This window comes from Dufourea novaeangliae, unplaced genomic scaffold, assembly GCF_001272555.1.
Source record: "Dufourea novaeangliae isolate 0120121106 unplaced genomic scaffold, ASM127255v1 scaffold108, whole genome shotgun sequence".
Taxonomy (NCBI): domain Eukaryota; kingdom Metazoa; phylum Arthropoda; class Insecta; order Hymenoptera; family Halictidae; genus Dufourea; species Dufourea novaeangliae.
In genome coordinates, this window is record NW_015374014.1 from 4,013,128 (window position 1) to 4,083,131 (window position 70,004).

Consider the following 70,004-nt stretch of genomic DNA (forward strand, 5'->3'; position numbering starts at 1 on the left):
TATAAAACCATGTTATTATATTATTTAGTCTTATTATGTATATGTTGTTATTGATATTCTTGTTGAAATTTATGCAAAATGAAATGTCCGTAACCATGTTTTATTGTGGTATATACTTTGAATATCTATTATCGAACTAAAATATGTATAAAAATATATCGATATATTTTTATGTTTATTACATATTGTTATTGAAATTGTTATTGCAATTATTATTCAAATTTATGCATAATGAAATGTCCATTAACATGTTTTGTTGTGATCTTTTAAACTTCTGTTTCAGGGATCGTCGTATTATCAAATTTCTTTGACTTTCTGTTTCAGGAATCATCGTGGATTCAAACTTCAAACTGAAGTATCCACAGCTAATAATAATATCTCGTTCTAATCTTTCAGGGTCTGTTTCAGAAATCTTCATATGAAGACCAATAATAAATAATATAGTTTAACGTAGTTCATCATAGACTTAATAAAATATTAGGTGCGTAAACGAAATGATCGATGGAACTTTTTTCATTCCGTCTATCTTTTTCGTTTGAGTATTAGCGACCACGTTGCGTTTAGTTTAAATTATTTCGTATTAATAGCATTAGTTTATTAAGGCTATAGTCAATAGTAGAGTCAATATTAGAATATTACGATAATATTAGTTCTAAGCTGAAGAACGAAAACAACCGACGAGGGAACTTAGTTTTTATAGGTTTAGGCTCAAGAAAGAAGTCATCCGTCGAGGGATTTTAGTAGCGATAGCATTAGATAATTAACATTTAAGTTATTTATAAGGTTTATTGTGAAAGGTGGATAGATGCAGAACTTGTGATTCCATCTATCTGTCTTGGGCCTCCACTCGCAGCAACCTCCTCGTGGTGAGGCCCGGGCAATCGGTATTGTCTTCGGTAAAGTATTGTAAAACGAAGATAATATCGAGCTAATGGCTGCAAACTTGGCATTTATTTCGTAACAGCATGTTCTATGTTACAGCGGACTTTCAAGGCGAAGGTAGTTATATATATAAATAAATGTATATATACATTTTAAAGTATGTATATATAGGACAATATTCCTGGAATTCTGGCCCTCTATAACCCCGAAGGCTACAATAAACGAGCGCCTACCATATGATGTATTACCTGACCTTTATGCAACAATATTTCGTTTGCTCCTCGTTAATAGGTTGTTATTGAGATATCTGACTATTGATTATTGTAAAACAGATCAGGAGCAATTTTTTGGTTCCATAATATTTGTGTAAAAAGGCCATTTACTACCTATTTTCTTAACAACAAATTTTTGCCTTTTCTTTTGCGAATATCTCATTAACTATTAACGGTGTTGTGGGAGCAATTTCAGATTCAGAAGGAGCAAATTGGGAGCAATTTTTTGAGATATAAATCGTTAAGAAACTATTTTCCGGTTAATGCTACGCAGAAGCACATGCTACGTTGTTGCTTCTGCTAATAAGTAGATAAGCTTGAGTGCGCAAGCGTGGAACGGAATTTACAACATGGCGGAACGTAGGAAAAGCAGGAAGCGCAAAGATGTAAGCATCGCATATGGCTGTAATTATTGCAATATTAGTAACCGTGTATATGTGCTGCTTTATTTATTTTGTGACTAGACATATAGTACTTGTTTTTGTGTTACGTTAACATAATTTTATTTATCTGAAATCCGTGTCAGTGTGAAGTGTTTCAACGGAGCCCGACGGATGACGTAGCAAACTTATCAGTCATTCATTCTGTACACAGTTTTGAAATTGATCTGAATTGTACAAATAAGTGCATGTTTTATAAATTACTTTATTTTCTTATTCACGAATACTTAGCACTTCCATTAAAAGCTTGTTCTCTGCAAAAAAAATTCTACGGTAGTTTCAATGACATTCCGGTATATGTCGACTCACCATCTGTATCATCGAAATTTATACTATTCAGTTTTCTTTTTTTCAACGGAATGCAACACATCGTAGTTTATTTGAAAACATGTCATAACAGTGACAAATTTAATCTTAGTAGCTTTATGTTAATTTTGTAGGGTTAATACGTATTATGTGTAATTTTGATTGAAATGTCAAATGTGATGTTTATATTGTCTATTACAGGAAGTGGCAAATATAGATCATGAAGTTGTTCAAGACAAACCATCTAAAGATGAGTATGCAGTAGCTAAATGGATCCGTAATAATGTGCCATCAAAGAAAACAAAATTTGACAGAAACCACAATGTTGAGTATTTCACTGGTAGTCGTGCAGTGGATGCTCTCTTGGAGAATTCACCATGGAGTAAATCCAAATTTGAAACACGTGAGCAGGTTACAGAATTTCTGGATTTGATGTTAAGACATAAGTTCTTTCATAGAGCAAAAAAAGTAGTAATTTCTGAAGAAGAACTATGTAAAATACGTGGAATAAAAAAGAAAGTTAAAGATCCCAAGAAAGATAAAAAATCCACTGAGAAAGAAAAAGAATATTCTAAAGACAACAAAGATGCAACAGGTGGAAAAGATGGTGAAGATAAAGTAGAAGAGAAAAAGAAAAAACCAAAAGTGAGTTGTAAGGAATGATGTAAATATTTCCAGTATTCATAAAATAATATAGATATTATCCAATATGAAGAATAACAGGATACAAAACAATTTAAAATGAATCAATTAATTTAGGTACGCCTGGAAATGCATATGGATCAATATTTTGTTGACTGCAATGATGCTTATGTTTGGATATATGAACCAATCCCAGTGTACTATTGGTTCTTTGGAACCCTTGTAGTATTAGGTGCAATCGGTGTTTGTCTCTTCCCATTGTGGCCATCAACAATTCGTGTTGGTGTATATTATATTAGTGTTGCAGCTGCAGGATTCCTTTTATTTATTCTGGCATTAGCAATTATTAGACTGATTGTATTCTGTCTTCTTTGGGTTCCAACACTGGGCCGATGTCATCTTTGGCTTTTACCAAATTTAACAGCAGATGTTGGATTCTTTGCTTCATTTTGGCCACTTTATCAAGTTTGTATTTTTTTTAAATTCTTTCGTATTTCTATGGAATAAATTGTACGTAAATTTATTTTTAGTATGATTATTATGGTTCAACATCGGAAACTGACAAGAAGCTTAGTAAAAAGAAAAGAAAGAAAGAAAAAGATTTCGATTCTGATGAGACATCTTTATTGAATTCGTATGTTAAAATTTTAAATAATGCAACGTAATATTTTACTAAAACATCACAGTAACAGTATACTGATAATTTTTTCCGTTTGCAGAGATGAGAAATCTAGTATAAAAGAATTACATATGGAATATACACAGATTGAAGAAATCTCACCTAGTGAAGATAAAAAACTTCCTACGCCCGAGTTGGTAGAGGGTGAGGAAGGTAGTGAAAGTTCGGAAAGTGAAAAATCTAATACAGGCCGGGATTTTGTGATGCTTTAAAACAGAAACTTTTCGTAATAAATAGTTTTCCTTTATTTATCACAAATGCCGTGTCAATTGATCTTTAATTTTTACTATTTTAATTAAATAGTACAAGAGATCGATGAATATGATACAGCATTTATGTTAACTTTTAAAGACGTCCGTCGTTAATATTGCTCACGGCAAAAAACAAAAAAGCGGTTCAACAATTTAGCAAACTTAATCTGCTTACTGCTTATGCCAGTATATTTGCATTTTTTGCATTTAGAATGTTAGAATCAAGTGATCAAGGAAATTATATTCACATATATTTTACAGAAAAAAGATTTTTGTAAACTACGGTATAAGAGTACCATCTCCGAGATTCCAATATTAATACATATTTTCGTTTAATTCATTACCAATCGATATTCATTTAGGTATTAACATGGTACTTCTAAGATTTATTGTGTCAAAACGTATAATTACGTTAATATAGGTGTCTGAAACCTTCCTGCATCCATTGTGAGTTGTTTTTATCCATTTGTATTGTATGATACAATCTTTCATTATAAAGAAATATCAAATTTCAGTACATGGTTTCCTCAGGTTTTTTGAGTGTACAGAACCGGATAAATAGAATCTTTACGAACAGATCTACCATTGTTTCTAACGTTTGTTATTTTATCTACAAGTTCCTCATTGCGGTTAATATTTTACAAATTGAATACCACAAATTGTAATTTATATTTTTGTGTAGAAACTCCAACGATAATACTTATGATTGTAATTATTATTATATTATAAACATTAGTACCGAATAACATTTTTATCATTTTACGCACACGGGTCATAATTTTACCCTATATTGAAATAAATGGTAAGAAGTATTCGTCTACTATTTTATACTACTTATCGAAAAATAGTTACAATTTTATAAGTGCACAAAGTGTAGCACTTACAATTATAAATTAGAAACAAGTTTCCCAATAGTACTAATCTTGTGGTCCTCCTCTTTTTTCCGTTTTAAACTCAGTTAACCAAATTAAAATTTTTAAGAACATCAGCTAATATTCCATCTTGATTTGACCGAAATTGCTGTTCTGGTGTGTTATTTAAATTTCAGCATTTGTTACTGTTTTGCTATGTATAACGTACAACTTTTAAAGTTACTTCTGTAACCACAGAAAACATGGTAGTTTTATTGGCGTGGTCGCAATGCTTACGGTACGCAATTATTAAGATTATTCTTAAAAGTCATTCAGCCGTTTGCAAAAAATTTCTTTTCAAGGTGTAATATTTTAGTATACTTTCTTAATATATGTTTCGATAAAAATTGTGCAAATATTGATTGTCAATTGTAAACATTGGAAGTTATATATTAACGAAATGACTGTTATTTGTATTGTAATCATTAAAAAAACATTTATGATAGTTCAATAGAATCCTAATTATTTATAGGTTGTGGCTTTTGACTAAGGAAGAAACTATTACAGAACATTTTATTGCTTTCCATGACCTACACTAAAAGATTTCTTTAGTACGTCGATCAATTGACGTATTCTTTTTATTTTATTATAATGCAACTATTTCAACCTTATTTTTTTTTATAAATTGTTTATTGTAGAGAGTATGCACGAGAAAAATAATTAATTCGTAATACGGTTACGGACCCTTTATAATGATTAGGTGAATTCTTAGCTCGCTCGTTATAGGTCAGTGGAGATAGAGAACATGGTATGAACCACGAGAAGTCATGGTTTATTGCCCAGGTAAAGAATTCCAGTTCGCCCAATCGCCACAGCAAATAAACGTGTCATAAACCCGGTGTTGCGGAAGGGCAAGACAAAAATTACTTTTCACAATCTTCGAGGACCCAGTCATAATGACGAGTCATTACAAGAGAGGAGTCAGGGCCTGGGGGAAGTTCCATGTCAGTGCCAGAATTCCGTTCATCGCCATGCCCAGCCCAGGACAGGTATATACCGTTGCACCCTCTTTTTACAAAAAGTACGCTGAGAGCTGAGGGCACAATAGAATGGCGATTGCGGTGCTTTCGGAAATAGAGGATAACTCAGAAAGAACTTAAGGTTGCATTGAAATCACTGACAATATTTCCTTCAATAGAAAATTCTACCGATCTGTTAACAATGATAATTTCCATAAACATTCACATTATATGTACATAATACTTTCACGGCCGCTGTCAGGTACACGTGATTTTGTTCTCTCAACGGTTATCGGTGGATGGCATCACGTGGATGTGTTAATATTCAATTTTAATTAATCAATATTCTACTATATTAATATTATTAATTAAAATGATATCTATAATATAATAATAAATTTATATAAAATTATAAAACATCGGCGTGTAAATTTATTTAAAAAGAATTTTTTTTGTGATTTTTGCAGGAAACTGCATATTGTGGTAGCAATATATTGTTATAATTCTGTAACATTAACACGTGATAATGTAAAATTCGTAACAATATTAAAGTCAGTAGATCCGTAAAAAATATCGGATATTCGATTTCAATACATATACGGCGATCTTGATTCGAGTTTGCCGTTAATATCTGCGAGTTCAAATATCTGCGTATAAAAAAAATTGGCCTTTGAAATTATATTTTATTGCGTTCGTCCCAGCCGTTCAGGGCTACGGGGATCGTTGATCCTGTTCTTTAAATGTTTTCCAGGAAACTCGTTTCCATTTATCGTTTTGCCGCGAATTAATTACGTTACGTCATATACTGGTAAATTCTTTTGGAATGTCGCCGAACCGGCAATAGCTTTTCCTATTACTAGGAAGTATTCTGCGCGCGGATGCACGAACTTATTCGAGCCTTCTCTCATGACCGAGCACGACAATTTGTTTGTCGTGAAGAACAATTATTTGGAAACAATACAAACAAACCCATTTCAAAATTAATACATGTACATACGTATACGATCGTAGAAAATTTTCGTCCTACATTTACACAAATAAATGAGGATTTACTGATTTTTGTTCGCTTGAATAAGAATAAAAAATACCAGAGTAACGAAAGAAGCCACTACGAACGATTATTCTGGCAACGAAACGTGCAATAATTTAACCCATAACAAAATTGAAGACACGTAACAATTAACCATCTCATACCTATTTATTCATATCCTAAAAAAATAACTGATCCTTCTGCCGCGATAATTACAATCAGTGTATATTACATATAAATTTCGAAAAAATTCATATTCATCGTTAACTAAATAAAAGCGGATTTATAGCCCGAAGTGCAAACCATGAAAAAATATCGGGGAAAAATATCTGGAGCTTAGTTTATCATACGATGAAGTATATAAAACGACGCAGGAAATACTTCGAAGAGCTCTGGCAAAGCATTTTACAGTACAACAAAACCTATATACGATCGCATTGCATTAGCATCGTTGACCCAAGCACAGACGGAGTAGCTCCGACAGAATCAAATTGAAAATTGATCCCGTCGAGGAGGTTACACGACCATTCCGTTTCCTCGGCATAATGCTAATGAGCATTTAACATCGCGCTTTTTATCAAGGTACCCGTAAGTTTACCGTTAAAGCTGCTTAAGTGTTACGTTTGCCTCGCGTCTTTCCCACGAACAGCATATTAAAAACTTTAATTGCTCGAGTGGAACTCCGTGGGACTAATGAAGTCGCAAATATTTATAGAAACGAGAAGAAAATAAAAAGAAACAACCCCAAGCTTTTCTAACTGTCCTTCGTCCCCGAGTCGCATATTCTCGCTAGTCGGTTCGGTGTGTCTCCATACAAGGAAATTCAATTAAAAACCATCATAACGTGTCACATTTTCTGTTTTTTCATAAGGAAGACAATTTTAAAGCTCAAAACGCTCTCAACTAATCCCATATTACCAAAACCGTGTTTATATTTGCTTTTTGTATTAAATATATGTTTCGATTCTATTATCCTCTTTGAACATTTCAAAAATATTGATTCTCATAACATTAGTTATGACCTTGGTGTTTCTTACAAAAACTTGTGAATTTATCAGCCGTTTTTCCTCCGTTAATAATTAATTCCCCAAATAATCACCTTTTAGGTTACCGATAAATTGTTATTTAACTTCTTAAATCAAGTTTCTCGTGGACTTATCAAATTATTCTTCTGATTCACTTACCAAATTATTCCTTCGGTTTCACTTGGACTTGCCGCACTACTCCCCTAATTTATTTTGACTTGTCACATTACTTCCTTGTTACATACGCCTATTTTCAAATATTTTCGTATCTTTGAATTTAACAGGTCGTTCCCCTTTCAACGATGTCGTATTAAAGTACTCCCGTTTAGCCGCCAGATGGCATCGAAATCTGAAAATCCAACAAAAACGGACTTATCATGTCTCCCCTCCCCCGCGCCGTCGTGGTCTCTTCAATTCATTCGCGCGAACGAGCCACTTACAATTAGTTGAAGAAGAGAAACTTTTTCCCCTTGAACGAAACACCACACCAGAGTCATGCATGGATTTTTCCGCGGCCGGAGTGGCGGATTCATAGGCTGGCCGGTCGCGGAGCAAAGGGTCGCGTCATGAAGGCAAAGTTAACGGCCCATAATTCATAGCCGACATACAATAAATATCGTTACTCCATCGTGAACGCACGCAGACACACGCTACTCGCCGGTCCTGCGCGCGCACGTACATGTGTATACACCCTCCTCCGCCGTATAATACGCGCCTAAGGATTTAAACGTTTCACGACTCCGCACGGACTTTCCCTGATATTACGTGGCGAGCTTTCGTCCTTGACGGCGGAAATAAAAGTTTCCTTTAACAATGCGCGTCCGCGCACACGCAGGAATAAAATAATAGTTTTGAACCTTTTAGACGACTCTTCTCAACCCCTCGCCGTTGCCACGTAAATATACTCGCGGTTTCTCTAACTCGCGAGATATGTATTCTTCGTTCATTTACATATCCTGTTCGATTTATTGTAATATTATTTACCGAAACTTTTAAAATAAAAAGTGTATTTCTGTACTTTTTTTTTTAGTTGTTCCGTGAACTGGTTTGAGCTTTCTTTTACGCTTTGTAATCTTTCGAACGTGTAATTTCGAAATTATGTATGGAAACATAAATGTTGCGTCACTTTCTTGCATTTATGGGTAAATATTGAATGTGTTATGTATATCGATGGCGTGAGATTCGAGAAAAGAGAAGAGGTAGATTTTATATGTATTGAATGGATTTAGAGATGCTTTCACGCTTCGGGTCATTGAACTTACGGAATGGTATCCTTGAGTCAGCCTCGGAGGTACCTCAATGAAATGTGAATAATAATGCATAGTTTGTTAAGTGTTTAACACATTTTTAAGGAAATTATCTTTCATGTTTGTTCTATTCACTGAGTGTATAATAATATAATTTTCTAACTTTTTACAGGAATATCCGATGATGAATAGCGATGAATGTCATGTCACTTTATCGAAATATTTAAGTTCAAAAGTAGTATTTTTTTTAATACGTTGAATTTGTATTCGATTGGTTACGAATGAAAATAAAAAGTAATGTTTTCCGTATAAATTATTTATACGGATTTCATTACGACTATAAAAAGGTGTAATTTTCAAATTTCAAGTCTCCAAAAATAAAGATTTAGATCTTCGAAATGAATTGTGATCTTTTATGTAAATTAAAGTTGACATGTATGAAAGTAAAGAGTATTTTTTAAAATACTATTTTCAATGTAATAGTAAACTCAGTATTATTTATATAAAACTATGGTTTTACAGGAAACTAAATTTTATACACTTACAACCAATAAATTCTAAATTTACAGGTCCCATATATTTTACACCAATTATTTAATATCAAATAAAATCGTGTAAAATTTTACCAGTGGTTTTGAAGTACGATAAATCGTATAAAAACCCACCACAAAAAGTCAAGAATAGTTATCGTGACGCAAATTTTCACCCTACGTACTTCAAATATATATGTCCTCTTGAAAGGGTGGGTCTCGAAGCAGCCGAAAATAAGTTGGATATAAAGGACGAGACACGGAGAGAGGAACCCAAAATAAGAGGAATAAAAAATATCCTACATGGCCGACCATCGCGGTTTGCGGTTACAATGTGCAACGAAAAAAGAATTCTTCGTTTCGTCCTTCTCCCTCCTCTTCTTCCTTCGCGTCTCTCGATCCTTCGCCTCGATCCTTCGCCCTTCTCCCGTCTCCGTTCGTTCATTTCGCTAAGGGACTACGAATGTGTGTGTACACAGTCGGATTTATATTCAAATGAATCGTCGTGGAAGGGTCGACTTATCAACGTATCAAACCCGACGGAGCGAAGGATAGACGAGGGGGTGAGTCGCGAAAGAATGCTGGCTCGTTGATCGATCGCAGCTATCGCTCGAGAGAATTTTTATTAATTACTTCGACAACTTGTTTCTTAATAATTAATTTCCGAACGAAGGATATAAACACGCGGCCTTGCAATGAAACATTCGACGTGGACGTGACCGATTCATCGATCATTCGTCGTCTGGTCACTCAATCAAGTACTGATTAACTCGTTGGTAGATTTGAGGAATTTGGCTAATAAAAAGAAAGAAATATTTGTTTGGCTCTTCAAAGTAAATCATACATTTGATTTTTACAATTAGTATAATTTTAAGGGTTGTAGAAACTCTAACTGGAACTCTTTTACCTACTTTCGATAAATTAACTTTTAATAAAATGTTTACTATAATTCTGTAGAAAGAATATTTCAATTACTAATGCTGATTATCTGTTAGCAGTAGTTTTAGAGATAAATGACTGGAGATGTTAAAATGAGGGTAATTACATAATACAAATCCTAAGGATTGTTAGACATTTTATTAACATGGGAACGACTATAATATTTTTTTTTATTCTTGCTGCTGTCGATAACAAAGTTTTGTTTGACTCGGTTTACGTAACATAGATAAAAGCACATGTACAAATGAAATAAACGCACTCGATGACATTCATCTTCAACACTCTTTATGATTCTTATCTAGTGACACAATTCACTTAATACATGAAACTTACTCTAATCTACCTTACGTACTCAGTCCCTACTTTAGCATTTCTATTTCTACAATGTTTCGAAAAAAAAAAAGAAATATATATAAATCGTTTATAAGTAATCGTCTCGCTTCACAACATTAACTCTCTTTGCGCACGCGAATCCAAAAAGAGGAAGGAAAAAACCAGCCCAGCACTATGCATATAAAATCGTGCATCATGGACGTCGTATGTATGTACGTCGATTGCGTGAGTACACGGTTGGAAACGGATGATTACTGTTTTTAAATATTACGCTTGTGAATAATGATCGTTTCGCGGGCTGCGCAACGTCCAAAAGTTTTTCGAGGGGGCGCAATTATCGGCGGTAGAACGATTTCCTTCGTTTCACGCCGGTACATGACTTTATTTAGCTTTAGTTTGTCGAAACCGGTTGCAAGCGACTTCTCGTCTCTCTTACGGCAACACCCGAGAGTTCAGTACTCCGCATCATTTAGGGTTCCTCGGGTGGAGGAAGGAATTTCGCGTTCACCGTGCCCCGCAGCTTCTTCCACGCCGTGTGTCGGGAGTAATCCTCTGGCACGGAGACTTCGAGACAATTCGATTTACAAGCACTGATTCATCGAACCTCATTTTTGGATATTTAATATTATTTTCAAATGTGACCAACAGGTAGCAATTTTCTTTTTGGTGAGACTTAACAAGAATACAAAATATAATCCTTTAGTACGTAGACTTTGAAATAATTCAATCTAGCTGATTCATCGAATCTCATTTTTAGCTATTTAATATTATTTTCAAATGTGACCAACAGGTAGAAATTCCCTTCTCGGCGAGAATTATTAAAGAAAATGTGTTAATAAGAAAAATTGATTTTTCACAGAATTCGAAGGCCTTATTTCGTTTAAAAAACATTTTATAATGAATATTCATTTGGGTTACTAGAAATGTTAATTGTTAGAAGAATATCATTTCACAACTGTACTTTTTAAGATATGTAGTACTAATTCGAAATATTCTTATTATATAAAGTATTACAAGTTACCCCTGCAATTTTGAAAGAAACATCTTGAGTGAATCATCGTAAATGGGGTATCTTTTTAAAATAATAATTCCAGTTCTTCTATTTCGTTTGAAAAATACAATATGGAACTCTGACAGAACACAGAATGTGAATAAATATATGTATAAGCCTTCTACACGACACAACAGAGAAACTGATTTCTATGATATTACTATAACTGCAAAGCATCGAGCGTATTACGCAGTCAACTACAAAAAAACAAAAATACAATTAGATTATTATCAGAAACCACAGCAATATTCCTAAATTGTCAACCGAAAACGGTTACACAGAGTATGAAAATCGATAAATTAGTCCCAAAATGTAATTCTTAGTCGTTATAATTCGAATAAGTTATAATTGTACGGTCCGCGAACGTTCGAGAGCTTGATGTATCGGAGATTGATCCTCAAGTGCAAAGTAATTCGGTCAGGGCCGTCATACGACTCGATCTTCCGCTTTTTGCCGTTAACGAGTCCTGTCATAATTGCCCTTTTTTCCTCTCCATTCGGCCGAGGTTGTAATTTACATTCCGTCGGTTGGTCGATGTACCAGAAGGAAAGTGGTTCACCGTGCTTCGCGTTAGATTCGAGCGTGGGCAGCTTGCGTCATTAAACGTAACTTACCAGTACGAGAATGACTTTGGCTTTAGCGGAGAAAGTGACCGGGTGTGGCCACTGCGGAGGGAGACATTGTACATTGTACGGATTTGTGTACGATGGATTTTCGCTCTGTTCGGTACTCGACGACATCTATTGTTCCATGAACTTTTTTTTCTCCTTTCTACATACATACACACGCCCGAACGGTTAGAACGCTCGTCGACGACAAAAGTGTTCTCGCGGTCCTCAACCCGTATCGATCGTAAATCTGCTCGGTAATTAATTCTCGAATACTGGAATTTGGACTTACGGGTCTGAAATAAAATTAGCCAACCAGAATGTGATCGACTCGTTGGTTTTTCTAGTCGTCGAGAACGTGACCGACTCGTTGATTGGATTCTTTTTATTATGCTAACGACTGGGAACTTCGAGACAATTTTGTAGTGCTTAGAGTCATTAAAAATACTGTTTTGTTGTCAACAGAGTCTATAAGTGTTTATGATTTTAGTCAATTTTGAGTAGATTTTAAGTAGACTTTAAGTAAATTTATGTAAATACCAAGTAAATTTGAAGTAAAATCTTGACGAGAATTTAAGTAAATTTTAAGTAAATTTCAAGTAAGTAAACTTTAAATACATTTTAAGTTAGTTTTGAGTAAATTTTAGGTAAATTTTAACCAAATCAATGTAATGTAAATTCCATTAGTTCTTTTACCTTTGAGGACTTCAATATACGCATAATTTACATGTATTAGAATTAATGGACTGTGAATGTTTACGAAAATGCACAGTTTCAGACGCCAATTTATCAAAATGATAATTGGACAAAAATTTATTTCCTGTGCCAAATGTTCTATTTAATTTTATTCTAAGACTCATTTACACATTAGATATAATAAAATGTTAATACATCGTTGATTAGAATTTTGTTAATACTGAATGTATTGTGATGCACTGCATTCTTTTTTTTATAATATGTAAACAGAATAAATTCATATTAATAGGCCACAGAAATGAAACTTTACATTACACGTAGACTAATATCTTAATATATGATTGTAACAAATATAAATAGTATTTTGACGGATAATTATATATCTTAACATTGTTCTATTCGAGATAAATTCATTCCTCTTTTCCAGAAGTAGATGAATCGTCATGCCTTTATTGACTTCACCGATCTGCGCCTCGGATAACGAGGGGGGCACGTCGAGCATATCCATGTTCGAAACGGAACAAGAAGAACCGTCTTCTTCGCAAGAACACTGCAAACATTCGTTCCAAATTCGGCGGGTTTAATATTTATGTTTCCTGCTCGAGCCTGTTTGTCGGCGGCGTTGTTACGGGATACGTGAAAAAAAGAACGAGACGCATACGATGGACCATCGAAAAACTTCAACGAGAACCGAAAGACGAGAACCATTCATGTATGTACATTCACGAGCAAACTCGGCTTCCACTAAGGGAAAAAGTAACGTAGGGGAAGGAACTACCATTTGGTTTCGGGAATTATTGAAATGTATGTCAAATTAACATTCGATGTAACCTTTATTTCAGTACTTGAACTCAATTTACCAAGTGGAAGGAGGCCCTTCTCCTACGTCAGTTTTTCCCTAGCAGAAGCCGAGTTTGCTCGTGAGGGTACACACGGCACAAGGTTAGTTCTACGCCAAAATTCAACATGCTGGTTAAAATCGGATCGAGTTGTTCGAATACGAATTGGTATTCAATGCATTTGCAAGTGATTCTTCAATTTTTAATCGATTCTTAAACCTCTACTTATCGAGTTCGAGCAATTTGTGATTAACAGAAAATTGTGTATAATGCTTTGAATGTTTCTAAATATCGAAGCTCTTACGATGTTTCGAATAACGTTTGTTACGGTAGAGCCACGAAATTTATAGGAAATTATAATCGATCAACTTGGTTTTGGAGAAACTCGCGCTAACCCACAAGACCCATCAAAATGGCGGATTCCAGATTTCGTATTGTACAATCACCAAAACCATGGGTATAGTTGCCTTCGTTGGAATTTGTATTAACCTGTAATTTATCATATCATACCACAGTATTCTAAATTGTATTATATATTATATATCCTACTATATTATGCAATTTAATTCTCAACGCTCTTAGGCAGTTCTGGCATTACTCCTCTAGGTATGACGTCATGTACACTTTGGAGTCACGCACGCATACCTATATCTGTATCTTTTAAATTCTATTTCATCTTTTCACCACCAGGTGGCGCATCATCTTATTGGTGTACCACTCCTTACTGGTCAAAAAGTTCAATATATAATAATAATATAGAAAAAAATAAATAATAAACATAAAGAAAATAGAATATTTTTTAAAATCGTAAATTAATTGTTAGTTTACATTTGAAGGTCAATCTTCGTTCGTGTCACGTTGTATAATTTCTTTTCAGATACAAAAAGGAATTGTGTTACACAGGGTTATAGGAATAACAGGAACGGTAAGAGTGTGTATCGAAATTTCATGCTTTCTGATCGTCTGACGGTCCCAATCGACGGGAAACATTGTCACGGGAGGAGGCGGGAGATGTAAGGCATGTTCGTACTCGCTATCGGAGGAAGCTGAATTCCCGAACACCGAACGTGCAAACGGTTTGTCCGGTTTTCGAGGCAGCAGGGAGTTCATCGAACCTCGGTTGCAAAGGATCGATCGCAGTGTACAGCTACCGAACGTGTCGTATGTGCGCAAACGATCATTGATCTGTGACGCGAGGGGAGAGGGGACCGCCTACGTGTTATCTAGCCAAAACGGTCCCGCGTCAAATGAGACGCGATGCCACGGATCTAGAAAGGAAACACTCCGTTGTTATCACTTTCACCGGCGCGCGGATAATATTATAACCGATTTCTGGGCCAAGGTACATAATTTCTACCACTCTCTCGTCCTACCAGATGGACTTTCGTGATGAGTTCGCTCATTGTCTAGGCGAAGCATTTCAGTGATCGTTCGAACGATAAATCATCTGTTCATTTACGTAACGAAATTAATCTTACGTTTTATGAATCTGCATGTTTTCTAGAATAGTAGCTGTATTTGAATAACAGATTGCATTGAAACTACGTTGGATATACTAATAAGTGATTCGCTATTTCTTCTTAGTAGACCGGTAACGTTGTTTAAATTTAAACCATCTTCTACGCTTTTCTGTTTTCAAAATGGCCACGAACAGTGAAGGCAAATATCGTTGAAATGGCATTGGCTTCTGATTTCCACAAGAATAAGTATTGAATATGACGAAGTATAGTGGATTATTTATTGGTGCATCTAATATTTTTTTAGGATAATTCAGATTAGTGTTGCTGTATTGTATAGCGATAATATTGTCTTCTTCATTAATGGGTATAAAATGTTTTTAGTTATAGATTATTGGTTCATTTTTATGAATTGATGTTTGAAATAATAAAATATTTCAAATACCTCGTTACTTATCTCACTAAGTTAGTGAAAAACACAAATTATAATTATATATATATTGCTTACGTAGTATTCGTGGTTTACAATTTCAAGCACAGAGTTTAATATTACCTAACGAAATTGCGAGTTTTGACAGTGAAATTATACAGGTACGTGCCGATCTTGAATTTAACAGATATGTGCCGAAATTGTTTCGTAAAATGTTAATAAGATAGAAAATCTTATAATTAAGAGTGGAATATCAAAGGAATGTTTTAATAGAAAGTATTGGGAGGGAAATTATACTTACACGTTTTCATTTTCGATTATCTGATGCGTGTCGAAATTCTTTCGTAAAACATTAATAAGACAGAAAGTCGCATAATTAAGAGTGTAATATCAACGTAACGTCACAGGTGACATGAAATAATGGCCCAAGATACGGGCGAACAAAGAACTTTATTAATAGACAACACGAAATCCATGATGCTACCGGTATCCCGTAACGCCAAAACTCCATTAATTTTACCGTCGTCGAGCAACAAATTGCGTCTGGTTAAACGATTATTTATCCTCGGTCCACAATCAATCCAGAAACAAATCGTAAACCGGTGTCAAATTATTCCTCTGGAAGATAAGACGACTTACCATTTAAACGAGCATTCGTAAATAATTTTATTCAAGCGATTCCCAGGCCTGTCTCGGCGCGAGGCATACACGAACTGCGTGCGTTCGAGCAAAGTTATCCGTTCGCAATGTCTCCTCGGGGCCAGGTCAGGATCCTCTCTTCTCTTTCGTTATTATTATTCCATTCCACCTACAGAAAGTAATTCCGCGGGGATGTTTCCGATGTCTCATTGCTCAAAGTCTAAAGAAGCTTGTTAAACGTTTCTTCAATCAATCCTCATCCACCGGGCCTCTTTCCTCCACCTTTTGCCTTCCCCTCTTTCCCACTCATCCTCCCTCCATCGCGCGGTCGAGACGGACCTGGGGCCATTGTTAAAACCTTTTTCGAGGTTATTACACGTACGATATGTAAATGCGTCGCCGGGTCCGGTCTTCGACGTCGAAGGACCAGCTCCTCCTCCTCCTCCTTCTCCTTCTCTTTTTGTTTCTCTCATTCCGATCCTACTCGCTATTTCTCTTTTATTCTACACCGTTCCTTCTCTCATCGTTGGCAGGGGCGGATAAGATTGGGAAACGTCTCGGCGAAATAGAATCGTCCGGAATAATTACGAATTAATTGGAATTCGTTGAAAGCATACTGTTTTCGACGAAAGTCGGAGAGTGGGGGAAGCAATCGACCGGGGGGACTTTCTGTCGTTATGTGTCCTCTTTTTGTCACCTGAGAATGCGATTGTTCAGAAATTTATGAGAATTCACCGTTTCAGACAATGATTTATCCAAATTAAAATTGCACGAAAATTGATTTCTTGTGCCAAATGTTTTATTACGTGGATGATAACGTATAAGTACGGTGATCGACGAAAATCAGGGAATAAAACAATTGACCGGGGATTTTATGTCATCTTTCCTTTTTTTGTCACTTGGTAATGTCATTTTTCGAATGAAATACACGGAATTTTGAAGTACTATTTTTTTATCAATAGAGTTTGTAAGTGATTATAATTTTTATTTTATTCGTTTGAATACTTTCGGGTGATTCAACTCACGCGTGATTAATATTAGAATTAATGGACTATGAATGTTTATAAAATTTGTCTTCTTGTGTCAACTGGAAATGTTATTGTTCGAATGAAATTCACGGAACTTTGAAGTGTTTAACTTGCAGGAAGACGAAAAATTGACACGAAATCGACATAAATTAATAATGTATTAAGTTACATTCATTGAAATGATTGTATTTATGAACTTTTGGTGGTAACTGTACGTTACTCGATGCATCAATATTTTTTCGTGGTATATATTCAGCAGGTCTCTTCATCAGGTTTCGAGTTATTGACGAGTGTTCGCCAGAATGAAGGTATTTAAGGCTAATCGCTGATCGTTTACTAATCAGCGAACCAGTTTAAAATATATTTCAATAAATTAAAGATCATAATGAGTATTTATTCAAAAAACGTTCCTAGCGGTACTCCATCGTGTATAGTATTTATGTGTATGTATGGTGTTTTAACTGTAAAAGTCATACCGGTGCATTGGAAATATAAAGTCCCAGTGATTGGTAATAAGTGGGTAACTGTTTTGGGCATACATTAGAGTTTTTCTATTTTGCTAATGTGCAATAGCAATCGGTTTTATAACAGGCATGCTATATGCAATTCTTATACTTTAATTTTGTCTGATATAAATTTTAATATTTATTTATAATCACATCTTGTTCATAGAAATATAGCTCGTAAATTATTCAAACGAATTTTAATTAGTGAAAAACAGTTTGCTAATTTTCTTACTCGAACCAGGTAATACTTAACTCCCAAACGAATTACTTGAGTTTATTCAATAGAAATATTAACAAAATAAGATGTACCTACGTCCTTACAGAATTAATTACTTCAACTCTTAAGAAACACAAACTTAATATATTTCTCCTTTACTACATTGTCACAGGTATGTTTATTTTATAATCAACAATTTCACTCCAAGGCTTTTTACAGATAGAATCGCAGCGAAATTAATCTTTAAAATTAACTTACATTTCTGTTACCACCTGTCTCACTATTATTTGACACTTTTCGATATATGATATATTCTTATCCAAAGTAGCCATTTCTACTTTTTTTCACCCAAATTGGCAGTTTCTATAGATACATTACATTCTCCATTTGAAATATCCTAATAATATTTACGTTGTTTGTATACAAAATTCTATACAAAAATTTAATATAAATCTCAAAGAAGTAACACGTCTGTGTACAAGATCTATGCAACTCGCGTGTCTAGTCACCGATCTCCTCGTTCCCGAAATTCGTCGAGAAAAAGGAAAATCCTCTTCTTAGAATCGCGTGGATCCGCTCCTGTTGTGTGCCACTACCACTTCACGGCATCGTCATCACCATCTTTCCCCGACTCCTCCGTAACGGATAGGCTTCACCTCCAGAACGGAACTCCAGTCTGCTTCCAGTTTCTCCCTGGAGAATGGCTCGTTCGCTTAGTCGGAGTCTGGCTCTCCTAACACGCGCTTCGTCGGCCACTCCGTTGACCTTATCCCACCGAGGTGCCGCTTCATGATTTGACAGAGAGAATATTCCACGACGTCGACGACCACACGAGACACGTCTTGTCGCGCCGGTGTGTTTGTGTGTGTGTGCGTGTGTGTGTGCGTGTGTGTGTTCATCGACCTCTTCGTTCGGTCAAGTTCCGTATCGAGATAAATCGCTTTCATCTGAAATCGACGGTGAAACCTCCGGGGACAATATTTGTGTCTATAATTGGTCTGCAACGTGGAGTATTTTCCCGTTGATTCTCGAAGAGAAAGAAGAAATCTTGCAACGTGATTCGGACAGGAGACATAAGAGATGCGCAGGACGCAGTGTCGTCGAGATCTCGAAGGCAGAGGATGATCCACGTTTCGAAGGTCCAGTTGTTACTGTGATTAAACAATTCCATTAACTGTCGTTCAGCTTAACGCATACCACGCTGCGTGGGATATACGTTCTTTTTTTTTTATTTTTTTGTTCTCGGCGTGCATAGTACATGTATACCTGTCTTTTACGATTTTACTCCGGTTTTACTGCGGTTCATGCTTCACTCTACTTACGGCTGACCCTGTTCATAATAATTAATGGTGTTAGGCTCCATGAATGCCTGCAGACTGGTCATGCTTGGCTCTCGCGGAGAATAGACCGCGGTTTATTTGCTCGAGTGCCGTACGGAAATTCTACTCGGAATTTTACTTTTTATTTCATTCATAATTTTGCCTATGTTCGAGACTCCGTAATATCCCGTTTCACCTTAGATTTTCCGCTCGAACCGTGAAACTGGTCGGTAGATAACTCCCGAAACGAAAAGAAAATCTGTTACCGATACGCTTGTGTTAATATGTAGTAAATCGAATGCAATAAATCGAATCGGTCTTTTGGAGAGAGAGAGATTCCGCATAGAAAAAGCCTGTATCACAGAAACCAAGTGGAGGAACTAATAATTCATAAAATCATTAGAAAACCCGACGGACTTTACAAAACGAAACTGCAATTAGCGTCACGTACAACACAACAGATCACTCCAAAGTTACAAAACCGAACGGTATATACGTACAAACTGAAAAGAGTAAATCCGCGTGTACTCCACGACACAAGTCAAGTGTCATTTTAACACAATTCTCCCCTTTCCACAATCCCCGGTTAATTACCACCAAAACGCGTCGAATGTCGTTCCCAAGAATGGATTCCTCGAACGTACTGGACCAGGTTTCGGATTAATCACAAACGCGAATCGTGATTGCAGGTGCGCGATCCCTCAGCGTAAAGGGAAGCGGGGGTAAGGATGCGCTTACGCAGGAAACGGTGCATGTCCCGGTGACGCTACAGAAGCTAGAAAAAAGAAAGAAACAGCAAAACAAAATAAAAAAAAAAAAACAAAAAGGAAGAAGAGGGATACGAAAAAAAAAAAAAAAAAAAAAGAAAAAAAAAAAAAAAAAAAAAAACAAAAAGGAAGAAGAGGGATACGAAAAAAAAAAAAAAAGAAAAAGGGACCGTCATAGAGAGATCGATCACGGAAGCACGAATGACGCGATGAAACTGAGTCCCATTATCCTGTCGTGGGCCACGGCGAGTTGGCTCGGCCCAACCGGAACTACGGGGATACGGGTGCAGCCGTCGAAGGACTACGAGTTGTCCACGGAATTCTTCCTGGTCCCGGGCGACACGGGGATCGACAGGAACGGTCTGGCGAGCGTGGCCAGTGTCATCAGCGTCCCGGCGCCGAACAGGACCGTTTCGGTGTTCAGGCCCCAACCACCGCCGCAACCGCCGCCACAACCATCGCTGCCGCCGCCGTCACCGCCGGCACAGCCGGCTGGAAAAAAGAGCCCGGAGATCGAGGCCGATACTCAACCGTACCCGGCGAGGTCCTTGCTCAGACAACGACCCTGGGCTCTTCCTCTGGCGGCCCTTAGCGCGGCCACGATGCTCCTCATGGCTGGCTTCGAGGTTTTCGTACTGCTCAAGGTCGGTTCGTTTACCTTTACGACACCCGTACGGTTTTCCAAACGGATTTTATTATGATATACGCGAGCCGGGGACTCACTCGGGATACGGCTCGATGTTCGTCGGTTTTCTCACTTGGAGTCGTCGAGTATTCGTGATTCTTGCGGTTTAACGAGGAAATTTAACCCTGGACACTAGCTGCATGTGTCGAGAGTACACCTGTCCCCTCCGATTTAAACGGTAGATCGGTTCCTCAGAATATCGTGCAAATCGAAATCATGGCTTTTTGTAGGAAAAACCGTGTAAATCGAGAAAAAATACAAAATGCACATAATCTAGTCAGTTATTTGATTACATTCATTTATTTCTATCTAAAGTAAGAGTAAAATACAAATGAAAAAGAAAACATATCAGATCATTCGTGAAATAACAATTATATAAAGCTGTACCTAATTCATTTTAGTATCTCCTTTTATAAAAGAATAGACGCTAATAAATATGTTTTTTTTTTTGTGTACAAAGAAGAGGGAATTCCTTTTTTTAGGTTTAATGCCAGGGTTAACAAACGAACGGTACTAAAAAATTACTGTACAAGTATGTATCCAGTATTAATTGTTGTTTTTAACAGTTTTTTTTTGGGAAATTCATGTAAAAAATGTACCGTGTAAATTGGGGGATAGGTGTATGTGACACTCTTGGATCGCAGATGACCCAAAGCACAGGGTATTCAACAAAATACCCGAATGAAGGAATTTTTAATAACTTTCGACTGGATAGAGATGATTTTATTGAACTTTTGAGGTTTTCGAAATGTTTTTCTAGATACGATTAGATGATCGATAATGTATGACAAAATTATGCAATATTTTGTACAGCATATTGTCTTAACACATTTTTTTTATTGCTGTTTCGAGCTTAGTAACTGATTTAGGAACTTGGTAATTCAATTTGTCATTGATGTGTGTATACCCGTAAAGAATAATCGAGTGGTGACATATCCGGTGAATATGCAGACCAGTCAAGACTCCCAGGATAGTGTAGACATCATGCAAACTTAATCAAAATTTGCCAAATATTTATCTACGATGTTGTTATAATTTCCTCAAACTGATAGCGCCCGTAGTTAATTTCCATGCGCGCAATTTAAATTCAATTCGTTCGAGTTTCTTTTACCACCCTGTAGATATTTGAAATGTTATTGAATACCCCCGAATAATTCTTTTGTTATTTTTTTTTGGACATCTCGAGGAAGGATAACTGCAGTATTTTCTTTTGATCTAAAAAAAGGAAATCTGAATGCAAAAGTTATTTTGAACTGAATGCTAAAAGGATTAAAAGGGTTACTATACGTATTCTTTTCTATAACCTTTATGTACGAGATGATTCGATGTTGTTGGTTTTCTCGCAAATATTCGAATTTCATGAAGTGGTTTATGTAACGAGGAATTTGATAGAGATCTGCTTTGTTAACAATTAATAAACTTCGTAGAAAGGATGTGTCTGAAATCATACTACGAAAGTATACGAAGTAATACTACGTAAGTCGAAAATATCGAATGAAATTTTTTCATACATGGCTCTGGTTTCGAGAAAATTGAGTTTGAATATTCGTTAAGTACGCGTGCACTTAACTAGCCTCAACCTGCTCGCCTTACCTAATCTCGCTGTTAGCTAGGATTTGGTATAGTTTAAAATAATGCAGTAAGTTTTAATGTTTAAATTCTTCACATTTTTCATTATCTTTAGAATTAACTATTTCCTCAATGTGATTCCAAAAATGAAAATCGAGAGTACAGTTCTAGTAATCGATAAGCTAAGTAACTGTTTCGCCTCGGTCGATCCAACAGTTGTGCTGCTCGTTTAATTTTCTGGCACCTCTTGTAAAGTGTGCTGGAGCTCCATGGTATTGAAATATTAACTTGTGTCCGATAGTTTACAAACATAAACAGAAACAACTTTCATTAAAAAGAGTTATTTTGTATTACGATCAGTTGTCTAATAACTATTGAACCTAACAGTGTTCAACTCATGTTAAAAAAAAGATACTTTCAGAGATTTAACGTCTCCCAATTCTTATTAACCCTCCGAGCACGGAAGCATGGTCAGCGGTCCCTATTGTTTAAATTGAGATCTATACGTTATAAACAGGCATGGATATTAAAAAATCTAATTTCCATGGGCCAAATATTTATTAATATTATCATTAAAAATTCGACTTTAATATTTACAAAATCTCTTAATTGTTCATTCATTGGTGCATTTACCTGATGTTAAACCTAATGGAACTTTGTTGTTCATATACTTCTTTATGGTATAAATACACTAAAACCGCTGTCTAATAAATTACAAAATCACAGGACATTATTTCCAAAGAGCATAGGAGATTTTCTTTCAAAGTCGTGAACCAGATTTCACCGATATAATGCGGCACCGCGACACCAGAAATTCCAGTCAAGATCATTTCAGAATTCAGGCCTACGATGACCGTTATAAAATTTAATTTACAGTTTCGATCACTTCATTTCCGGGCATCGCGCGCGATCGAAAATTCCTCGGATCGCGTTCGAAGTATTATCAACCGTTTCGAATCTGCCTTCGTGTTCAATGATACGAGACCAATTCTCGCGGTCTTACGAGTCGGTTAATGGAGATTTGAGGAAGCGGCCGGTGAAATAGAGCTTGTAGAAGAATTTTTTTATCTCTTTCTCTCTCTCTCTCTTTCTCGCGTGACAGCGCGTGCAGAGAAGAGGTGAATCGTAATTGTTTTCGTTCGTACCCCTCGACAAGCTCCAATAACCCGGCGTGCTCGCAATTTCGCCCGAGACCTAGGCCTAGTTTGCATGTCGATTGCCTATTTCTCTTTTCCCGTGTCGTCTGCTCGTGCCGATACACTTCATTGAACAGGAGCCGTCAGGAAAGTCCTCGATATCGAGCACGATACATTTCTGTAATGCCTACCGTTATGTTACCCAACGCTACGAGACCGAGTTCCTTTGTTCTTTATATGAAATACACAGTTAAAGTAGAATTCTGATTCACTTCTTTCGAAAAGTTTACATTTTCATTTCTGTTTTTCTTTGGTAATGGCATAATTAGGTATATTGGAATATGTGAACTTGATACTTTGCAATTTCGTTGGTGAATGAACAGTGCAGTTTCTTGGTTTTCATTGAATTTTTTAGGTTTACTGAGAAATGATCCACTGTGTTTTTAAAATTGTGGAACGGTATATTTTAAAATGAAAATATTTTGCTTGGCTGTTTCGCTGGGTAAAAATGGGATATACGATCCTGGAAATTGTTATGAAGACAGATAAATTAATATACAATAAATGCTCGATAAGTGTTCGAGGGGTCCTTGAAACCGAACATTAAATATTTCATGAACTAATCGCCATATGTGGCTGAAACACATATCATTGGCTTCAGAATTCCAAGCTATATCACTGTGCTAAACCTCATTAAAAAGTGAGCGTTACACCTGGGAACTTCTTCGTGAATTATTAATTTCACCTATTCTGTACTAAGAACCTCCGAGGCCGTTCTATCCGGTTGTATTATAAAATCATTCTATCCTGATGAAGGTTAATGTAATTTCTCATCCACTTAAAACAAATTCTGGTCTTTATCATGTTATAAACATGATCAATATAATTCCATGTACAGTAAAGACTCGATGAGAGTTGGATATGAAGTTCCTCGTGAGAGTTTCTACTTCATCCCCACCACTGGGGAGGGGAGGCCGTGGAACGTACAAAGCGCATAATTAATTGTGCCTATCCCCTTCTTTCGGGCAAATAATAGATTTGTAAGGTGTTGAAACGACAGTTTTGAAGCAAACCCGAGTTTCGAACTCTCATGGAGTCTTTACTATATTTCGTAATTATAGCTGGATTAATAGTAACATTAACGCGTTGAAACATGCATTCAATTTCCACGTAGTGACAAAAATGTGTATCTAACGTAAATAAATTGGATATTTTTCAGGCCAGAGTGACCGCGCCGAATAGACGACATTTATTTCTGGGACAAGCCCTTCTTCTAGGCCTCTTCCTCTTGGCCGGACTCTCAGCAGCAGCCTCCCTAAGTCAAAATCCGCTATCCTGTGCTGCATTTCGACTAGTCGGTCTACCCGCTGCTCTTGTGTTTGCTGCCCTTTTGGTTAAATGCGTCTTTTTACTTTCACTGAATAGCGGCATCTACCTGCCGGCACCGTATCAGGTGAGCTAGCAAAGCAATTAAATTTCACAATTAATACAGTAGGTGTATGTATGTATGTCAAAATCAGTTATACTGTCTTGATATGTAATTTTAATTTCTGTTGTATACAGTCAGTGTTGTGTCAGTCGTCGGAGGACATTTTTGGGACACCCTGTATACCCAGAAACCACCACGATACATGCTGGTCTACTTAAATGTATCTGTCATTTGTCTTTAAACAATGACCTTAAAAAAAATGTTTCTATGACATGTGCTCATTCGAATAGTGTAACTTTGTTCCAAGGATTTTTCTATAGAACAAGTAACGACAATATTTAAGTGGTCCTTCCTGTGTATGTATTTCAGGAGTTTTTAACGCTAAAATTACGAATTCTTACACTTTCGAACGTTGAAATTACTTGCACTATCTTTTAAAACTGAACAGTGGAAGAGACAGCATCCACGATATTTACTTTTAAATGCAACGGGTGTTCAGGTTTTAAATAAACTTATCCCACATCTATTGTAGCTCGAAAAAAACTGCCTTAAATCTTATCAAAGAGTATCTCAGTATTAAATTTACTGATAAAATATTATACGTAGTTCGTCACATCGCCAGAAGAAAAAGAAAATCTTTTCCTGACGTTTCTTAAGAAATTTACGTGCTCGTCAAAACTATACAGCTGCCGGAATGTCTTTATCGTACCACACCATTAGTTCTCCTGTTTCCATCATCGAGTAGCCTGGTCTCATGTTACAGAGAAAAGGAAAACCGTTGCCTCAACTCAAGCCCAAGCTGCTCGTTCAATAGTAATTGAAATTACACGACGAAAGTCGCGATTCATCGTCTTTAACGATCCTTACCACCCCCGACACAATGGTTCACCGATGTTCCGATGATTCCCCCGCGATTCTGGCACGCTAATCGAAAGTTTCCATTTAGCCGATTGTGAGCGAGGCTTTACGAAACGACTCTCACGATGGATGCACACGAGGGAGGTAAGGGGGATTATTCTTATCGAGATCCGGATGTCGATCTCGATCGACTATTTGTACGCGCTGGACGGGGCTTGAATGGAAAGTAATGCAGTAGTAACGCCCGCTAGTAATAGCAGTAAGTGCAGCTGTCGTGGTCGTTAAGTACATCTCGTTCTACATTGAATAACGTTAATATTTCCGATACTCCGGGCGTAACGGATTCGACGGGTTTCGCTTTGTTGCTCCTCGCCCAGTAGGTGTGATTATACGCATCCAAGGAAGCGACGATAAGAGCGCATCCGAAACCAGTCTCGGAAATGTCCTATCAGAAAAATCCGCTGGTTTCGTTGCGTAATAAAATTTTTCTGATATACATTGACGATATTATTACGCATTTTTTAAGGGTTATAGTTGGGGAAGGGGGTGCGGTGCCACCTCGGACTTTCGAAAATTATAGGGGTATTCGGCAATTCTTTTATTTTAAACAATGGACACAATGGAAAATCTGGTTAATAATATTTATTATAGTACATCTATGGAAGATTGTAAAAAGATTTTTTGTTTTTTTTTTTCAACAAAATGCCGGTGCTAGAGCCGCCGTGTGCGCGTATTGTGCACTTTGGTGTATCTTACAGAAAAACATAAAAAACTTTCATTTTCTAGAAGATTAAAACTAAAGTACACACGGATTTTACGATTGCTTGAAAATATTTTTCGCTACAGAGGATGTTATTCCATCTGTAAAAATATGTTCAAAATGTAGATAAAATATTTTTGTATAATGCTTCGTTTTTGGGATAATCAATTTTGGTAATTCACCTCATACCTACGTGCTATGTAGTCGGGCTGACAATAAGTAGAAATGGAATGTAACGAACAGACGCGTCAGCCAAGTCTTATTCAATCAAGGGGCTCAAAAGAAAAACGACCCTTATGAAATATTTCGGTTTTTGTGATAACAACAGATTATAGTGCTTAAAAACGAGACTCGCAACATGGTGGAACCTGTACTATCAAAAATTAAAAACGACCTATGTCTTGATCGAAAAGAAAATTGATTGATTCTTGAAATTCCTTCAGTGTACGGAAAATTAGTATCCTCATGGGTTCCACAGACCCAACACACGTACTAGAGGGTTAAAGATGCAAAAATATTTCTATACTCTCTTGACAAAAAAAAAATTGTCAAGAGTCGTTTTTATTATGAGCCCTTCAATTACATGCGTATCCAGTAGATCTTCAAATTCGATTATCTCGAAAATGACGCATCACAAATAAAATTTTGTTATGTATTTTCAACCTATTTTAGCGTGTAGAATAATCTCCTGTCCGGTTGTAACACCCATTCTGAACCACCTTGTATATTCTCTAGCGACACAGGATTTTTTCAACACTTTCAATTTTTCCGCCACTTACATTTCAAAACTGTTTTATTGTTACAGGCATTAGTATTGGGATTCGCCGTCCTGGTGCAGGTAGCTATCGTTGGGCAATGGTTTTACGGTCATCCGCCAGCCGTGGTCCAGGTACTGGCCACAGGACACAGCTCCCCAACATCCTGTTGCAAAACTCCCCTCGGGCAGATTGTGGCCTCCCTCGGGTAAACTTTTCAAATGTAAACTTTCCAGCGACACTATTTTTTCCGGCTCTGCGTGATTCCCCGACATTTAACATTTAACTAAATGTTCGATGTTATTCAGTGGAGTCACACATACCTTCTGTTTTCTTCGAATACACTTAGTAGTCAACTTTCATCCTGTATATCTTACTTATTGCTATTGGATTTAAAAATTATTGTTAAATTCAAGAATTCTTATCCCTAATATTCTCTAGCTGCTTTTTAATCAAATTCTCTCTTTTTGCCGCCGAAGACATTCGTGAATTACTGCAACGCTTCTTTCTTCCGTGTCGAAATAAGAGCGATTGAAAGCATTAGTGGCGTAAGTCAATAAATATGCTTTTGGATTATTTAGGGATTTAGAGAAAGTCTTAAATAAGATTTGACGTCTAAGCGTATAAGTCACCGGGACACCGCGGTTTCAACACACACTTAACAATTCTAATGCATCTTCATGTTTAATGTTTATTAGAAATAAAAAGAATATTAATCAACATAGATAATGTCAGCATGCTTAGCATCAAGTGTAACATAAAAATGGCTGCATATGATAGGCAATGATCATATCACGCTGAAAGCACCAGTTCTCGTCTGATCACTGAAGTTAAGCAGCATTGAGCGTGGTTAGTACTTGGATGGTTGACCGCTTGGGAACACCACGTATCGTTGTCACCTTTTTTGTTCTTGTCTTGGTTATGTTTTATAACAGCAACTTTATTTTCCCTAAACTTCGTCTTTTACTCACATTTTATACATCTCTATTTATATGAGCATTTAAAAGCATTGGTGGTGTAAGTCAATAAATAGCTTTTGGATTATTTAGTGATTTAGAAAAGTAACCCCCTCCTGATTTAATATACACATGTAGTCAAGTATACTGATTAGACTGAATATAATCATTGATCAGTGATCATATGATCATAATCACATCATAATTGAGTATGATGATCATACTGACTGATTGCAAGTATACTATGTATGTATACATAGATCAACTCATATCGATATGATATACTCAACACTTGTTAAGTTATTAGCGAACCCATACACCATCTATGCGCAAGATAGATCGAGGCTAGATGTGATGATAAATAAAATAATGATGTTAAATAAAACTCCTCCAAACCTAATTTGCACTATTAATACCTTCAAGGTCTGACATCACGGAAATCATTATAGTTCCTGGAAGTTATTTTTAAATATCAAAGTAGCAGACAGAGCTTATGCAAAAACTTAATGCATATCGTTTGTCCGTAAAGTTATATAGCATACACATCCATGGATAAAATAGAATGAGGTTATGGCTGTCCTCCGATGATGTGAACTAAAACTCATCAAAAATTCACTTACATCATTAATGCATCGAAGAACTCGTACGAAGTGCCTGACGAAATTGAACTTCGTGTATACAAATGTTCTGTAGGCAGCGTGCTCAGAATATAACGTTTCGGTTTCAGGTATCCCGGTGCATTACTCGTGGCAGTCGCTTGTTTGGCAGTCAGGGCACGAGGCGTCAGAGACAACAACCGGGAAGCGGCGTTTATCGGTCTCGCTGTCGGTTTATCGCTTCCGATTTGGATATCGAGCGCGATCGGCTCGGTGGCCGCTTCCTCGGAGAGCGACAGAGAGGCCTGGTTGGCTTATGGTTTATTAACCACTTCTCTCCTCGTGTTCTTGACGATGTTCCTGCCGAAGGGCCGGCAATTGGCCGCGCTTGGCCGCGAAGCTCCTGATACGGTGATCCGTGATCGCGACGACGGACTGAGCTCGCTTCCCTGCAGCGGCTACTCGCCCTCTTTCTTCCATTTCAAACCAGCGGAGGCCTCATTGAAGAGGAAGCTGCATTATCACAGCGCTGGTATATTTATATTATACTTACAATTTGTTGCCACGGGCGCAGGATGTTAGTTGAAACTGGAGGCTGACTTTAGCCTCTCGAAAACCAAACTGATTAGCTGCGTCAAAAATAACGGTGGAAGTTTTTTACATTGTCGACATTAATTGTTTAAAATCGGACTTGAAATTTATGAAGACTACACGTGTTATTTAGTAAATTATGTAAGACGTAGGCTTGATATTAACCCTCGGAGGGTCTAGGACGGTCGCGGCAGACGATTGCAGGGTCATTTTTATTCGTAGTAAAATTTCACTTTTAATCAGGTTTCAAGAAGAAATTGTGAATATAATTATATGTATATTTTCAAGTTGATATATTATATTTACACGTAACTAGAGAGAATACGGTATTAGGTACAAATGGATCAAAATGACCCTGCATTTGTTTTACGAGGGTTAAAATATGTGAAGTACGTAAAACTGAAGGTATTGTTAGATTGCAATGAGTGGATACGATGCTTGCTGTCCAGGTACCAGTTTCCTTCTGAATTTGAGGTACAGAATATCGGGAAATATTCGTCGGTCGCTGAGTATATAGATGGTTAATGAGAATGCAGATTTGGGTGGAAAGGTGATGAAATTTATGGTTCATGAGGCCTGAAGTTTCCGGGATCTTAAATTTTTCGGTCCAGCACGTAGGTCTTTTAAGTGGTATTTTTCGCAATAGCCCAAATTAAAGCAGGTGAAAGTTAGCGGATATTGGGTACTCCAACAATATTAGAAATATTAGAATTATAGAAAGTGGAGTTAATCAATTTGGCTTCTAAGACTTCTGTGGTGTATGTAGGGTCATCTAAAGAAGGGGTTGACGATCAATTTTGTCTTTAAACAAATAAATTTAACTGACTCTAAATAATTATATTTGTTGAAAGAACAATTGAGTATTATAAGTTTCAGTAATCATCATGAAAATTCTCTCTCTGAAATGAGAATAATTTGTTATCACAAGAATATGTAATTGAGAATGCTTTATATTTTGTTGCAAAATACAATTCTGTCACATGTTTCGCATTTTTGTGCACAAAGATTTGTGAAATATTCAGTTATTTCCAGCTGAAAATGTAACTTAGAATATTTCAGCGACATATTTTAGAATTATCTAACTGAGTATTTATAATATTTTATATATTAATTATTCTGTTGGAAATTTTCGACGTGTGATATTCAAATAGTAAAGTCATTCGAAAATCGCGAACGAAACGCGACCTAAGTTAAATCGATTACAGCGTTTCAGTTTGAAGTAAGAATCATTATGCAAACTGCTATAGTGGCTATAACTCGGAAGCAAGGCCATAGAGGGAAAACCTATAAACTTGTTTTATTACTCGTATATTCGAAATTTACTGTTGAAATTATGCTTGCTTTTACGTAACATCCTGTACAAATAATTCATATCACTTTAAGTGGTTTTTAAATAATTCTCTTATTTTTAATAGTACGAAACATATTTGTTAGTACTCAAATTTTTTTGGTAAATATTAAAACAAATTTTAGAAATTACTCTTATACAGTAAAGGATAAGACACACTAGACAAATTGTTTAAAGAAATCAGGATAATGACGTCACCTATAGTAACGTAGGTAGTCACTTTTGGATAGTGTAGTCCTTTTTAAAGAAATTTTTGTCTAGCTTTTTTCTTTTATAGTTAACGCAGAATCTGCAAAAAAAATAAGTTTTTTATATTTAATGAACAAGCTTCATTTTTTGGTATCATTTAGATTATTTAATATCATTCAAATCCTTTAACTGTTTATACCAGTCTGATTCAAGAAACAAATTTTCATGGTTATTACTCAGGATTTATCTAAAAAGTTTAGAATACTACGTAGAAATACTATTCCACACGTTTTTAGAGTTTACTACAGAGATCAACGTCTGTAAAATATATTTTTTAAGGCCTGAAATCGAGCCACACGCGATCGTGGTTTCATCGTACTTTTTTCCCGCCGAAGGAACGAATTTCACCCGTGCTTTCGTGCACGCACGAACCATTATACTTTACGTAGTGTCCGTGATTATCGTTCCGTTTCGCTCATTCGGTACGATATTAACGGGCTCGTCGTGTTTCTTCTGTAACAGGACAAAAATGATTATCTTTTATTATGCATTAAATCGAATGTGTTAATTAAATTCCAATTAATGTAGTGAAGCAGTACAGTAATACATACCGTACACTGGAACACGGAAATAAATAAGGCCATGTAACTGTAGTATCTCTTACTTTGAGTATAATGAAATTGACGATAAAGTTGTGTATAATTAATTATTATTAGTTTTTTACACACAATTTTCTTATCTCTACGTGTAGAAATAACAATAAAATGGTTGAAGCTCTGTTAAAATGTTTAATACAGAAATAACAAAAGTTTGTCGAGCTAAATTTAATACGCACTGTAAACAAAATTGAGACGAAGCGGCCGACATCTTTCAATACAGCACGAGGATTAAGTGATTTCTTTAATTGCTAGCAAAATTCTAGTTTGTACAATATAATCAAAAATTTCATGTTTCCGTATGAACGGGATAACTTTTGCTCGATCAGTCGAACTTTTTGACTATTTCATTTTAACAATTAACTTTTTAACGATTGATCGAAAAATCTTAGAACACCGCGGTATAACATTTTCTTAAGTATTATGTTTATAACTGGGATACAATTATTACCTGACTGGCGTGTAAACACAAAAACGACATTACTATTTTTAATAGAAATTCGACTATTATCGTTTTTAATGTTAGCATAGGTATGACTTATCGGAGTGCTTTGAATTGTAGATCGTGTGGCATTAGTTTCATCCGCTCTACCTGGATGCACTGCCTGCAGGCATGGTGGAAGCCCCATATACACCGAAGGTAAGGCTTTCCAGAAATTAGCTGGTTATTAGGTACCGGTACTATCGATTATAATAACATAAGAGGCATGTTAAAGTATTAATAGACACGCAAGCCGTAGCCTTTCCTGGACGTTTAACGAAATTTTACGGAAACACATGTGTATTTCGTTCGTTTTGATTTATTTCACAATGAAAATAATTTTATATAATTAACGTTATACAAAAATTACTACACGAAGAATCAAAATTCGATGAAATAAGTATATCACAAGTAAAGCCTTTAAAGTATTAATGAAGCATATGGTGGAGTTAAAGAATTACTTTATGAAAATGTTAAAAATATTACATATTATTTATTATTCTGGGTTATAATTCCTTGCAGAAGCGTAATTTATTATTTATCATTAAATTGCAGACGTTTTTATAAAATTCGCATTCTTATAAATTGATTTACTAAAGAGAAAATGAAATTTCACTAACAGTCTCATTAGGTTAAACGTGAAATAATAATTTCATACATTGAAATTATCAATTTTAACATTTATTCAAAATGTTAAAGAATATTCACCCTTATAGATCAAATTGTGAATAAACGCACATTAACAAATACTATCGTTCGACCCAAGAGAAGAAGTAAAATCTGATCGTTATATAAAAAGATTTCTGAATTGTTACACTAGAAATCAAATATGTACGTTATTATTATTGAACATGAGAAAGATCTTAAGGTGCTCAGAGTACTAGGGATGAACTCATCTGGGACCAACGTTTAGGTAATCCAACATTTCATTTGCGATTGTTTTCAATCAACCTACATTATTAAATTCTATTTTTTAACATTGTGGTTATGAAAGGTAATTCCAGGGATTCGTTTGATTATTTTGCCGTCACTATTCCTTCTTCCAACTAGGAATATGTATAATAATTTCGTTAAGAATACAAACTCTTCCGTATAAAAATCGTATGATTTCACTGCTTTGTCCTTAATGGGTTAAAGGAACGGAAAGCATAAAATTTCTGGGTTCAAGTTAGGTATCTTCCATCCAGGTATGGAACAATTGGAGAAAGAATTAGTTTCCGAAAATTGCCCTGGAAACTTCCGGTTTTCGTTTATTCTATATACACATATATGTATATACCACGCTTGAAACTTTTCCTCCGTTACGGCATCGCCTCGGGCGACCTTCACCTCGAGTAACGAACGAAAGGGAGGAAAAACCTCGAGCTGGAAAGGCGGAGAGGGAGAAAGTTTCGAGGCGGAGGTCAAGCGCTTCTCCGGGAATTAAACTGGAAGGGGAGACGGATCCCGTTAGATCAGACGACGCTGGTTGATTAACCGATTGGTGTCCTGTTGAACAATCAAACTTCTTTTTTCACCATTTTCTTTTATGTCCAAAACACACTCCTTATAGATTTCCTGTCTTGTAAAAGATAATTGACTTTCGACTGACGTAGTCAAAAGATGAAACAGATACTTCATTTTCAGGTAATTTGTTCTGACTGAACTGCGAATTTTTATGCAAAATATTATTTTATGAAATGATTTGTAAAACCAGGAGTAAAACTAGAAAATCCTTTCTTCCTTCAAGGATTTTTGGGGTGAAAATGAAATAAAAAATTTGTTAAACTCAATCGAATTTTTATGTTTTACTATATTTGACATAGTTTTGCATAAAATTCATAGTCTAGTTATGATAGAGACACTGTCCGTGATATAACCCCTGACAAAAAGTCTGTTGGAGAGATTATTCCGATATTCGACACGAAAAATACTTCTATTAACCATAAATGGTGTTCGATTTATTGGGTTTTGGTGGACTGTTAATATAGAAATGTATATGTATTTTTGTTAGTTAAATGAAAAAGTGAGATGTTGTTTGGAGAACCATTATCATTTGTTTTGTACAGTAATTTTATAATACTAGCGGACACTACGTTATTTTTTATTTAGTAAACAGACAAGAGTATTCATTGCTTTATTAATATTTTTTACAAATATCATCAAATCTTCTATTTTATTTCTATATTATTTCGGTGGATTACATATTTTCTGCCAGGGGTAGCAATTACATTTTGATCAAATCTTTAACATTTGATTATTCATTTTCACTTCATAAGTTTAATTATTTCGATCCGAGAGGATTGTCATACATCGTCGAAATTTCATTTTAATTACAACATTTACTGATCACAAAATTAATTCACAAAATTACTATCCATGATCCTGAATTGTCGGAAGATTTTAAGCTGTTTCGAAATATTTCTGCCTACCTGGAGAACATTCCGAATAACTGTTTTCGTTTCGTGTTACGTCTCCGTGCTGCAGTGCCCATTATTGCGGGTAGGGTGTGGAATATACTACAAATTGCGAGACAAAGGTCACCAGCCTGCAAGGCATAAACCATCCGCTCGTTTATGACACTGGTCATGGTAATCGTACTGTCCAGCTCACGTCGCTTTATCGTTTTACGATTAGATTTATGAATCGGTTGATTTCGTATCGGAGATCCTCCCGAGATCTCGGTTAAAATTATTCAATTTATTTTCTAGTCAATTATTAAAACAACGGAATCTCTGCATTGCTTCGCAGACATCCCTCCTCCTTCGCATAATTTTTATAACAACACGTTTTTTGGTATTACTTTTTCATTGTAATAATTTCATAATCATTCTTAGTAGTAATATAAAGTTTATGGTTACTTATACCATTACAATTCGAAATTCTCGTTAATTTTACTGTCAGTGTCAAGGATGAGTTCCATGCTGTTAGAAGTTATTGGCCCGTATCGCCCTGCTTCTGCTACCTCTTCAGACCGATTCGATTTCAACGAATAATAAAATTACTCGTCCGTTGCAAGAAACTTTCGAATAATTATACGGCTGTGAAAAGTGTGACAGGTGCGACCCACTTCGAATCGCGGTTACGTTTACAAAGTTAATCGTGTTGCTGTTTAATGGGAAACCCCATCTTAGTGATTCACTGTGTAATTTTGTTAAGTACTGTCTACGTAACCGGTAGATCTGGTAAAAATATCAGAATGAGGATAAGACGTTTGTCATATATAAAGAAATTGCTATAAACATGAAATTGAAACATTATTGCTTAAGTACCGAGACCTTGTGTTGCACGTGTTGGTCACGTATTCAAAGAAATAATTGCAAGGAAATTATAGTATATCATTTTCGAAACTTAAATAATGAAGAAATATGTGATAATGTAAATTTCCGCTGTAAACAAGTATATAAATGAGTAACGATATGCATAGATGAATTTTTGAATGAATTTTCGACACAGAACTGAATAATATTATTAATATCGTGAATGAAAAAATATATATGCATATTTACCGTTGGAATACATCACGGTCTACTGCTTAAACGGTATAACAGGTGGATACATAATACACTTTCATCATTACCGGAAATTAATATTAAGATTTGGTAGGGCACCAATGCACACTCCGTGTTTTAACCCAATTTTTCATTCTGTGAGTATTGCTTTGAGAAAGATAAACCCACGAAGATCAGCCTTATCGTAATTTATTATAGCATGTATGTATGTGTGTCTGTGTGTGTGTTTGCATTTTCTTATTGCCTTTTCCGTCAGTAAACGGCATGCGGTAAAATTAACTTTCTAAGGTAATTAGCCTGGTAGTCTAATGTTTCTTATGGGAAACTTAGAAACTGATACGAAACATGAGAAGATACTCAGTAGTAGTTATTACCTTATTAAGCTTTGCACAAAGTGCATCTACAGTTTAATGATGACAATATTAATGTAAAAATGGTATTAAAAGTAACGTTATTATCCTTCTGTTATCAAGATAAAACCTAAAAGACTTACCGATTCTAATTTTCTCATCTCTTTTTCCGCTTCAAGCAGTAACAATTTACCAGTCATACTATGCTTATCATATGATTTATTAAACAAAACATATCGTACCCCCATGAGAAATGTGTCTAGAGATGGTACTAACATTACTTTGTTCAGTACATGAAATGCTACGTAATGAATCAGTTTCTTTTCGTTCTCCTGAACAATTACATGTTTTCGATTTGTGACACTTTTCTTGCGGGTGTGTGTTATAACTGACGTAAAATAGGAAACAAATTTTTCATAATTATAGAGAGTCAAGACAAAAGTCTCGTAAATCTCGTTTGAGTTTTGAGATCCAAATACGATCTCTCGGTACCAGAGAGTTAATAATAGAATCAATCAAGTGATTGTAATTAATAAAAAAACATTTATGTATGTTTCACAGATGTCCACGGGCCAATGGAGACGTTCGTTTTGCCGCACGGCATGTACTTAAGGCCAGAAGACGCTGGTAACTTGTATACGACACTATCGGCGAATCCGAATGTATTTTTCCAACGGGCCGCTCATCCAGGGATGATGTACTGATAACGATCCCGGAAGTTCTTTGTCAGAAAACTTTGCGGTTTCGATAAACGAAAAGCTTCATTCCTACCTTCTTAGATTAGATACACCACGCAACAACAGACCACGGTTTCCGTTTGTTCGCGTTGTTATTGTAAATAACAGAATGCAGGAGCATCGTGCTAGATTTCGCTGGTCCTTTTGTAATGGCGGCGCTCGATTATTACCATGAAAAAATCAAACGACAACAGCTGGAGGCGAATTTTCACGAGATATTATAATAAAGGTGCGATACCTTTTCTATAATCTGTCTTGTTTTTTCCATCGTTTACATGTTAATTGTTATATAAATGTTTCTGATCGATCCACGTTGACATTGTTTGAAACCGGGGTAACTCTAAAAGAATGTTATTGCATTATTTTCCGCATATTAAGAAACGTTCCGCGTGCTGTAAATTGACATGATAAAAAGTTACAAGAGAGTTCACTGGAAAACTTTCTTCACGATTGCTCTTTTATCTGTCAATGAATCATTGCTAGCCGATCTGAACCGTTTCAGCCGTTTTTTCATTATGTTGCAATCAGTTGTAGAGTGTACAGCATAGCGAGTAATACATTTTTAGCATCGTAAGTCTGTTTATTAAACAAAAAAACCAGAAGTGAAACTAAACTTTCGAAGAAAATTTTCTTTGCGTGACAATACCATGTAATGGTGCCATTTAAACTTTTTTTAATCGCTAAACTATTAACCTTCTTTATGAAAATTCTTTAAAAGTTCATGCTTCTTAAGGCTACAAGTATTATACTTTTATACATTTCTATTGATACTTCGTTAGATTTTAACAAATTATACAAAGTCATAACGAATAAAATTCTTTCGTGTGCTGCTTCGTTTTCGAAACAGTCGAATTTGAATATGTGTTTGTTAGTACAATTTAATCCGTGTACCTACTTGTCACTGACTGTTTTTATTTCTGTTAATGTTCATGAACACTGACTGTAACAATTTGATATAAATCCATAAGCAAGAGTTAGTAAGGTCAATACAAAACAGATCACATCGTATGACTGGCAGTATCTATTACAAGTGGAACTGGAAATAACAGATAGACACAAATTCAAGAGACTCGATGAATTTTTAAATTCGATTCTTTTCGAAAATGAAGTTGTATATGCAACAATGTTATTCTGCATTTTCGATTTGTTTTTGTACAGGAATCATTTCCTCATCGGTTATACCATTCACTATGGGGCACCCTGTATTTTTCCATTTCTATCTCTAACTCAAAATAAAAGAGGAGATAGAAAGGTTTGTTAACCCCTTACCTTATTTCCCAGATAGCACATGACGCCTTGAAGATGGCTTAAAGATGCCTTAGACATAAAATAGACGTAAAATGGGCATCTTCAAGGCGTCATGTGCTATCTGGGATCCCAGTTGTAGTGTTTCCTAGTATCATAATTTTCTGTTCCATTTTGACAGCAAGCATTTGCATTAAATTGTTTGGGGCACTGTTTACATTTGCTACGTCACTGCTCAAGGAAAGATAATCACTACACATTTGCGTAATACTTATGTTCTATTCAGTTGACAGTAAACGACAGGTTGCTCCTTTGACGTCACGTGGCAAGCTCACGTAGAGGGGGAGATTGGGTTTCACTCCATCTGTCAACAACAGTATGATCCAGTGTGATTCTCTGAATAGTGTCTAATGCACGGTAAAACGGTAACACGCGTTGTTTTAGTGAAACACCCGTACGATTGACCAAAGTTAATTCCTCTCAATGAGAATTTACGATCAAACCACTCAGCTACACGCTGGCATCATAATTAAACCTTCATAACCTAAAAAATATGTTGGCATGCACTCTGCAAAGTCACCGTACTATAATCTACCCCCGAGTATAGCCAGAGTTGCGTAAATTTTTGGTAGAATATTCTAAAATCTTGTGCTAAATTGTGTTCGAAATGGCCGACAAGTTAGAACGTCTTAGGTAAGTAAGAAAAATATATACATATACATCTTTTTCGTATGTCATACTTGTACTGTAATCGATATTTTTTCTGTAATTACAAACGAAGTTTCGTAGTGCAATTATTATTTTATGTTGGAATCAAAATGATGAATTAAAATTTTAATGTCAAGTAAGAAAGAAGGATTTATTTTATGTAATTTTTTGTTTTATTTATTTTTATGCTTCATATATTACTATAGGTCTTTAATAATAAATATCTACTAAATATATATTTTAGGATATACTTTATCACGTGGAATGTGGCAACTAGACATCCTGAACAAGATTTACATCAACTTGTCAATGTTAATGATAATAATGCTTCTAAATCAATGCCAGACTTTTATTTTATTGGGTAAATAGAAAATGTAATAGATTGTAATTGTATAACAAGTAACTAAACTTATAAGCGGAATTAGTTTACAGGAAGTCAAAGCCCAACCACAAAACATAGTGTTAGACATGATTTTTGAAGATCCATGGACTAAATCTTTTAGGTAAATGTTATAAAATACTTGTAATGTTACAGTTACATATTTCATTATTTATAAAGGTTTATAATTGTGTTCTTAAACATACTATAATTTTTGTAATGTATTTTAATGATGATTTCTAGGGAACTATTAAAAAAGCATGATTATGTGAAAGTACGTATGCAACGGTTACAGGGTCTGGTTTTAAATGCTTTTTGTTTACGGAAACATATTACACACTTGAGATCAATGGAAGCTCAGTATACAAAGACAGGATTTGGGGGCATGTGGGTAAGAGGAATTTGTAACTACATAAACTTCATTGTTATTTCCCCTAATAAAAAGTGTTTGACTTCCAGGGCAACAAAGGTGCAGTTAGTATAAGATTAAACATATATGGAGTTAGTATGTGTATTATGAATACACATCTGACACCTCATGATCATTTGTTGGCAGACAGAATATCAGATTATAATACAATACTCACAAACCATAGCTTTAGTACTCCAGATACTTCAAAAATATTATATCATGAGTGTGTATACATTTTTTATGAACTAATGTAGCTTACATATTTATTTCTAACAATTACTTTCTACGCAGCTATGTATTTTGGATCGGTGATTTAAATTTTCGATTACACGGGGATGATTTAACTGCCACAGATATTGATGTACTGGTTAAAAAGAAGCAGTTGAAATGTTTACTTGACAGAGATCAGTTAAAACGGGTGATGGAAACGGGCGAAGCTTTTGCGGAATTGAATGAAAATGTTATTACATTTCCACCTACTTACAAATATGAATTTGCTTCTCAAGAATTTGATCTCAAGTAAGATGAATTTTGTATTTTGCTAATATTTTTCTAAGAATAACTTTCTTCATTAAGAATTTGTTGTATAGACGTAGACCCTCGTGGACTGATAGAATTTTGTACAAAGTAAATGCTGACGTATATGACGATGTAAAGCTAAGCGCTATTCAGCATAATTACAAAAGTCATTTCAATTACATACAATCGGATCATAAACCTGTCACAGGAGAGTTTGATATCGTCGTAAGATACCCGTTTTGGAATAAAAGAATTGGAATCATATGGCAAAGAATTCATTGGATACATATTGTGACTCCACTTGTAGGTCAGGCCTGGAGTGGCAGATCATGGTGTGGAGTTCCAACCGGTAACTCAGTGGTTCATAGATGAAGAGAATTCTGTATCATATAGACTATTGGGAGATGCTAAACCAGCTAGTTGTGACTGGGTTGGCCTTTTCCATAACGAATTTTCTAGCTTGGACGAATATATCGTTTACGAATATGTAGGTCGAGGTAAAATTCTTGTTCAATCAAATTTTCTACAAACCTACCGAGTTTCGTTTTAGGTGCGTTATGATTATGTTGGTGTATTGATTAACAATATTCTCTATTAGGCAAATCGTCTCCAGTTCCTTTTGAACCTCATGCGATTACAGAACGAATTTACTTCAGTGATACAGCCGTACGTTTGCCAGGTATGTATCGGCTGGTTTACGTTGCTCAACGAGGAAATCTGATTGGAATTTTAGGTGTTAGTCCACCATTTCCAGGTCACCACAGACCTACCTGATAAATTTATCTTCGTTTTTCCTAGATATAATCACGACAGATTATACGTAAAAGTATATATTTGTGTGCACCATATAGCGTGTTTAGTGATATTGCTCACGCAAGGATTAAATACTTTTATAATTAGTAGGAATTGCTTAATTTGTATTTTTAACACTTTGAGGTCCAGTACTTTACATCGTTGTACAAATTATTGGGAGTAAGAATTCGTCTTTGCTATATTTTTATGTTAAACAGAATATATTGAATTATCAAATCATTGTACTTCAGTAACGACAAAAAATAATGTGTGTCGTACGCAAGAGGACCACGAAGGTTTTGAACGTCATGTGGTTTTGCATAATAGCATTTTATTTAGTCAGAGATTGAATAGAATTCGCTTTGAAATAGTAGCTGCAAAGTTCGAAAAACTCTTCTTTATAATACTGTATTTTTCAGTACATGCTGTGCATTTCTTAGAATACTTCTAGAAAATACTATTTTTTACACAGATGTATTTTTATGCAAAGTTTTTTTTATTTATTCGTCTTGGATACCAGTGTTTTATGGAACTGAATACATTCCTGAATTTTGGAAATGCGCCGTATTTGTTGAATAATACAGTAATAAGGTGTACAAGTAGGTGTAAAACTTCACTCAGAGTTTACAAAGCAATTCGTAAATTTCATATCACAAACGATTTTCTTATTAATGTTTGAAAGTTACTTTTGGTACCTGGTTTTTGCTGTCGGGTAATTACCCAAAGGCATTAGTGCTTAAATATCTTAAATACGCTTTAGAGCTTAAGAGTGTGTCGATGTGTTTTCGCGCACCTGACGTTTGAGTGCAATTGTAGATAATAATTAAACGTTAGTTTAAAAAATCTTTCGACTGGGTTGACAAATTGCTGCGACGGTTTGGTTGTACAAACCCGCGCTATTTTATTTTTATAGTACGACAAAAACGCATAGGAACGAACAAATTTACACTGTGGTATAAATGGGAATGCAAATAAAGAAAAATATTTTTTACCTGTTAGACAGATCATTTTATCCCACATTGAAATATTACAAAAAGTTAGCAGAAATGTTTTGAGGAAAACGTTTATCTGACAAGTTAGGTTTAAATGAATAACTTAAGAGCTTTACAATAAATTATGTATACATTTTTTTTGTGCTACAGTTACAAAATATATGATACAAAGGCTTTGTAATTGTGAAATAATTTATTATGAATATAAATAAATAATGTGGAATTATTACAATATGTGATTGCTATAATATACAAATATGTATGTTGAAAACAATGATTGTTATTCAAAAGTTATATTCAGTAAATGCTGAAAATGTTAACTTGTGAATGACATTTTTAGAACAATATTTTATTATTAATTTACAATTTCTATCAGAATACTGCAGTGGTATTTTACCGGTGATGTGTTTTCATGTATATAAGTAATTAATGATAAATGAAACTGGCAATGCTAATTGCTTTTAACCGATCTGGTGTCACGCGTTTTAGTAAAAGATTTTGTGCCGTGAATTTGGGAAAAATAATTTAACGTTGTTGCACACACTTCGAAAAATAAGAATATTGAATGTAAGGTCATAATCCAGCCTATCCTGTTTCTCACAGTTATGCAATGGGTATACGAATATCACAATTTGCACGTGGCATTGTAAAACGAGTTGCAGACGTTTTTATATAACCAGACGTTCTTCGGAAACACGTTATTTTTGTCCGAAAACACGAATGTGATTACAGAGCAGCCAGAACTTATTCTATATACAGTTCCCAGACGTATAATCCAATGTTTTCGGTGATGTATGTAAATAATCGGATTAGAGTGCATAGAAAGATGCGATTTTCAAATACAAGAAGGCACGTGATACCATCCACAGTTAAAAATCTACGTTTCAAAAACAATTTACGTTTGAAGTTTCTTTATGTAATCTTCGTGACGCACCGGATTGTAAGCGAAAGTACCATTTTACACATAAGTTAAAAATCGACCTTTCGTTTGCATTACATTACTTTTCATTATTTTTCGATAAGAATTTTCATAGTTATGTTTAATGAATGATGATAATATCGAGAATTTTGTACAATGAATTATAAATATCTGTACATCGCTAGCTACCGTTTCATTTCGCGTGCAGTGAGTAACGAAAATGTACGAATACGTATTGTAGATTCTCTAAATAAATTTTTTACTAATTTGTATGCACGTTTCTATACACCTCTGGTAAGTTTACACACGTCTATTTACAGTTTTCGTCATTCTACAGTAACACGCGTTATAAATGTTTTGCCATAGTGAACTGTTGCCTGTTCCACTATCCGAACACTTGTTACTCACTGCACACGAGAACTATACATATATATCACTCACATACGATTCTCGTAATTCGTCAAGAAAGTCTTCGAAAAACGTTCATTAAACTTTTGGAACTTTATTCGACCGATTTGACGCTTCAGGCGAAGGATACTAAGAAATATAGTCTCTTCGAAGGAACTTTAGAACAGTTTGAGGCAGTGGTTTCACACAGAATTTTTTGTTCTACACCGGGGAGCAAGGCGATCGGGCGTTCGTCTCACGGAATTATCATTTCGCGTGACACATTGTCGCCGTTCATTATCGGCAGCAAGTACGGTTCCATGCTCCCAGCTTCCGGCGGAGCCAGATCGATACCGCGAAGCTGCTGTATCCTGTGCCAGACGAAGTCCCTCTGTGGTCTTCTGATCACGAACAGACCGAACACGAGAACCCCTTGAAGGGCGTTCACCAGGTCGAACGTGGACCAATCAAACGAGTCACCGTCGACGAACCAGGATATCAGCTCCATCGACCAGTTCAGTCCCATCAGGAAGAAGATGATCAAGCAGACGATGGCCGTTCTGCTCAAGCGTCGTAGACACCTTCGATCGCGACGATCCGACGCCTGATTCCGCGCCAGCCGTCTCAAGTCGAGATCCTTCTGGTACTTCGACAGCTTGAGGAACGTCAAAATGAAGAGAGTCATGTTTCCCAGAAGCAGCAGACCGACTGGCACGTAGAAGTACGGCATTGCTTCGTCGTCCGCTGCAAGATAAACGAAAGCATTAATAACATCCTTTTGTCAAAACCAGAAACGGGGGAACGATTGTCAGTAAATCCGCGTCGCTGTGTTTCACGGAGATCTTTTTTTTTTTATGAACATTTCGCTGCATATGTATGTTCGTTTCATGTAATTGTAATGATTTGCTTATCGACCATTTTACGTTTAGTTCAAATATGTTTGCTGTTGTTGATTCTTTGGAAATGCAGTTTGCTATTTACACATTTACAAATATCATTATTTTTAGGTAATCTGTTTCTTGTTTTTAGTAGTTCATTCTTTTTATTGTATTTGTCAGGTTATAGAAATGTCATTAAAGAGCCGAATGTATTAAGGATTATAGTTTAAGAATGTTACTGTTTTTCGCAGGAGTAATGGAAATTTGTAAGTTGTGAAAATTTTGTGAGAAATACTTAAAGAGTACAAAGAAAAAAAATAAATATCAATCACTATTACTAACATAATAATAATGAAAAGGATATAAAAGGTAACAATCACTGAAATTGAAAAAATAAAATCTAAAGTTGTGCTTTAGTTCAACACAAATAAAGTTTAAAAATTGATTTCAGCATCATTGCTAAAAAAGTACAATACAAAAAAAGTAATTCGACTTTGTATAAAAATGAAATTAAGACTTGCTGTTTTAAAGGTAAATTGTTAAAATCGAAATGTTTAAATTCTTAATCGATAAAATCGAGTACGAAAATCCGTATGCGTGCACTTGACAATGTCCCGATTTAAAGTACTTCTCATTAAGTCACTATTTCTTCCTTGCATTCGCATTTGCAAATATTGACAATGGCATAACTTGTGTTTTTTCAATGTGCCGGTGCCATTATCATCTTCAAGTTCTAATGTCTGTCAATGAATTTCAGTTGTGTGACACTATTGAATTTTGAAAAGTATATAAAATAACGTAAACAGTAGCTGATGGAAAATATTCTACGCTGAAGGTAAAAAAGAATCTTCAGTAACTGAACAAGAAATTACACAGTTTTTTTAGGAGTTGCAGTACAATAGTTTCTGCCGAACCACCACGGTTGGTGGGCAAATAATTTCGTTTTTCGCACATTTAAAAGAGACGTCGTTCATCATTAATCCCATTGATTGAATTTTCAATTGGGGAAACTGTAGTAGGTATTGATTAATTATAACAGAGAAAATTAGATCGTTAATTGTATAAATTCTTATTATTTTAAAATTGCTGTTTTCTTTTTAATGTCGCAAAACGATGAAACTATCCCATCGATCCAATACAGTAAAGGCTCCATGAGAGTTTGAAACTCAGGACCACTTCACAACTTTTACAGTGCACCGCAAATCGTTTCCACACCTCACAAACCTATTTTTTGTCCGAAATCTGAGCTTCGATAACAAAGACCTGGAGGGAGGGGGGGGGGCAGTAAATTATTCGCTTGACATATTCCACGCCCCCTTCCAGTGGTGGGAATAAAGTAGACATTCTCACGAGGAACTTCCTATCCAACTCTTATGGAGCCTTTACTGTATTTTTATATTTTTTAATTATTCGATGTCGATTCGAACAAGGTGAAATCAGGTTAGGAAGAATACAGAGTTCGACTCACATTTGAACCAGCAGCTCTCCTTGCCGAAGTTTGGTTTGACGTATGTGGCCGGTATCGTCGGACTAAGATCCATGATCATCGAGACGAGGATAAGTATCACCGAGGGACCCCAACACCATAAAGAGTACCAAAAGAACAACGTTTTTGGCTTCATCCTCTTGTACGTTTCCCGATCCACGTGGCTGCGCACCAACGACCACATTTCGATGCACATCACATTTAGCCAAAAGAAGCAGGCGACGAAGGAGAACTGGATAACGAACGCTGAAAAAAGTCAATTGTTCTTTAATTGCTCCCAAGTGACCGTCGACGTTTTTCTTCGAAAGGAATTACAATCGTTAGACCGTTTCATGTATAATATTCCGCGGTGTGTACTTTATGCGGGGAGAAAGAATAAAATTTGACGCGGAAATTTTACGGTCACCTCTTGCGTAATTAATTACTACACACTTTGTGAAAACTTATAATTAGAAATTGAAAGATATAAGTTCGATAAAATAGTTAATACGTGCTGTCTTTAGTACATTGAGTGCCTAACTGAATCCATACAAACTCTCCTTGGAATAGAAACTTTTTTTTAACTTAATTTTTTAACTCTATTCACGATTTATACTTTTCAATCTTATCGAACTCTATGAATCTTAAAAAAATTTAGTTTATTTAATGCTCCATCTTGATGATTGGTTTTGTAACCACATTATTCTATCCATAGAAATGTGAAAATAATGTTATATGAATATGTATCTTGAAATATTTAATTGAAAACTGGTAACAACAATATATATTTATGATTTGAAACCATTGAATATTTTCACTGTCCTAATACATACTTTAATTTCATCTTGCGTTCGAAAAGGACATTCTTCGTTTCTAAGGCAACCTTAACATCGTTGTATTGGGTGTTATATTTAATATTTTTTTCGTGTCTTTTAAATAAAGCACTTTCGGATCTATGCTTATATAATATTTTCTGATTTATCTTCGATCCAATGATCCGTACTAGATTCTAAAGTTAAATACATCTAAAGTGAAACTATAAATACCGAAATTTTCTTTTCACATGAAAACATTTAAATGGATTGTAATCAACGATCTTCCAAATCGAGGATCATTGAAGAAAGAGGTTAAAATCAAAAGACGATTCAATTAAAGGAAATATTTTGTCTTTCAGATGAAACCATTTAGACTATCTGAAGGTCACCGAATCATTTAAATACATTCACCTTCCTCAAGGACGCGCGACTGTAAATGTTATCACTGGGAATCTACAAGATTCTCCGCTCATACGATTAAGTACACATCGAAGGTATTGAAAGGCGCGCAAACAATCTACTTGGAAACTGTCATTTTAGTACATCAAAAGACTACAAGCCGCGAGATAATCGTTGATGGATCGTGGGTGATAATCAGTATTAGAAAACAATTCCCTAACGTGAATAAGCATTAAAACATTAGAAATAATGAAGTATTTTAACTCTGTCAATACAAGCATTGGTTGAAACCAACCCCATTTGAAACACCCTTCTGCCAGTCTGTTTACCTGTCGACCAATTAAAACACAAAGGTTGGTGAACGATCTAGTTAAAATAGTAACACGGATGACACATCAATTTGTCCTCGACTTTCGAAGAAGCTACAGAGTCAAGGCTGAAGCAACGCCAGGTATACCTATGTATTTTTTGTAGTGATCATAGAGATCGAAAGAAATAACTGTAAAACCCGAAAACTCTCCATTTCTTTCAGTAACACGAAAAATATGCGCAGAATAAATCGTACGATTTGATAAAATTAACTTCGTTAAGACATTATATTTGAGATTCGTGTCGTACCCCAATATTACGCTGTTGTATTTCTGTATACAATAACAATACGTTTAAAAAGGCAGTCTTACACCGACAATTGTTTTGGAACTTAAAATCCTCTTTCAATAAAAGTGATTTATTAGGGTAATCTATTCGGTATACCAACTTCTACGAGAAATGGCTAATAAGTTACATAATACGAGAAGATTAAGTTGTCGAGTGACGTTCTCGGAAGATGTAGCAACGATGTAAAACTTTGATATCACATTTTGAGGTGTAAAAATCACTTTCGATTAATGACACCGCAGTGATCGAGAGTTCAGAATGATTTGTAGATAAATTCCATGGCAGTCAGCGAAGGACATGCGAAAAGATGCTTTTCCACTAGACACTTACCTATACTGGTGCATGCCTGATCCGACAAATGCCCACTTCCCAGTTGCGTTATCGCTAAAGTAGTAAAAGCCAGTGCCAAACAGCCGCAATAACGGCACAACGCTTTTCCGTAGACATCCCTTAGTTTCGGAGTGATCGAGTACGCGAGGATCGTAAGAACCAGAAATGGCACCGACACCAACAACCCGCAGGCGTAAATGGTAAATCGGGAATCCGCTGTCACTACTAAGCGTTCTGAAACAACGATCGCCGTCAATGTTAACGTGCAAATCGACGACAAGATATAAGATCAATGTCCCTATTTCTAATCATGTAAGAGTTCTGCTATCGCAGAAATTAATTTTTATTATTTATTTGTGTAACAATCGACAAAAAAACTCGTCAGATATAAAATTTAAGCTTCCCTTTATAATTAAACTTAAATAAAAGTATTTTTAATAACATTTTAACTTAATAATAGTTCATTTAATATGAAGTATAAAATGTTCCGAACAATGGACACACTTATTAAATTTATTTCTATTAAAATGCTGCCATCTATTCAACAGCGTATAGCATTTTGTGCGGAAATTCTAAACTAATTTAAATAATTTCTTGTATAAGTAATTTATTATTTAACTTTTTACGTTAAATAAAGAATATACGTACTGAGCGGAAATTGGGACGTGATTAGAAATAGGAACATTGACCTTATATGTGTTTTTTTAATTACTGTATTATGTATTTACCCTCTGGAAAGCATACGAAAGTTTTCAGACCAATATTCGGTACGATCTCCATGCAGTAGTCGACGCCGGGTTGCAACATCGACGGAGCGTCCTGAGGCACGAATACGGATCCATTTAATAATAAATAACTTTCCTCTTCGTTGGTGTTCTCCGGATCTAGGATATACCTGAAAGGAGGCATTCAATCGTAAGAACGAAAATTACTGGTCTCATGGGAAAGTTCTGTGACGTTTGCGCATGCAACGTTTGGCCTACTCTGAATAAACAGGAAAACCTGACATCGGCACGGGACTTCCCCGACTTTGTCGCGCAGCTTTGGAATCATAGAACAATATCTTTTGTTCCCTTGTTTTAAAAGAAATTTTCTTTCTTTCTATTACGTTCTGCTTGTATTTGCTGTTTGTTAAAATAATGAAGTGACCTTTTTGTTTTCAGAGTGAATACATTATTTTTGGTGTTCATTTATTATAAAAGTTCGTTTTTATTTATTATAAAATATCGTATAAGCGGAGATATTTAAGAATATCAGTAAAATTTTCTAGAGAGTGTAGTGAAGTATCCTGTACATTGAATAATTTTAATCGTCAATAGTTTTCGTTTCAGTTAACAATCTCCTATGAACGTCTATTCGCGTTACGCAAGCTGTTGCTGTAGAATTCAATTATTTTGTATGTAAAATTAAACTGTTAGTAATGTTTTGAAACAATCGATGTACTATGGGTTCTATTTTTGCATAATATACATATATATTCTCACAACAAAAATACTCTCATTTGCGCCGGATAAAAAATATTCATTATATTCTATCGATTGAAAGATCAATAGACCAGGAATATCAAAATTTGCATAAACATTCGTAGGTCAATCATTACGAACAGTCTTACATGTCCGTACTCACTTTTTGTATTTACAGGGATCTCCAATGATCGCGACGAACGTATTTTGTTTGTCGCCGGGAAACTCGACACCGGTTCTGTTGAAATTACTGAAGAGAGGAGAGAAGCTGGAACCGATCATAGAGTCAGCGATAGCGCAGATCGCTGCGTGTGTATCATTTTTAATGAGCACCTCACCGTTTGGACAACATTTTCCAACCAGTGGTAAGTGTTTATATTTCTCTGGTAATGCAGTGTCGTTTCCCTGTAAAACAATGATAAAAAATTAATGATCTACCGTTAGTTGTCTATCATCAGTTTTATTCACAAAATGATCATCGAGCATAGCAAATACTCAATAAGTGAAATAAATAAGAGAACAGAGTGAACAGTAAGAAAATTTACGAGAATCAAAGGAAATTCACCAAGTAATAATGAAAAGATGAACAAAATTACATTATTCATTGTTTGAATGATTTTAATAGAAGCCTTGGTGTGCTACGTTATACCATTTATTTGAGGTATTTAGAGATTCTCTTTTTGAAATAACATGTGAAACAAATAATGTATTATTATTACTACTTCTTTATATGTACGTATATATTATTAATAATTTATATTATGCATATAAAAGCAAGAGATCTCAACTATTAGCAATGTTTAATATGGACATAGACACTTCTGTGAAACAGTGCTAATCGATCAAGCAATCTTTGTATCGTGTTTTGTACACAATTTAACGATATTTCCATAGTCACTCGTAACTGTCCATTGATACGTATCTTAACGATAATTTACAATTGGAAGTTCGAATAGCCTCAAAGATAGACGTAGACAGCGAGAGCTCTAAAAATAGTCCCGTAAACACACAGGTACCTACAGACTATTATGTATCACATGTACGATTCTTCGTGCTCTATACAAACGCATCACAATTATATGTATATATTTTATATTGAAACTTTTAAATCTAATGAATATGTAGATTAGCTTTCTCCACCGAAATCCAACGAAATCTGTTAAAATTTCTGCACGTGATGCCGCCAATTATGTTCCATGCGTTACAGAAATGTCGCTAAATAAAACTTTCAACAACTGGAATTGAACACAAGTTTGTAGCTTTTGGACAAAAAATTTGAATGGTGGCTTGATACAATGGCTGAGCATATTTTTACTGCTGGAACAATATACATAATAAACTACATAGGTTTCTGCTTTTACGAATATAAATATTATTCACGAGACAGCAGACAATACTGTTTAACCCTTGCAATACCAAGCCTTTTTTGTCACATGAAATATAAGGGGGGAGTACTTTATGTCCACCTAATAAAAACCAGAAAAATTCTACAAAAACTTTGTTTTAAACATATCTGTGAATAAGAGGTTTAAAGTAAAAGATTCCATTGAAATTAAGAAGAAGTTATTTAACAATAAACAATTTTGTAAGTATTCCTTAAACTATACAAAACTTGTTTTGAAATGAAACTTCAGGCAATACAGTAATAGAGTGGACATAAAGTGTCCCACGCCCCTTGATTTAATAAAAGCATGAAACTCTGTCTACGATCATTTTATACGTTTAACGCGTTTCCACCTACCAGAGGGATCGTATAGATCGTTGGTTTCTCGTCGTTTACGCGTCCAAAGCAAACAGCCAGATCGCAGAGAAGAATGTGCAGCAGTATTAGCAGTCTTTTAGAATTTCCAGACATCTTATGTTGAAACCTTTTTGCAGGAACTGTGAAATCCGTCGTAAAAGTTTTACAACGATTTTTTCGAATGCTTTCCCAAACGGATTGCTCGGTTTCCTTCTCTATCTCTTCCTCGGCGTGTCCCTCTGTTACCAGAGAGTTCAACTTATAAAGTATCCACCTCCGTTAAAAAAAATTTTCAGGATTTAGGCCTCAAGTATCGAGAATTCCGGATAAAGAGAAAATTTGGAGCTTTCGATATGTCGACAACATCTTTTGTCCTTCATAATCTTTTCCTAAATCCTTTGCAGTTCTCAGTGTGCCTCTATATTTCGAGCAAAGTTTGTGTTTTTCATTTAAACTCTGTAACCGCGATCTAGTCGTCTGAATCACTAGGAAACTTTCACAGATCTGGTAGACTTTATTCGATCCTTATCACAGGACTTCCGAGTGACTTCAACCACTTGGATCGAGAAGATTCCTGGGTGTTCCCCGGTTGAGATTCAACGTATTAATTTATTTCCTTGAAAGCTCCCGTGACTGTATCGATCGAAAAATTCTTCACTGATTACTTCCTCGCTATCGATCGAAGACTGAACGACGATTCAGATAATCTGTTAGACGAGCATGAACATTGATAACAAAATCCGTTCTTCCCCACTTTGCTGCTGTCCTTGATGATTTATTATAATTTGGCAAAGTGACCTCTCTATGTATCCACGATCGGTTTGAAATCTTTCTCTTTTAACAAATTCCAAAACAAAATTCCAATTTCCTTGACCCTGTAACATCGTATAATTTTAATATCTAACTAACAATCGAAGTATCATCATCGTTTAAAATCGAGTAAATCAGATGCCACGATATTGCTCGACTCGACTGGGATTATCCTCGTTTCACGTACTTTTATTTAGAACAAAACATTGCGTTTATTAAATGAATAGGTCCAGTGTGATTAGTGTTAATCTAATTGGAGTAAACTATTACTGAACCGATAAGATCAAATGGTCGAGTCATCGCGATCTGAGGCGCCGGGGATCGATAACAGAATGACGGAAAACTATATTTAATGTCATCTCGAAATGACGGCGCGTCTGATGAATGAATATGGTCGTTGACCTACAATTCCCGCTATATTCGACCACGAAACTCGAGAGAAGCCAGCTTGCTGGATTCTCGATCGTCCTCGATCGTTCGTCGCGTTTTCGCGCGCGAAACGACCGATGGTATTCTGTCCCCGGGACAGTTGCGACGGGACACGCGACGAAAGTGTAGGTGAGAAATGGCGAAAACCCAATTAGATCTCTCGTCGTTACTTACTCACGCTTCCGAAATTCCTCGTCGTTCCGTACGCAGACCGGACCAAACCGGACAATATTAATTTTATCGCCCGTGTTCCTTGGACTTTTGACACTGCACATAGACAAGCGAAGATTGTATTTTTTGGTTATTTATCACTGGTAATTCGTGGTAAATCTAGATTCCGTTCACGTATCACTAATTAGATAGATAAAATATGATTTTCACGGATAAAACAGACTTGACCACGCGGGGACGAGCACAAGAATTCGTTGTCGAACTGGTTCTCCCGAGGATCTGCCGTTTAATTGCAGAGAGTCTGAAAGCGATCAGACGCACCGGCTTTTACGTCTGAACGGAGAGGGAGTCTGAACGTAATTTACGTGGTTCACCGATCGACGTCCGGGAACACACTGACTGTAGTCTTGGAAGCACAACTGGCTTTATCTATCAGTGCACGATTACTCGTCCCGATGCATACATCATTGTGAGATTCGGTGGGCAGGTGTCGTAGTTACTAGGGATGGTGTGCAAAATCACTAACAATGATTTATAACAGTCATTAAAGAATTAACTTCATTTACGTTCGTGATCGTGATTTTGTTATCTTCAGTGAATTCTCTCACTGTAATCGTAATTCTTAATCTTTAAAGAAACATATATTCAATATGATTTGAAAATGGATTACATTAATATTTGCGTTTTGAAAAATCAGTAGAAAAAATTAAATTATAAAAGAATGATTTGCTATAATTACACAACAGATATTGTTGATTAAAATTTATAATTATTAATTTATTTGTTATTCTTCATTGTTCCCCATTATTCCTTTATTTTATACGAAGTAGTATTTTTGTTTTTATGCAATTAATATAGAATACTGGTTATTTGACGCGTGCAAAGAATTGTTGTTATATTCTCCACCAATCAGAGACGATCATGAAAAATCACGAATCACTGTAAAAAATCATGGCGATTGGGAACAAATGTGATCGAATCATTTACGATTTACATGTAGCAGTTTACACCATCTCTAATAGTTACACATCTTTCCCTTGAATTTCTATCTATCGACTGTATATACTCGAGAGAAATGATATATGTATATGTAATCTATACAGTGAGTAAAAGAAGGTATTCGTACACTCTTTAAAACAGAATAACCTTTTGAAAATTGAATCTATTGACTTGAGTTTTTGTGTGAAATTAGAAAGATTAGTTTACCAACTGATGTGTAAAAAGATTTTTCAAAAAGTTTCAATTAGTCGGAACCGTGAAGAAACTAGTAAAGGTCGCTTTTTACAACTTTTTGTAATGAACTTGTAATGAGAACTTAAAAAATATATTTCTTAGATTTATGTTAGTTATAGACATGCTAAACGTTTCATCGAAATCGGTTGACGTTGCTATAAGATACAAACGGTTAAAAATGTTGAAAATCGCAGTTTTTCGCGTCTTTCGACCTATAACTGTAGTAGATCTAAAGATCCTTATATGTCCTTATTTTTTAAAGAAACTTTACGAAAATGGTATTCCACAGTTATTTTATTCTTGACAAACCGTCGACAGTCTAATCGTTGCATAAAACTGTAATTTCTCGAATAATACAGTGCGCTCAACTGTTCATTGAGTCCCAGATTCCGCCGTGTCATTTTTAACCGTATTACAAGAATGAAACACGTCCAGTTAATTTCCATATCGCTGAACGCTCGAACGAAAATACCGTACTTGTTCATTGTGCCGCGAAAATTTACAGAATGCGGGAACGCGAGCACGACGGTGAATGCGTTTTCGAGCGGTTCGCCGGAAGTCGGGAAACGATTTCGCGGAATCGGTCAGCTGTACATCGGCCACCTTCATTAGAAATACCATTAACCGATATCGTCGGGCTGTACGTGACGTAACATCGGTGAAATTTTTTCTATTATCGGCGGTACGACATGACGTAGCCGGGCGAGTTACAACAGTAAATATAGTAACGCGTCACGGGTTGTAGGAACTCGAGTCTTGAACTTTGATACAAATACCTTTCCGCGAATTGTAAGTTTCATCGGGCCGGTTCTGGAGAACAGCTACCTACATACGTTATCTTATTCGGTGATTTACGCGAACCACCGCAGCTCGCGAAAGCCAGGGGGGTGCAACCGAGAATGCAAACAGAGGCCAGCCTCTAATTCGAACGGAAACAGAAATAGAGCCGTGTACCCGATTTTGAGTCGACCCTTATTTGAAATTCTGCCGGACATTTTTCGCCGACAATTATTCGTTTTCGCAAAACTGATTTCGGATCGGAGTAATCAATTTGATTAGGTTGACACAAAACGATTTGTCGTTTTTGTACGAAGATTTTGCATTGACCATCGTGCACCGTTCAGTAAGTTGTTGCATTGCTGTTCCTTGAATTAAACTTGATTTAAGCTAAAATTGAATTAAAGAAATATAGTGACACAGCTTGATCGTTGTATATGGAAAGTACTCGTGACAAATTAATTTAGAAGTTTTGTTTTTGTGAAAAGTGTAATTAAAAATTAAAGTCTGAGTTTGAGAGAAATTGATCTGACTGTGCACAAGGGTTAAAGGACTGTGTAACGATTCAAATGAATTTGTAGTGTATCTAAGAATCGAAATTAGAATGAAATTAAGAAAATTCTTGTATTAAATGAAATATGAAATTTTTTTTTTTAAATGTTTTAATATTTTGGTGATGACACATAACTAGTATTTTGCAGTTCAGGAGATGCTATAAGTGCATAAATATTCATAGTCTAGTTGTAAGGGTAATTTATGTTCAACCGTAATTTATATGGTTAAATTCATACAACAGAAACTAAATAACAATTTGTGGTTTCCATTATGTGATTTTAAGATAGAAAATAAGATCAAAATTTTACTGCGATGGAATTGTAATTCTCGTTTATCTTTCCAGATGTCATGCGATAATTTAGTAATGCTTTTACAAACTTCTAATAAACTACATGATTTTTAATACCAACTACAGAAGATATACTGTGATTTTTGTAAACACAAACGGAATGAAAAATGTAGTTCGCGTTCACATTTAGTAAGATCTGACTACGTTGCAGGAATTCGTTTAGTTTTGTAACTGCATTCTCTTTGTTTCGATCTTTCGCGGTGTTAATTACAATTTTCGCATGAATAATCCCGATTAAGCACGTAACTCGATCAGGGCGTGATTTTCAAAGTTTACATTGCGCTGAAGACATTAATCATCCAAGATAAATTTAGAGAGTACCGCAAGCACAGAACTATTATATTCGAGTTCATCGTTAAAGCCGTCTAGAAGTTCACAAACGGCTGAGTTTATTTTAACGAACGCTAATACGAATCAATTCTCTGTGACACATGGAACTAACTCGAACCGAAATCGTCCATCATTCTCGTTTACTGATTTTACTTCATTGACCACATTACACACATATCTATAAATAAAGAATAGTCACACTGAAATTAGACACATTTCACCGTTATTTCTGTGCAGTATAATGTAGTGATACTTCTAAATATATCTAATAGTCATTTTCATACTGCAGAAACAAATGTAGGCGGTAATATAAAAAAAAGGAAAAATGCAATGTTTTGGTAGGGACTTTATTAAATTGAAAGTACACTTATTAAATACATGTTATGTACACTTCCATCAATTTCCTTTAAGGACATCTACTTTAACTAGAAAAAATAAAAAGTACAATTTCTTTAATATTAAAAAACAACAAAGCAAGGAAATAAAAATAAATTATATACCAATATAAAATATAACAGGTAGTGCAAACAGGAGGCTCAGCCTGGCTGTATGTATTATTATTATTATTGCGTATTCTGCGAGGCAAGCGTCAGGTGCCACTGTAAAACTGTAGTTGTGTATAAGGCTAATCTAAATGTAACGTTTCATACAGACTGCGTATTTTGGCCCTGTTTTACGACATTGTGTTAATGGATGCATCAACTATTGAGCTTCCAAAGCCACTATTCTTTACTAAATTTAGTGATCATTAATTGAATTACATAGCTGTAAGAAAACGCATAATCGTGTAGCACTTCTTTAAATATTGTATGTATGTATAGTAAATCTTCGATGATAGAGCTTGGAATTCTGAAGTCGAAGATATTTATTTCAGTCGCATATGGCCATTCGTTTATGAAATATTTAATGTTCAGTGCTGAGGAGCCTCCGAACACTCATCGAGGATTGACTGTATATACTATAAAACTGCGTTAGTCTACGTCTTCGTAATGGTCGAAAAGTGAAACTTCGAAAGTGTACACATTGAAGTAAAGATCTTAATCTGAGGTATGAAATATAAACATTATGAATGAAAAAATAGTACTAGATTTGTAATAACATATCACATAGTGTCTATACCCGAATTGGTTTTAATGTACAGTTTTGAAATTGTAACCTTATCGTGATCCTTCATAAAACCAAAACAAAGTAGTATTACGACCGCGCCGTACAATGGTACCCCTATCATTATTTTCATTTTCCTCAAAACAACCATCGTGCCCGATAATTTATCGTAGCGTACAAGGTCACATTGTGGGAACAATAGTGAATCGGAGAGATCCTTGAAAAATGAACGATACAACAAGAAACACGTGCGGTTCGAGAACGTGTTAGGCCGAACACCTCCGGACTTTGACAGTTATCGTTCGGCCGTCGTAGGCGATGGACGTCGCATAATACAGTGAAATTCCGAAGTAATTCGTGAACGTTTCGTGCGCGATGGTCAATCGTGAAGAAAAATGTCTGACGTCAATGTTACCGCGTTCGGGACGAAGTTACATACTTCCTTGCATTGATAAAACAGCGCTCGACTGAAACAGAAGAATGACCAATGAACAGAACACGAAGAAAGTTTAATTCAACGTGTAATTCATTTCTGCCGAGCATGTGTGTGTTAACCTAAAGTGCAATTCGCAAGATACAACGCGAGAAGTAGTACTTTGACGTAGCCAGGTGTCGACACTTGACATAGAAAGAAGCTTGCGACGCACAGAAGATATACGTCACGGTACAATTCTCTCGAGTGTATGTAGAGATACTTCACAGTGAAAGCAATGTAACGTATTTCTAGCTCAAAATGCCTCTTTTCTTCCTTTTTAATTTATGCTTGAGATTCGTTCGATACAATGAGTATAGGGGGGCAATTTCGTTAAGGTTAGGACTACTTTAGAGGACGCTCTATTTTCAACGTTTCGTGTGGCTCGTTTATCGATCGATGTCTTGAATCGACGCGATTTCGAGAGTTTCGATTTCGAGGTGAGTCCGAGCAGTGGAATTTCAAATTTAGCGATTGACGCAACGAATATCTCCGCGTCTGCAGGAGGCTGGACGGTTAACGTTGGCGTCAACGAATTTGAAATGCGGAACGGGGAATGTCTCTGACCAGAGGAAATCCAGTGACGTCTTGAAACCCGTGGGCGTCTTGAATCCAGAAGGGGATTGTACCGGACCACCTGTAGCGAACAGGAAGTATCAGCAGAGTGCCAGATCGGTGAGTACGTTGTTGCTTTGTGTTTGGGTTAGGAATTTCGGTCTACTGACGATAATATCAGTTCCAGTTCAGACGGTGGTGTATACGTTATTATCTTTAACTTGTAACGAGCTTTCTATTTCTTATATCTTTGTTCTGACAGTCGTGACACAATAGAACCACGGTTTTGGAAAACAATAAAAAAATATGAGGCGATCGAATCTAAGGGCGGGATTCATAGTCGATGCTTATTCTTAACCAAATGCTTAAGAATAAGTAGTGACTATGAAATCCGGCCTAAATGTTTATTTCATTTTTGAAGAATTCATATTAAATTATATAAAGTAGAATACATAATTCCACAAAAGTCGAGGAAACTTGCAAACTAGAATGCGAGCAGCGCCAACAGCGTTAAACTTCGTAAACAAAAGAAGATCGGTAATCGGTAATCGTTTGAAAACGTTTAATTTTGACAATTCAAAATTTAATTATTTTATTTGGTTTTTATTTTGTGCCATTACATTTTTCTTCATAAAGGATGAGTCAATAAGAACTACTATCTAAAATAGCTCGTTATTTATTAATTGTATCAGAGAACGTTTAAATCAGTTATGTAGCTATTTAATTAAGGGACGCATCGGATGGATACAATTTGATTTTTTCATATTCTATTTTTTTGAAATATCAAGGTGACCTTGAGTTTCTTCAAAGTCAGTGCATCGTTTTTTTTAATACCACGTTATTCTCGATAGAAGGACGAATTCAACGACGTATAGCATAATGGTATTAAAAAAAAATGCACTGACTTTGAAAAAACTGAAGGTGACTGATATCTCAAAAAAAATAATATATAAAAAAATCAAGTTGCATCCATCCTATGCATCTCTTAAAATTATATATAATTAATTAAAACGTTTATTGATACAGCAATAGGTAATGAGGTATTTTAGATAGTAGTTCTTATTAACTCACCCTGTATATTAATTTTCTATCAGTATACTGACTTTATGCATTTACATAAGATACAATTGTAAACGATTCAATGTAGTGATAACTTTGACAAAGTTTAATAAGGTTCCTTGTCTTATTTGGTATCTAATAAATTTTTTAACGAGGTAAACAAATTTCTATTTGATTTTAGTTATTCTGAATTAATCCACGAATGTCTATGTTTGTACGAAAATCTATAATCTTACTTGTCACTTTTCATTCCTTGATTCGTGCTATCTCAAACGTGTTTATAATGATCAATGTTAATATTCAAAGTTCTATCTTTTACTTTCGAGGATACGTTAAATTTATAAAATTAACAAAGTTTATTAGATCTCAATTAAATTTTCGTTTAATCCTTAACTTGATATCTACAAAATTAATTTAGCTGTATCGTAGATATTGAAAAATAGTAATAGTAATAATACTTATCGTGTAATAACACGAATAACTAAGAATATTAGTAGCAAACATTAAGTAATTACTCATTGGTGCTTAGGTCAGCATCGATAGAAACGATTTCGACATATTCATGTGTTCTTATAGAATTATATTAAACATTTGATTTACATAATGACAATAAACGAGAAACGCATATATTAGTAGGAATTTCTTTATACTTTGTTGAAGATATAAGAAACTCGTTTGGGTAGAAAAAGACGCAAATACCATGGCAGTGTTTAAATTTTCTAGGATTTTTGAGTTTTATCAAACTACTGCATTGTATTTGAATAAAAAAAAAGGTAGAAAAGTTTCCTGTGTTCAAGAATGTGAGGTATAAAAATAAGTCTGATAAATTTATGATGCATTCAACCGTAAGTCGCATTAATCCTTACTTATCATTCAATCAATGAATCAGCACTCGAACGATTGATAATTCGGACACCTTAGTGTCCGTTGAACATTTTTTGGTTCCTATATCACAGACTGTGCCTATATCATTTGAAAATACGAACATTGTTCGAATTTGTTGTTTGAATGATATGTAACAAACGTTTACGAATCACCGTGCTCTCTATTAAGAAATACAGTGAACTTCAAATCTCAATCGGTAACAGAGATTTCTGTATGTTAAATGATCTGCTGGAAATAGCACAAATAGGACAGCAAACAATGGAGCAGTATGTACATAAACTATAAAAATGGATTATAACAGTATAGCCATGGAAACCTAATGACATATTTCAATATTTTCGGTTGGTCACTGTATGTATACATATAAGAAAAAATTAAATATTTTTTTCGATTTTCATTTTTTTGCTTCGATATTTTCTTTAAGATATTTAATTTCGAATCTGTTTCAAATCACTTTTCCGAATGCATTAGCCTATCCATTATCAAACTGCGATCTCATTTCTGAGTTGTCTTTCGTCTTTGGTATAGCCTTTTTTCAATAAATATATTTTACATACAAAAATTTCGCTAAATGTGCTTCGATTCTATTCGATCTTAATATAACTTCTATTAGAAATGTAAAGAATTTCAATTATGAAAAAAAACGTAGACCTCCAATACATGTATATTAATCCTCTGACTCATCAAACATACAGACCCTTATCGACAAAAGTTATGAAAGAAAGCATTCCAACGGAATTGATTCATTTTGTCCTTGTTGGTTTATGCATATAATGGTTTACGTGAAATTCAAGAAACGTAGACTTTCTACATTTAATTTTGAATTAGCTGCTGATGTTAATCCATTGAAAGCACTTCTTAACTAACGAAACATAGTAAAATGCAGAGACCAAAAATAACAGTTATTTTAAACATTTTTTGGAAGAAAATCATTGAGTAAAAAATAATTTTTATTTAAATGAAAACCAGATATTAGTAAATCTCCAAGAAATTTTACAAAAAATGACGTGATTAAAAAACATGGACTTTAACTCTTCTGGTTACGAATAACTTTTATGGATGATCAAAATTTTTATTGGTTACCACTAACAATTATCGAAGACGGAAATTTTTTTGGTTGCGAATAACCATTATTGGCTACGAAAATTGTATTGTTTATGAATAACCATTATCAATGACGGAAATTGTTTGTGGTTGCACGTAAGCATTATCGATGACGAGAATTTTATTTTGGTTACCGACAACCATTATTAATGACAGAAATTTTTTTTGGTTACACGGTAACCAAAAGGTAAACATCTACAGTTCACTTAAGAATATACGTGGATAACCAATACAATATTCATAACAATTGTTCTGTTTCTGAACTCTTGCGGTCAAGTGCACATACAAAAAAAAATAAATAGTGATGCTTAGCTAGAAATGTTCCCAGGAACTCGATCTAGTATTTGCTTGGTTCGAAATGTTCCCAGGAACTCGATCTAGTATTAGGATTTAAATCCACTTGCCCGGTGTTTCGTCAACCGAACGTTCCCATGGATTACCTAGCAGAAGCCATTCATGCGATTCGGCTGTTCCTAATAGCGATGGTGTCGGAGGGTAGAAACATTGATTTTTTTCAACCAAAAAATACAGAAGACGTTGGAGCTTTTTAAAGAAAATTTGTACCACTTCCAATTCCACAATTCCTTATTAAGAAAAAAACATTTTCGTAATACCTCATCCTATCTGTTCCCTAGAATTTGCTCCTTCTGATACTTTCCTACTTTCTACAATCATTGTGAGGTTAAAAGAAAGAAATTTAATGACTTCGATAGAATAGCATAGAACTCTTCCCTACAATCATAATGAGGCGAAAAGATGACAAATTTGATGACTACCAGCGTCTATTTAATAGGTTTCTCAGACGCAACGATCAACGGCCAGGGATCTATTACTGAACAGTTCAATCACAATAACAAATTACAGTCGCGAACCATACTAACAGCCCTAATAACATGATACAGTGATTCCTCGATGAATGCAACACGAGCAAAAAAACAAATTTATGAAGGGTTGAAAACCTTTCCGCCTTGCCACGAATGCTCCGAAGTGGACCCTAGCATGTCGCACTCATCAAGACATTACAGTATAATGATTTCTTTTTTAATCTTGATTTTCAAATAAATCAGTAGGCTTCTTATACATAAACTCTGAAAGCTTATTTACAGACTACCAGTTAGGAAGGTGTTAAGGATCTCGCCCCAAAACGTTACTAACAATGTTCTCAGAACTGGTAGATGCATTCCAAGTGCATGTTACCAGAAACTACTGATATTCAGCTTACGCGTATTCAAAATATCATCTTGAAGACAAAATTGTTAACGTCTTTTGGAACGTTCGTGTTTTCCTCAAGAGCACAATAGGGTCTGAATTAGGTCTGGAGGTTAAGTCTGCGTTAGTTAAGTGCATTCCAAGTGCATATTATCAGAAATTACTGATATTAACCTTACATGTATTAAAAGTTTCATCTCGAACATAACATTGTTAGTCTTTTGCATCATTCATGTTTCCCTTCGGAGCACAATAGGGTCTGAATTAGGTCCGGAGGTTAAGTCTGGGTTAGGTAGGCGCATTCCAAGTGTATATTATCCGAAACTATATTATTAGGCATTCAATCTATACGTTTTAAAAGTTCCATTTTTAACAAAATTTGTTCAAGTCATTTGAATCGTTCGTGTTTTCCTCAAGAGCGGAATATAGGCACCGCGCGATTACTTGACCGTGGCTGATCCGCGGTCGTCCTGTCTTCCTCTTTCCAGAAGGAAGGCTGATTAGGAAACGGCAAAACGCGCGCTCGTCTTCCTCGAATCAAAGTTCACCGAGGCCGCATTCTTCCCCTTTATCTGCCGATGCGCGGTACGTGTACACCGCGAATGTCGGCGTACAAAATTGTCGCGGAGAGTCCCGCATGCGTCCACGGTCAGTGACGTCTCTCCCTTCTATGTGTGCTCCCTCGTCGTCTCTCGTCCTGGACGAAGTCCGCCACGTGACCTTGCTGGGTATACCTCGTGTGTTTGCTTTAAGTCGCGAGCGTGCACGAAGAAGAAGACCGGGGCCTCTTGTCCCGAGAAAAACAGGCTGTAGTTAACACTGTCCACGACGTGTGTCGTCCCCGGGGGCTGACGGGATTCCCGAACTTCTGGATTCGGTGAACCGCACCGAAAATTGTGAGTGTGAAGATAATATTGCCGACCATACGTGAAACATAATATTGGTAAATTAAGATAAATATAAATGAACGTATCTTAAGGAACAGACAACCGAAATAAAATCCAAACGACAACGCCGACAGACATAAAATGACACTGAATGTTCGGTTTTTTTTTCGAAATCGAAATCGTACATTACATTGAGTAGGGGTCAAAAAAGTTACCACTTTTCCGATTTTTTTTTATTATCTTTTAACGTCAACTTGAAACTTTAGAATGTGTTTAATGTATATTTTGATGAAGAATTAAAAGCTGTATAAAATCCAGTATATTAAGGTTTTAAGTCGATGTTAAGAAATGATAAAGGTAGAAAAAAATGATAACTTTTTTGTCCGCTGTTGTATGTGTAAGATCACATGCGTTCCACACATTCTACTCTCATACTTATAATAATCGATGCTGTAGTATGTTCAGAAATATTTGTTTTACGGTTGGGTTCTTAACTGTAGATAGGCATCGTTGCATTCTTCGAGCGCATGTGACACTGAAGACCGCAGGCGAGCCAAAATAAAATCGAAATATTTGAAATATTATCAGATATGTTCAGAAAACGTAACTACAGCACGAATATTTCATTCGAAGAGAGAAAATGAAAATATAAAGATTATTTTCAACTGTTTTCTAAAAGGGTCTCCTTTTTTTCATTTGGTCGGGTTGCCAACGACCCTGCAGTGTCGTTCTAGGGTTAAAATGCAGCCTTTTTGCTTCATTATTTTTTTTCTTTTGGTTACTTGAAGATGGAATTTCATAAGACTCTAAATTGAGTAATTGTTTATATTTTCTTGAGATACTTCGAATATATAATATATACACAATCTTTGTGTAATTCTCAAAGTTTTACTGGATGAAAGTTCAGTAAGATTCTAATGAGATTGGTAGTCTTCTTTTTCTTTGCCGTTTCCTTTAGTTACCCCTTACTAGGTTCCGGAAGGTCTAATTATTCGGAGTAGTACAGGACGACCATTGGTTAGACAGTCATTAACTGAATTAAGTATCTGTAAGAAGATGAATGATGATGTAGAATTTTTTTTAATATAATTGGTATGTTATCCAACTGAGTCATGTTGAATATTTAAAATAGTTAAAAATAAAAAGAAACTGTACTTTAATTCTTCAAAATGATATACATTAACATAAGGATTTGGTGCTTGAGGCATGAAAACGAAATATTATGAAATGAAACAATGCTACATATTTAATATCATGTTATTCCATTTGCATACTAAAATGGGGGTTTCAATGTATTTAATGTTGTGTTTTTTTTACCGCGATGTGATAGCCGGTGTTGAGACGACTTCAGCGAGCTATCATTGAAGGTCATGCAAGGTCAAATGTAGTAGTAAAATAAACTTTCTTACATATTGTTACAAATAACGGCAATATTCAAAGTGGACATAGTTATTGCCCCGCCCTGTATGATGCAATATAACTATAGTATAACGTGTATAAGAAATCAGAAATTAACATAAATTCCGATGAAAGTAGCTCCACAATTTCAGTAATTGTATAATAAAAAATCTGAAATCCGTCATTTTGACGGGTTCTGTAGTTCTAGTGTTAAAATTCGAATCATATATCAGACAGCTACGAGCATCACCGAATCAATGTGTGCATTGCCACTACGGCGAAACTGTTCTTATTGCTTCTGGGATATCGTCCAATAGAGCTGACAGGCAATTTTTTAGAAAACCAAAGAACATACGCTCTCAGAATCTATCTGGCAAACTGAGTGAACTAGTTACATCATCGCCTAAAATAAAAGTTAGGATGGTCGTAAAAATTTATCTTTATAAGCGGGGAAAACACTTTGATTTTTCATCCACTGCCTATGGCTTTCATAAAATTTCGGATTTTATGCTCTTGTAGCAGATATAACGAAACAGAAACACGATAAAATATTGTTTTCGAGAATAAATATGTTACATGGACCTTTGTTTTTTCATTTAATTCGATCGCTAGTAGTGGAAATAAATAGCTAATTGATTTTTGTTAAACATTAGCCGATAGAAACGTGAATTTGCACGAATGTACACAGTCTGACCATAATATGAACGATACTTTCATTCTACTACAAATTTGTTCGTCCTACATATTGATTTTGTTTATATTTCATTTTTATTTTATACTAAATTGTGTCACGAAAATTCTGGAATTGGAAATACAGTCAACGATATTTTAGCGTGGATTCTCGTATTACATGTATATTAGTCCTATAATGCCGAGCGTCGCGTTCTCGTAACGTTTGATTTTAACGTATTTAATACAAAAAGTAGAATGTTTAAGGAGTTAATCTAATTAAAGGATTTGATTATAAGAAAAAAATTTCATAACATATGAAAAAAAAAGTAAATCTGACATTTCTAGATGTGTTTTAGAATTTATATGTCTATAAGTCTGGAAAATAAAAAAGAAAACAGTTTTTTTTCTTAAATCAAAATTCAAGCGTTATAGGGTTAGGGGTATGATTGATTCTCAGTTTGTATGGTAGTTGTATTGATCTGTAGGCCTCCTGAAAGTGTCAGCATTAAAAATTAGTGCCTCATATCTGAAATCTTGATATTCTTCGATACTATCCACCTTTTAATTTGTAGCATTTTAATGTCTTTGATATACGGTGTGCTTTTTAGACAGTTATAATACATGTACGAAAGCGTTCTTATTTAATTTATAACGCTTTAAAATTCACAAAATAAAATATGAATTTCTCCTTTAAACATGTACTCATAAATTAATTCAAGAAAGATCTGCAATCTATTACACATCACTGTGCTAGCTTCTCCTTTGGAGTGAATAAACTAGTTGGTTGTTCTTCGCGAGTAACGAATAAATCAAAATTATTCGTTATTCGAATATAGCACCGGTGAGAGACTTTTCGCCAACGCTACTACGGTTAATCGACCACGCTTCCACGAGATTTTTGATGGTTTTTTTTTTGGAAAAGAGTGCTACTTAAATAAAATTTGCATAAAATTCATTAAAAACAACAATTTTTTTATTTGAAAATTTCGAATAACAAGTAAAAACATACAGAATAATTTTAATGTATTCGTTATTCGAAATAACTTTTGCCCCTGATGCAAACGAGGGGTAATACACAGTTCACAAACTGAAAGCAGATTATTCGATATCCGTGCAGTGGAAAAAACGCGAACAAAGTTACGAATTGGCTCAATACGATATCGAAATAATTCGAAGCAATTCGTGACATGGCATAGGGAACAGCGACCGAAGGATCGAAGCCCCGCGGATGGAAGGGCGGAAGTGCAAACGGGGCTTAATGCAGCATCAGCATCCGACACGGTGTACTGCGCCGTGTGTATATCTCTCTTTCTCTTTCTCTCTCACTCTCTCTTTCCCACGTTCCCTTGGCCGCGGCTCTCGTGTCCTCTCGGTCGCACCCTGAATCGATCCTCTCTGTCCCTCGCACACCGGGGACTATAGGGTGACTACGATTTCGGCCCCCTTCGCGGAGCCACTTAACGAGGAGGTGCTCGTTTATCGAAAACTAGTTCCCCGTCGGGGACACGGGTAAATCTCTCTTGGCCAGAAAATACCGACATCCTTTTTTCCCTCTACCGTCTCGAGCGATCGTTCGACAGAAAATAATAGTAATAATAATATTACCCAAATCGGAATTAAACAAGGGGTTTCTGAACAATCGAGGCACGTCATATTGTCAGTGTACGTATCACGTTCCATACCAAAAATAGTCGATGTACAAATGTTTACGGTATTAATTAAGAATTCGATCGGTACAGGGGGATATTGCAGTCAAAAAAGTTGCGATTTTATGTGGCGGTTCAGAGTGTGAGCAACGTTTGGTTAGAGGAAAAGGTCGTTAATAAGGCGCGGCTAAATCGGTCGAATTCGCCCCGTTTTAATGCTGGTAAAGTCGTTGATACCATTGCAATCGAAGTTACCTTCGGGTACACTCTGTATACCGGTATATGCACACAGGTTATCCCATTCTCTTACTCCCTGTTCGTCCTCGTCGGTCGTGTCGGTCCGTCTCTTTCCATGGTCGGTGCTCCGGCCGCGAGCTGGCTATCACGGGGTGAGGGGTAAGAACGCGACAGTGACGGCGCGGTTCACATTATCGCCCTGTTTCTACGCGATTTATTTCGAAATTGGGAACAAGCAATCGTAAAGATATTATATTATTTTTTAATGTTCCTTATGGGCTATCACGATTGTTGCTTGCACGTTGATTTTTTTGTTCCGAAGGGTGAAACGAGAGAGTGAAACCTCTGGAAGAATTTATAATAAATTATGGACAGCAAATGTAAAAATGTTATATTATATGTTAATATTCCAGTAAAAAGTATTGCAGTCAGGTGTAAGCTAACACCATGGTTACTTGTACATTGATTTTTCTGTTCCAAAGGGTTGAAATGGGAGAGAGAAATCCGCGGAAGAATTTGTAATAAATTATTTACAGCCAATGTAAAGGTATTATATGATATTTTAATACTCCAATTGAAGGTATTCCAGTAAGGTATAAGCTGTCGCGATTGTTACTCACATTTTGGTTTTTTCGTTCCAAAGGGTGAAATGGAAGAGTGAAATCTTCGGAAGAATTTGGAATAAATTATGAACGGTCAATGTAAAAATTTTATATTATATTTTAATATTCCAGTAAAAAGTACTGCCGTCAGGTATAAGTTATCAAGATTGTTACTGATATATTGATTTTTCTGTTCCGAAGGTTTGAAATGGCAGAAAGCAGTTTCTAGAAGAATTTGTAATAAATACGTCGTGGTAGATTTTGGTGTCCGATATTATGGATATATTTAAAAATTATAATATATTGTTTAGACAAACAGACGTTGGATATTTAAATAGGGGTCTTAATGGAAGTAAATTCTGTTTCTGGAAATCGATAGTTGGTAGTGGATATTCAATACTTCGTTGTTGAATTGTCTTTTACTTGAAAAACTTCAAAAACTAAGTCTAGCGTTGAATTTGTGGAAACACAATTTATAAATAACCTGGGACGCATTTATCCACTCTGTATGCATAAATAAGCTCGTATAATGCAGTTACAAGGCATAAAATTACAATGTCTATTATTATGCCGGAATTACATGGAAGAACTGAATATCAAACGTAATTTATCGCCAGGAGCCTTTCATTGCACTGTTAATGGCGGGATTTTATATTTTAACTTCGAAGTATGAAATTTGAGCACATGTTACATTTAAAATAAAATAATTCTTAATATAATTCTTTAAAATTTCAATTTTGTTTATATGTTTACAATACAATATAATTTGATAATAGTTGTTATTGTGAGTAACTATATTATACTTTAGAGTTTTCATTAATTTTCTTTATTTCTTTCCTTACAAAATGGATTTCTAAACTATTTCAAATATTTCTATAAACCGAATTTCTATATTCTAATATTATTTAAATATTCAGATTTCTATTTATTGCTCAAATTTAAGTACTTTGATTTAATGTTAAAAAGTATTGCTCTTTTCGAATTAGAATCTGAAGCATTATTCCTAATCAGTTATTGATCTTCACAATCGTTTCAAAAGTTCTTGAATCAGTTTAAAAACTTTATGTAATATTACAAGTTCATTCTGCAACGAAAAAATTATTTTTAAATTATACATAGCAAAGGGGGATTGTTAATTAAATGAAAGAATCGTCAGCTACTAGAGCAGTCGAACACACATCCATTAAATTTTAATACTTAATTAGCGAGCATCTGGCGTATGTCGCGTACACCCGTTGGCGATCATGCAGGATTTTCAGCATGAAATAGTATCTTTCCTTCGTGTACGGTTCTGTAAAATATTACATTAGAAATAATAAAATACGGTAGTAAAAATAATTATATTGTGTTTCTTATTTTAATAATTGCAGTAGAGTATGAAATGGCCTTGCCGTACAGGAAAATTACATAATCGCCAACTGAAATTATTGATCTCTTATTTTTCTTTAGTATAAATTTTATTTACTGAAAGTTTCACAGATGCAATCTATGTAATTCTGTATTGTGTAGACACTTTCGTGATAACAAATATACAGGAAAAAAGTAAGCTGATTCGATAAGAATTTAGAATATTCTATACTTAAATATTCATATTCTATACTTATACATTAACTGTTAATCAATTAATGCCAGCATAACAAAAATTCGTCAAATCAGACCTCTCAGAAAGCATTACTTGCAATATTGACAGTAATTAACAATAATATACAAATACTTTTATTTGAAGAAACTTTCTTACTAAAAGGGTGCAGGAATATGAAAAACAGTGTAATGTGAATGAAAAAATTCATCAAATACGAACTCTCAAAAAGCATTACTTACATTGTTAATACTAATTGACACTGGTACAAAGAATCTTTCATTTGAAAAAACTTTCTTACTAAAAACGTATAATAAGTACAATATTAATAAAATATAGTTTTTAGTATTCACGTTATGTACCCCACATACGTGTCTTGCGATAAAATATAAAATTCCTACAAGCAAACAGAATTTAGAAAGGAACGAAAAACAGAATTACAATTGTTTTCAGCCGGCGACCGACGAGGAGAGCGGTTGGAACGAGGGCGCCGCGGATAGTTCCGACCCTGGCTCCGCGATTCTGGGGAGCGGGGGCGGCGGCGACGAAGTGGAAGGCAACTAGGAGGTACCGACAGTAGCTCCCAGACAGTGACTCCGCGCGTAACGACATGTAACTGGCGGATTGATCTCGGCGGTGTTATGTCATCGGTGACAATTCTTCGACGTTCACGGTTCCAAAGTCAACGGTTGACGCAAGGTCAGTGATAAACAGTGTTCATTACGGTGGAAAAATATATACGTAAATCACGGTAATATCCTACAAGTAAACTTCACCGAAAACAAATAATTTCCGAGGGGTCATCGTCAGTAAGGACTTAAAAGAATCTAAGGGAGAAACTTGTGTCTCATGTATAGAACGTGGCCGTTACTATCAACACCGTGAAAAGGTGAAATACAGTGGAAACCACGGGAGTGGAGAGCGAGAGAGAGAAGCGCGTACCGTTCGAGAGAAGCTCGATGGGTCGAACCACACTCAGTGCTGCCAGCCGTAAGCTCGACGGAGTCGACGCCGCAAGCTTGATGCAAATCGACGTGTTGTGGATGCCCCGTTGAAAATCGACGACCCTGGTGATCTTCCGGTTGTTGTTCCCGCCGTCTGTTCGTGCTGTGTCAGGGTTCGATAGATGAACGTCGACGACCTCCGGTATCAGCGAACCACCTTGGCGACCAACAGAATTATCCTCGCCGGAACCACGAGCCTCTCTTCGATCAGTGTCGACGAACTCGTGTAACTCGTGCCGGGGTTCC

At 35.5% G+C, this 70,004-nt stretch overlaps 4 protein-coding genes across 4 annotated transcripts; 3 read left to right on the forward strand and 1 right to left on the reverse strand.

Moving 5' to 3' along the window:
• The first annotated feature begins 1,504 nt into the window (after positions 1–1,504).
• LOC107188768 (translocation protein SEC62) lies at positions 1,505–3,505 on the forward strand. Its single transcript, XM_015577124.1, has 5 exons — positions 1,505–1,540; positions 2,102–2,545; positions 2,660–3,007; positions 3,073–3,176; positions 3,262–3,505. Exons 1-5 carry the CDS (start codon positions 1,505–1,507, stop codon positions 3,431–3,433), a joined length of 1,104 nt encoding a protein of 367 aa, XP_015432610.1. The 3' UTR covers positions 3,434–3,505.
• Positions 3,506–20,212: 16,707 nt separating this feature from the next.
• On the forward strand, positions 20,213–36,557 carry LOC107188781 (metabotropic glutamate receptor 7). The gene is made up of 6 exons (XM_015577138.1): positions 20,213–20,647; positions 24,613–24,846; positions 27,246–27,403; positions 28,879–29,279; positions 32,094–32,171; positions 36,415–36,557. The coding sequence occupies exons 1-6, from the start codon at positions 20,213–20,215 to the stop codon at positions 36,555–36,557; spliced, it is 1,449 nt and encodes a 482-aa protein (XP_015432624.1).
• Positions 36,558–38,225: 1,668 nt separating this feature from the next.
• Positions 38,226–40,627, forward strand: LOC107188737 (inositol polyphosphate 5-phosphatase K-like). The gene is made up of 9 exons (XM_015577082.1): positions 38,226–38,528; positions 38,788–38,904; positions 38,969–39,046; positions 39,166–39,313; positions 39,382–39,557; positions 39,626–39,853; positions 39,925–40,078; positions 40,161–40,350; positions 40,452–40,627. The coding sequence occupies exons 1-9, from the start codon at positions 38,503–38,505 to the stop codon at positions 40,625–40,627; spliced, it is 1,293 nt and encodes a 430-aa protein (XP_015432568.1). The 5' UTR covers positions 38,226–38,502.
• A 2,557-nt stretch (positions 40,628–43,184) lies between these two features.
• On the reverse strand, positions 43,185–50,805 carry LOC107188786 (G-protein coupled receptor Mth2-like). Its single transcript, XM_015577144.1, has 6 exons — positions 50,692–50,805; positions 49,114–49,355; positions 48,216–48,382; positions 47,488–47,721; positions 45,290–45,553; positions 43,185–43,687 (listed from the first exon to the last, which is right to left on the reverse strand). The coding sequence occupies exons 1-6, from the start codon at positions 50,803–50,805 to the stop codon at positions 43,200–43,202; spliced, it is 1,509 nt and encodes a 502-aa protein (XP_015432630.1). The 3' UTR covers positions 43,185–43,199.
• Positions 50,806–70,004: the final 19,199 nt, after the last annotated feature.

Excerpts from the sequence above, each read along its gene's own strand:
- LOC107188768 (XM_015577124.1), top strand. The coding sequence starts at position 1,505 with ATGGCGGAACGTAGGAAAAGCAGGAAGCGCAAAGAT. Across the intron at positions 1,541-2,101 it reads AAAGCAGGAAGCGCAAAGAT|GAAGTGGCAAATATAGATCA; the intron begins GTAAGCATCGCA and ends TGTCTATTACAG. Across the intron at positions 3,008-3,072 it reads CATTTTGGCCACTTTATCAA|TATGATTATTATGGTTCAAC; the intron begins GTTTGTATTTTT and ends ATTTATTTTTAG.
- LOC107188781 (XM_015577138.1), top strand. The coding sequence starts at position 20,213 with ATGAAACTGAGTCCCATTATCCTGTCGTGGGCCACGGCGAGTTGGCTC. Across the intron at positions 20,648-24,612 it reads AGGTTTTCGTACTGCTCAAG|GCCAGAGTGACCGCGCCGAA; the intron begins GTCGGTTCGTTT and ends GATATTTTTCAG. Across the intron at positions 32,172-36,414 it reads AAGCCCCATATACACCGAAG|ATGTCCACGGGCCAATGGAG; the intron begins GTAAGGCTTTCC and ends TATGTTTCACAG.
- LOC107188737 (XM_015577082.1), top strand. The coding sequence starts at position 38,503 with ATGGCCGACAAGTTAGAACGTCTTAG. Across the intron at positions 38,529-38,787 it reads GACAAGTTAGAACGTCTTAG|GATATACTTTATCACGTGGA; the intron begins GTAAGTAAGAAA and ends TATATATTTTAG. Across the intron at positions 40,351-40,451 it reads TTACGAATATGTAGGTCGAG|GCAAATCGTCTCCAGTTCCT; the intron begins GTAAAATTCTTG and ends ATTCTCTATTAG.
- LOC107188786 (XM_015577144.1), bottom strand. The coding sequence starts at position 50,805 with ATGTCTGGAAATTCTAAAAGACTGCTAATACTGCTGCACATTCTTCTC. Across the intron at positions 48,383-49,113 it reads GATCCCTGTAAATACAAAAA|GTATATCCTAGATCCGGAGA; the intron begins GTGAGTACGGAC and ends GCCTCCTTTCAG. Across the intron at positions 47,722-48,215 it reads TTTCGTATGCTTTCCAGAGG|AACGCTTAGTAGTGACAGCG; the intron begins GTAAATACATAA and ends TCGTTGTTTCAG.